Source organism: Temnothorax curvispinosus, unplaced genomic scaffold (genome assembly GCF_003070985.1).
Source record: "Temnothorax curvispinosus isolate PA1 unplaced genomic scaffold, ASM307098v1 QBEX01015530.1, whole genome shotgun sequence".
In the NCBI taxonomy this organism is placed as follows: Eukaryota; Metazoa; Arthropoda; class Insecta; order Hymenoptera; family Formicidae; genus Temnothorax; species Temnothorax curvispinosus.
Window position 1 is genome coordinate 78,165 of NW_020225310.1, and position 70,174 is coordinate 148,338.

Here is a 70,174-nt window from a genome sequence, read left to right on the forward strand (position 1 = left end):
TTTAGCGTAGGGATAAGGACATACAGGGTCCGCTGATATTTTATTTACCGAAGACAAAAGACTGTCGCCTTGCGCTTGTTGTTGCCTACGTAGAGCAACTTGCGCTGCCATCACTCGCTGCCTTTCGACGACTAGAAGGCAACAAGGACATCGGCAATCTTTCCACGCACAGGATCTCTTGTGACCTTTTAAGCCAGATATTACACCGTGGTTTCGACATCTCGCGCACTTTGGACTTCTCAAACGTTGCTCCACGTTTGTATTCAAACGACTCGAAGTACTTCCGCCAGTTTTCATCCTGATTTCGATATTATCTTGAGGGAGAGAGAGAGAGAGCGAGAGAGAAAGAATGGCACACACACACACACACATATATATATATGTATTATATTTAATCGATGGAATACATCAAATCCCAAATTGTTTGATCATTAATTACGAAAAAAATTATTTTCTGATTACTTGATATGCGGCCGACATTAAACACATTTGTTCCACAGTGTACGCAATTGTGCATCTCGTAGCATATGATAATTGGCACGTCCAACAAGTCTCACAGATTCGCTTATTGTTAAATTTAAAAACTCTTTGTCTTCTTGGATAAGTCGTATTTCAAGTATTCTGTGCGTAGACTTCGTCGCACGCAATACTGATGGTCGCTTCAGTTTTCAAGTTACACAATAAACTTTGCACACATCATACGTTTTTTATATATGTGCGAAAAGTTACTTCCTTTTTATTTTCACATTTCTTTTCCATCGTTTTGATAAAACTTGTCTAAAAATGTGCCTTTCCTTGTCTTTGTAATATTTTTCTCTGTAATGCTGAGCTTGTTGTCCGTTCGACTCTTCTTAAATACGTTGACAGAGTTACGTTGCTGAATTACCCTCGAGTCTTGCTCGAGCAGGAGATACGTACTCGTAAGAATATTTCTTGTCTTTCGCGAAGGAGGTGTCGTCCCATCTCCTCCTACTGATTCAAAATATATTTTTAGCAAGCCGACGTATCCCCATTGGCTCGAAAGCTCAGGAAACTCCGCCGCTTTCGTCAGCTGCGAACCAATGGATCACCATGTTTCTCTTGACGTTTTTGTTACGAGCAGCTCTACGAAAGAAAAATCCTTCGTTAACGGTATAGCTTCTTTGATTATAGCTTGCACGGAAACGCAATGGAAACGTATCGATACATTGTCAGGTACGAAGGCTGACATGTGTATATATATACACACACACACACACACACACACACACACACACACACACACACAAACACAGAGACTCATCTGTACTGTACGTGTGCCCGCGCATAGGACCAAGTTTAAATTTCTCGTATCTATTATCGTATAATAGATCAATGGAGTACAAATGTTAATTAGTTATAGATTAACAGCCTATACATTAATTTTTAATTCACGTGTTATCACTCCCGGTCGCTTGGAGAACGTTTGATATCTCTCGTTCTTGAATATATCTCTTCTCTAAAAGACAAACTTTAAAATTCAATCCAATTTGCGCTTGTTCCTATACGAATATACGATATCCTATATCCATATATTATTTCATTCTTATATTCTTCCTGTTGTTATCTAATTCTAGTGGATAATGTGATAAAAATTTTTCAACGAAATTTATCTTGTACGTGTAAAGAAGAAAGGAGAGCGGTGCCATTGAAATACTAGATACGCACAGGCCGATGCGATATCCTTTCAGAAATAACGTTGTACGCAGGATGTTAACCAGGCGGTTATCGAGGAAGAGTCCGCGCGGTGTCACTCATACATTGAGAAAACATACTCGAAACTAATATTAACTGTGTGTTGGCAACATCCGAGAGGATCGTATTAACGAGCTCTTAGAGCAAGATCACAGAAAGAATGCCATATGGTTGCAGCTGCTGGCGCACAACGTTGTTAGTAGAGAGAGATTGTCCGTCTTCTATTTTTGCGGTGCATAACACGATCCGTGAACAAGGCAACGAAAGGAATCACGCTATTATATTGACTAAGTACGACACTGCTCATTGTTGCCGGCAATAGTAAATATATATCGTACAATAATTAAACATTATAGTAATTTTCACTTTTATTAAGGAGAAAATCGCAAGGAAATACTGTTTATATATATATTCGTAAAGTTTCCAAGTTGAGCACGCTCGAAAATTCTGGGGATTCAAGAGATGTGCGTTATATATTATATTATATATTATATTACACACGAACAATATTACGCGAAAGACTCCATTGCTTTCGCTATTTTTTAAATTAATTATTCTTTTCTCGATCAATTAAGACGATATATGTATAATTATGCGATATTTTAACTTATTATGTTTTGTGGGCGTGCGTGTGTGGTTTGTGTATTCATGACATTCTACACTACAAGTTGAGTGATGAAAAGTCATGTGTAGCATATTTTTTTCTACGGAGAATTTTTTGCTCTTCTAAATTCATGCGGTGTTAGACAAGTTTAAATTTACATATGTCACTCTCTCGCATGCAAACACACACATACACGTAGCAGACAGTATTAGGCACGCGTGACACGTACCGAAGAATTTATCCTAATGAGCGTGGAACGCCGAAGGAGTGTCATTTTGGACACTTTTTCTTTTCTCCTCCTCTCATGAGCACGTCTGCCTAAGGGTGTTGTCAAGACGGCAAATATGTTGACAGGTCATTCAACATCTTTCTCGCCTTAGTCGCACGATGGGGCCACGAAGAATTAAGCTGAGGAATGGCTGAGACGATAAACTGTCTTACGCTTATTCCTTGGGACCTGAGCAGAATGACTGCCTTATAATTTCAAGACAATGTTTTATGTTTTAAATCTTTGTTTTTTGTGTCTCAAGTCTTACAAATGTTGACACTTGGTACACTCGTTTAAGACTTGAGACACAAGACATTATTGTGCGTTACTAAAAACAAAGATTTAAACATTTAAAGCATAAAACATTGTCTTAAAATTATAAGTCAGCCATTCTGCTCAGGCCCTTAAGAATAAAAGGACTACATCACGCACAAAATAATTAAGGAATCTATCGATCGAAAGTTTTTTTATTCTTCTATAGTACACATTATACAATTTTAAGATTATATTACGTTTAATTATATGACTTAACCAATTCTTAATCCGTTTCTCATTGTCGGCTAAAAAGTTGAAAAGATAAAGGGATATGCGAGACACGCCGATAGCCTTTTGGCATCAAATTTACTTTGACGTGACGTGTTACACACAACTGGCACATATATGTATGTACTATACATATAGGTCTAATATACATACCATTGCCGGATTGCCCGTCGATATATCAAAAGAATACGCAAATGTATCGTTAATTTACGAATAACGAATAAACTATAATAGATAGCGCCTGTAGCCTTTAGCTTTTTTTAAGGTTTTTGACACGCCTTAAAAGACGAAATTGTCATTTGTTTTCGTATATTTGTACGCGTGTTTCCCACAACGTGGATTTTAAATTGCAAGGGAATAAAGAGCCTAAACAATCTTATCTAAATATTGAATCGTATCGAGCAAATTAAGCTGTTGACACGGAATTCCGAACCGAGATACTCACGATGCCGAATTGCACGACCAATCTCACTTGGTATCTTGGAAAGTTTATTATCGGATTTACCGGGCTATTATTTCTTTATGTCAGTTTCTTGAAAAAAAAGTAAGAGAGAGAGAGAGAGAGAGAATTTTCAACGTGTAGGCCGAATCAAAACGAGGAATAGTGATGTTGAAAGTAATCTTGCAATAATTTTTATCCAACAGTGAGAAAAAAAGTTGCGTGTGCGACATTAGAATGAGAAAATTACTAAGGGAGAAAAACGAAAAGTGAGTCACACACATTGGTTATACGCGCACGTTTTTCTAAAGTTTTTATTTCATTAAGTATATAGTATAGAAATTTTTTCCTTCTTTCACGGAATATATATATATATAGTATCTCACTATTCACTAATCTAGAAAGTAATAATAAATGAAAGAAATATAAGCGCGCTGACACGCGCGCGCACACACACACACACACACAAGCGTATCTATCGAGATTGCGAAAATCACAAAAGGATCATGCTTCGTATGACCGGCGATATCACGATACGTGTCAAAATCGATGTAACGCGAGCAGTACTAATTCTTAATACATTAAATGGCCGAGTAGATGCAAATGTGCGAAAGGGTAAGTGGATAAGATATATCTTAGCGAGAGACGTTTACTCAAATTGAAAGAGCGTTACTTCCTGTGTGTCTATAGTTTAGCGTTAAAGAGAAATATGGATAATTTAGATGGAAGAGTAAAGTCTTAAAAATATATCTGTATCAACCGAACCAAGTATATTTTAAACCGACGTATCAGCTTTTTAAAGGTTTCTTCTTCGTCACTAGTTTGCTCAGTTTATTTATTCTTGGAGACTTTGAAAATCCTTTGAAAATCCTAATACAAGAAAATAAACAAAATGATTCTACGATTATTTTAAAAAAATAATACTGTTATTTGTATCTTTTTACTCAATGCAGGATGCAAAGTAAACGTTACCTATGTGGATGCAACAAGCCAGTGCGCCAGTGTGAGTTTCCTGCAGTTAATTTGCATTAGGCAGAGAATAAATGTTTATGTTTTAACATAAGATATTCTTAATTTCATATTCTCATACATGATATATATATATATATATATATATATATATATATATGTGTGTGTGTGTGTGTGTGTGTGTGTGTGTGTGTGTGTGTGTGTGTGCGTGCGTGCGCGTGTGTGCGTGTGTGAATAGTAATTCTCTATTATATATTAGGACGCAGGACGACGATGTGGCACCGGCGGTTTCAAATAATCTTGTTAAGCATAAGAAGTCTCGTCCGAAAAGTCATTATTGCACCAGAAGAAATTCTTGCTAAGAGAAACGCGATAACGTGCGACAGCCCTTTGCTAGGGAGTATTACTTTCTGAAGAAAAGATGACCTCTTATCTAGAATGGCTTTTCTTCAAAATTATTCCCTGATGATTGATTCACTAATCGTCAATGTGTCAAATAATAAAAGCGTAAAGAGAATTTGTAGATGGAATCGAAATATATATAATATATCTATATATATACATACAAAAGCAAGATACAAAAGTTTAAAGTTTAAACTGACGAAGACGCACGTCTCACACATTTTTTGCTACAAATGACTTGTATAAAAGAAAAAAAAATGTGTCACGTACTTGCCTCAATTACACGCAAGACTTCACTAGTTGAAATTACTTAAAAGACACGTGTATTTTATATTTACGTGTATTTGTATATGCGAGTTTTGAAACGTGTGTCGTAACTTTTGAGCAAAAGGCGCGTTAAACTATGTATAGTCGAATAGAGGAATTCCGTCGTGTATGTTTCAATTAGTAATCTGTCGAATTGTACGTGTCAACGATCTGAGGCGTAGAGACACAAATTAGTAGTCGTTGAGCCATTATCCATAATCGTGCTATTATGCATAATAGATAGCAACAGTTACGTGTATCTTTATGTATATAATTGGCAAGTTAGCGAGTAAGCTGCGAGAAATTCTATGAATAAATTCGGCATACTGTAGGAGAGTGACATGCCTGGTCGCACGCTCCGAAAATCCGAAACTCGATTAATACGCGTCCCATCTGTAGGTGAAGAGTCTATAAGTAGATCCTGCGCGGGCAGAACGTCAGTCATATTCGTATATTATTTATACTGACCTCGTAGACACGAGACACCTCCTCGTTGCTAACGAGATGGCCGCTTGGCTTGACCGCACGATGTGTGTGTAATATATACATATTTAATATATTTTCATCAACCGCATATGAATTAGAATGTTTATTTAGGTATCAATATCTCGTTGATGTCAACGAAATATAAAATATTCATTCCCCTTTCTCCTCCCCCTCTTTTTCTTTCTCATATTAGTTAATCGGGGAGTTTTTTTTTTCAAAGATTATTCGTTTTACATCACAGAATTTTGTTTTACATCAACACCCGCAGAGTCCTTCCTTTTTATGTTTTATGTTTCTCTTTTACGCCAATTCAAAATTATAATTCTTAAAACGATGATTGTTGAAATCAAAATCTAGAGGCTGAAAATAGTAAAGAAATTGAAGATTACAGATGAAATATCAATGGAAATATAAAATTTCGTTGATAACTTTTCAATGTATGCACCTCGAGTCTTTCCGCGATCTCTTCTCGCGACGTTAATCTATGCGAGAACTCACTGAATGGCAGGCTTTGTAAGGGGAACGTCGCGCAGCTGCGTCCCTTTCGTATTTTGCGCGCATTCCGATGAAATAAAACGAGGATGGGCAAGGGTAGCGGCTCCTAGCCGCGAGTCGAGAAGAAATATTTCGAAACGAGAAGATGTTAAATGAGCAAACTGTCCGACTGTCACTCCGTCTAGTACCTAGTTTCTCAGTGCTTTACGAAAATGTGAGTTAAAACGATCCTATGAATATATCGCAAGTTTCCGTCGAAAATACACATGTAACATTTCTTCAAGTTGTGAAACTTTTGCTATATTTGTTTTTTTTATCACACATCTCAGATACCAATATACATCTTTAATAATCAATCAGATAATCTGTAATTTCACATATTCGGCCATTTTGGAAACATTCCTCGATCCATTTACATTTGACAATTTTTATAGATGTTTGCTCATGTGCATTCACGTTTCTCACAATAGTGCTCGTCTCGCTTGTGTCTTCTACAAACGCATGCGTAACGGAATCATCAATGTTGTCTTTAACTGTACCTGACATGAAACGGAATTTAAATTTAGCAGAACACGATCGATTCGCAAAGAATCCAATTATATCTCTAAACAGCGAATAAGGCGATGTACTCTCGAATAATTCCTTGTCCATCTCTTTTTCCTGCTCACTGGTAAACTGGTTGTCCGCAAGCTAAATAATTTGTACACGTAGATTAGTGCGATAATTTATATATATATTTAGTAATAAACGTTCATTAGAAATAAATAATTTCAAGTACCTCCAAAATCGTCATCTTGCCGAGTGAACGCTTTAAACTTTCTTCATCTGCGTCAACAAAAAAATTGTCGTAATATTCGTCATAATTTTCTGCAACTTTGTGTCTAGTACTGTCCCGACTGCATAACAATTCCCACGGTAAAAAACTGTCTAACGAAGCCCAGTCGGATTGATTGGTGACACGTTTAAACCAGTCCAAAGTTACAACATCGTATTTTTGACTGTTTATTACTTCCTTCCCTCGTATCTGAAAAAGTAGTTTGCACATAATTTGTTCTATTAGTTCGATAACTATTGGATGTATTTAAATTTGAGTTGCACGATAACATAGCAGAAAAAAATAGATATTATATATATTTCCTACCGTTCTATTATTGCCTACTATCACGCAGAAAGTTGTATTCATGGGATTCTGAACAATTTTTGCGCTATGCTGCTGCAGTATTTCTTCAATCTGCTCTTTCGGTAATTCATCGGTGCCATTAATCACACAAATTTCTTTTCTGTCTAATAGTCGCGTGAGTGGTACTACTCGCTTGTTGTACATGTCATGTTCACGTGATTTACTTCGACTCTGTCTTGTCTTTTGTAATTTAGAGACCGGTACTTGGTCGATATCATACAAAGTGGCTTCCCGCTTGGTTAACTTCTGAATCATTCCCCCATCCTATAATAATGAGATTATTGTAAATTATAAGTAAGTCACAATAGCTATTTTCGTAACGTCGCATAATTTATCATATAGCGACATTTACATACTTTGATCAACGATAAGAGTTCGACAGTAGTACATGGACTGTACCATGGCTTATCTGTCCTCACATTCACAACTCTAGGAAATCGTAAACTGTACCCTGTTGGATAGTCGTTACTGCGTACCATCTCGGTCGCTCGTATCGTTAAAATTATGGAATGTTCTGGATGAATCCATACATCTGGCTGATTTCCCTGTAAGGAATATACGTGACAGATCTACATAAGACGCGTAAATATATAATACATTATTATAGTGCGTAAATAACATAATAATATAACGAGTAATATATAAATTTAATTTCAAGTCTGTGTGTATTAAGTATGATGTATCGAATCAAATAGTAGATACGTAAGTAATAAATCGTGAGAAACATACGTTCCCCTAATATATTCGCCTAAAATAATACGTGATACGTAATGTTTACCTTGGGGCCTATGATATTTTCAGGATGTTCCTTGATCCAATATGGCGTAAGTTTTGTTTGAAGATGACGCAACGTTTCATCTTTTATTCCAGTGCTTACGGATACGATAGAGAGAAATTGCGACGGATTTTCTCCTTCGTTGTTCGCTGGAACGGCAACGCCCATCATAAAGCTTTTAATTATTCCTGTATATTTGCCCTCCCCGTAATAACCGCCGAGTATGATGAGGTCTATATCTTGTACTAAATTGTCGGAATACTGTAATACAATATATCTTGATTCACTTGCGTGTTACTTTCGAATTTTGTCCATATCATTATTACGGTTGACCGCACAGATGCATACATTTTGGTTGAAAACAATAGACAAAACAATATGGATATGTGTCGTAGATTTTAAATGTTTTATTTTCTAAACACGCATCTCTTTCCTTTCCGCGGTAAATTAATTTTTTTTTCAAAAACTCAACGTAACGGTATAAACAATGCTGTAATAAAACAAAACGTTTACCTCTGCTTTAATCTTATAACAACCGCTGCCATCTCGGATATTTGGTTTATATTTCATATTGTATTTCTTTACGACAAGTCCTTCCTCGTTATTCCGAAGGCATGTATTGAATGTCTCTATCAATTCCTCCCTTGCGATAAAAGTCATAATAATTAATCAAATTTATTTCTTAAAAAATTGTTCCATGATATCCAATTTACATACCATTTAGAATAATCTTATTGTATAACACATTATCGGTGTGCTTCCGTAATATTTTACCTGTTTGAAATTAAAGTAGATCGACATACAATTAGAGAACCTTCCTCTTCGGTGAATATATCGTTGAGAAGTTTTAATCTCTCTTTATAAGGTGTATCAACAAGCAAGACGTTATTGTGGAGAATCACGTCAAACGCGACGAAACACGGCTGGTGACGACTACTTGCCGACAAATGTTTGACGTCGAGATTCATACCTTTTGTACCAAATATTCTTTTCTCTTTATGCCAAGCCATCAATTCTCCATCCAATATAAAAGAATGACACGTCGGATTCAAACATCGCGTAAATACCGCGGTTAAGAAACCTATCGAAATATCAGAAATATTAATCCTACTAAGCCTATACTATACAGTTTTGATAATGATATACATGTATATGTATAGCCGAGGTATAGCCGATTTTTAATACCTATCGAATCGACGTCGATAGCGATCCACGAGCGGCACGTAATAATGATTTGAGCAACGTGAATCGAGCAAGTGACGTATTTCAAGCGAGTGAGTTTCCTCTACACAGTCTACATAAATCTATCATCTAGTTTGGGGAATATTCATCGTTGTCATACCCGAAGATCCAGTTTTTCCGTATCCAGAATTATTTGTAATATCGTATCCTCTACGCGTGAAATATTTAAACGTTCCATCCTTCATATGGAGTTGCGACCTCTCGCCGTCGTATTTAGTTTGTACGTAGTACAAGTCATTGTCCCGAAATAACTTGCCGATGTTCTCAATGTTGCATCTCTCCAAGAGCATCGGTTTAAAATGCGAAAATAATCGTATGCCGCATTTTAATTTGATCTTAGGGTCGTATAACTGGTTACAAATCTCGCGCAGGTCATTCGTTACAAGAAATTTATCATTCGCGTCAGGATGATAGACTTGAAAGAGAAATGGATCGCGATTAGTCTTCCAATGCGCCGCCAATGCGACATGCGACCCGCGACATGCTTATATTCTAATACCATTATCATTTCGTTGATAAATTTTATTTATTGTTAGTTATAGCGAATAATAAGTTGTACGAACTGTGCAGTATTCTTTGCGTTCCTATGCCAAGTCGTAAATCTTTAAGGACGATACGCGTAAGCCATTTCATCTCGAATCCCGTAATTTGTCGGAAAAGTACTCTAAATGTTTCAACTTTTTGCTGCATCGTTACGTTTCTCTCAGAGATAGCGTCGAGGAACGCGTTGATCCGTGCGATCGTGAATCCAGTACCACGTCGAGGTAACTTTTTATCCAATACGTAGTAAGCTCGGTCAGCGAAATCATTTCCTACAACGTCGCCCGGCGTGCATTCTCTAAAATATGATCCGTGCACCTTTGAGAGAATTTCTTCCGGTATTTACACGGTGATCACCGCGGTACGGTCTCATCGCGTATCTAATGATTACAATTACGAGATACTGACCGGTAATTTGCCAACTTTTTATAACTGTCGCTATTTCGTGCAAAACCGTATACGTGAGCGTAAAGATTTGCCAGCGAAGCTTGCTTCAAATTATGCGGTCCACGCTGTCGTTCGAGATTGGGTAGAATCAATCTCAATATGGGATAGAGCGATACATCCTAAGACAAAATTAAACCGATTAAACGTATGTCGCGACATACGTAAAATTCAATGAAATTAAAATTTTTAATACGCAAGCGTATTTATCGTTAAATATAAAATATATTATAGAATATAGATATAATTTTTAATTTTGAATATAGAATATTATGGAGTATAGATTTTATCACGTCTCTTATTCTTTGGAATTAAAGACTATAATAGTTTATCAGAAAACCTTTGACAGCTTCCTCAAAAGTTTCTCACGAGTAAAAAAAATATGAATTAGTTTTTGCATCAAACTACACGCACGTCCTTTATCCAACACAATGGCATATATGTATAACATAGAACGTACCGATTCAGGATATTCTACTTTCAGTTTGTCGCCGATATTTCGACATTCGTCGATGAACGTTTGCAAAATTTGCTCTTTCTTTTTTACTTCATGTGCCTTGGCAATACCTTCCAATGTATCACATACGTGTTTAAATTCAATCTTAGCTTCTAAATCAGTGGTCATTATTCTACTTTAAAGAAAAATCTTTAAATCGACTGGATTTTAACCTGGTGTCCCTTAAAAGATGGAATTTCGTCATCTTTTCGTCATCTGAAAAAATAATTATATACTTTGTTATTACCATGTTGCGCACATATAATCACATGTAGCGACAGCAAAGATATATGCACTTAAAAACGTAAATTGCGTAAAGTGAGACTGTCTTGTAAAGGGAGTTTGGATCCTCGGTCCTCCTTCGAAAGAAGAAGACGTGTACGATGAGCGAGTAAGATTAAACATAATACAAGTTGAAAAATAAACACATGCATGTGTTTTGTTAGAAAAAAAGTTTTATATATCTTGTAAAATTTACAGCACTCTCTATACTTGACGCACGCGCGCGCGCGCGCGCGCGCGTACATATGTATACATATATCTATTAAATAAGCAGAAATTATATATATAAAATATAGCACATTTTTGGACGACTCAAAATGTATTTCAGTTTTGTATTCATATCGTGATATCATTCTCGAGACACATTCTAGCAAGAAGATGGTTTTCGGATTGCAGATAGACGAGATGCAAATTGAAAGCTGCTTCCTTTCTCAGGTCCAAAAGATTCGCATGCTGTTTGACTAAATCTCCTGGATCTTCCTTCAGGACCAACTTGTAGAAGTGAATCGCAGACGGTAATAAACCAATTTGATGAAATGCCCGTGCCATATTGTAATAAGTTTCTTGTTGACCTTCTTTACCGCGTAATTGCATATATTTCTTGAAGAAGGCTAGCGCTAAAAAGATAAAGATCAGAAGGGAAATTTTTAGGAAAATATATCTTACATAATTAGAAAGAAGAACGTATGCTAAATATTGTCCAAATATTATTGTTGAGCGAGATATATGTATGTTATACCATGCACGCGTACCTTGAATTACAAGCTGATTCTTCTTAGCCGACATCTTTTGACATGCCATTTGTAATTGCGTCACGCCTATTAACAAGGCTAACAGTGCACTAGGTGCTACTTTAAAGAGAGACATATAGCCGTTTAGAGCATACTTGTAGGTTCCCGAAACGAGACAGTTGTTTGCATGCATAATATGCAAATATGAAAACACGTCTCTTCCAAGTAATCGCATTATAAATCTGTTATGCCTCAAATCTTCTGCTCTTTGAATGATTATATTTAACAAGTTCCACGAGTTGGACCTTTGACAGACACGCACGAATTCTCGTACGATATTGTATCCGTAGAACGAATCCTTATTATGAATGCAAGAAATCAAGCACAGAAAGATGATATGAGAGTTCCTCTTTTTAAATCTCTTTGACGTCAGAGCGGTGAAACATAATCTTTGAAGGAAACCATACTTGTTTAATTTACACGCTAGTTTGCACATTTGTAGGAAAAGTAGAAATTCATTTTTCTCGCTCGGTCTCGCATTAGCGATAAACGTCGGGGCGTTTTCATCTTCCAACCTTTCCCCGCAAGACAAACGACGAAGTTGCAGGCTATCGAGCCGTTGGCGAACACCCGTTGCGCGTGCCAATGCATTTAATTCGACCTTCGTTCTTATATTAACGCAATGTCTTGAGAAAAGTAACATTCCTGAGGAAAAGTATTCCTCGTATCTTCCAACTTTGAAGAGCAGTAGTGTTCTTTGATACAGAACATCAGGATCTAATGTATCGGATTCGGGATCTTGGTAGAGAACTTGTATCGCCTTATCGTAATGCTCCGACTTTTTATAAAGTTTGGCTAGAGCTAATCGTGCGCCTAAATGCTGCGGCGATAACCTTCGGACGGCTTCGTAAGATTCTATGGCTTTATCTAACGTGTTGCAACCAACCCAGCATTCCGCGTGCCTCAGCCAAACTGCGGCCAAGCTAAAATTCGAACTTTTAACCAACGGATCCAACAAAACCAGGGCACGCTGAAATTCCTTCTTGCCCATCAATGCTTCCGCTACGTCTAAAAAGAGATCTCCAGAAATCTCGGGATTCTCGCGCATGTAAAATTTAGGTAACAATTTCTCAGCTATCGAAATATAATCCAATTCGATGAGAGTTATGAGAAATTTGGCTTTCAAGTCGACAACCACATTATCCGGTACGTCGCAAGACTCTATTTCGTAACTATTTTCGCTTCTCGACGGAGCTAAAGTAGCTTTTCCTTTCGCGTTACTACGTTCCTCTTCTTCTTCTTCCTTCTCGGACTTGGGATCGTTGGCCGTTGTCTCTTTTTCTCCCTCCTCTTTCTTCTTATACCGTACTTGAATATTTGTATACTTGACCAATATATCTAAACATCTCTTAAATTGCTTCAGCGCTATTAGCAATTCAGTCATGATATTAACTTCTTCTAACGTAATGAGATCAGGACATTTGGTAAAAATAGTCTCGACTGCTTCTAGCGCTTGTTCATTGTTATCCTCTTGCATATAACGTTTGGCTAATATCTTTGCGTATTTCATTATATATTCGCCATCTTCGGCTTCCAATTGATGAATCAGTTTCGTATATCCTCGCAAGTACGCTTTTTTATCTCCGTTCTGTTCTTGGAGGTGCGCTCGCGTCTCGTATAAACTTATGTCCTTCGGACTGGCTTGAATCGCTTTAGAGTAACACGTAATCGCTTGCTTCATATCGCCGCTTTCCAACGACAAGTTAGCTAATCTTACCCACTGATCCGCATCTTTCGGGCTAAGATGCGCAGCGATTAAAGCAAATTGCAACGACTTCTCCGGTTGATCATGTTCATATATCATAGCTAACGTCTGAAACGGTTCTGGAGCGCTCGGTACTTGCCTAAAAGAATACGTGGTGGAGAATGTTGATCAAGGCACTCACTCGAGCAGCTCTCGAGTATGTAAAAATTTTAACCAAGCGTATATTACGTGATACGACAACGCGATAGAACCGTGAGAGAGAGAGAGAACTTACCTAATGATCTCCATGCAAATTTGAGCCGCTAACTCTTCTTCTCCCTTTGCGAATCTTAAATTTGCCTCTCCCATAAGTCCTTGCAAAACTGGCGGCAAAACGCGCTTTTTCCTCTTCTGACGCACGTTATTTGCTTTGTGTGGCTTTGGTTCCATGATCTTTTGTACAGCGACGTGATCGAATCCGATGGTCCTTCTAAAAGTAGAATTAAATGTAATATTTTTGCGAATCAACAATCAACTGTGAAAATGATTAAATGAGGAAAGGCCTTTAGCCATACCTGGACGCATCGCTTTCTATCGTCTCCAGATCTATATCCTGATCCATCCTTGAGGAATATTCGCTAAATGTTAACTCGCCATTCAAGAACTGTTTCGTTAACCGATCTTCCTCGTCGGCAGTTAGCGACGTATCCTGATCTTCCGCGTCCACGATATCCTTGTTGTGCGTACACGGCAGAGAGAATGGACACGTTGGAATAACATCCGTCACCTCTTTTATTTGCAATGCCTTTGCCTCGACAAACTCATTTATATCCATGTCCATTGAGCTGATGGCACTTTCGTCCAATTCTTCAATTATCACCGGTGCCACGCTACTATTCTCACTAATAGCGAGGCTGTCGTCGGCAGTCGACATTTCACTTGCCACTTCCACGGTGATGCTGATGTTTCGTGATGCTTCGCTCGCCGTACACTCCATAATGCGTGTAAATACGCTTCGCCGGTTTTTTTATGTCAATATTACGTAAGACAGTTCTAATATTTTATAAGTGAATTTTGAAAATACCTACATTCAACCGTAACGTTATCGCGTTGACTTTGCTATCGCTACATACCGATACCATACACTTATCATAGAGATTCGCTGTCCGCTGATACAATGAGATAAAACGAATGTGGGTACATTGCCGATATTTACCTGCCGTAAAATTTCTCCACAGGAAAAATGTGCGAAAGAAGCAGAAAAAATTATACGTGATAAATCGATCAATCGCCTAATGAGAAGACCGGCCCCGTCTTTTGCAATCGGAAAGTTCTGCGAAATCAGTAAGCCAAGTAAGCCAAGTTAGCCAAGTTAGCCAAGTTGAGGTTAGCCAGCTTAGCCACGAGCGTAGACCGTAGACCACGTATTCGTCATGGGTAGCGACTCACTGTTCACGACTGTTGCGCGTCCGGCGCGTCCCTAGCGGCGAGCGGCTTGGTCACCGACCACCGACCACCGACCACCGACCAATGAAATCGTAGATCGTAGATACTCTAGTGACGTCACTGACGTCTCTCACTTTTCGCAGCAGCACTGTGCCGCGTGCACGGTGTAGCACGGTGCCGAGTGCCGACACTGCCGACATCTAGAAACAGCTGTTCGTCAACACCCCTAACGCCCCCCATAGCTTAGCCAATAGCCATTAGCCATTCTCCCGACCGTCATGGCTGCTTCCAGGTTGACGAAGCCATCAAAGCCGTCAAAGATGACCGTCGTTAGATGAAAGGGATTAATGAGCACGTACGCAAGTACCCCTGTTTGGACCGTTTGGACCGAAATCAGCAGCAAGGACTGCATAGTTAAAGTTTATACCTTTCTTCTTATGTCCGTAATTTATGTAATGACGGTCCTGTAATTTTCTAACTCGTGCGCGAATGTTCTCCTACGCCTTTCACCTTGTGCGAGTAGTGTTCTGCGGTTTAATTAAGACCAAGACTTTATCCGAACCGATACGATTGCGTCCACAAGAAATGAAACAATGATGCCGATAAAGGACAATCAAGATGTGGCATGCTTTTTAGTTACCAAGCATTCTACATGGAAAGGAAAGTAAGTGCGATGCGTTGTTCTTTCTCTCTCATATCTATGTATCAATCCATATTTTTGCACGTCAATTCAAGACGTTGCGTTGCGTTGGAAAGAGATGTAGAAGCGAATTAATGTCCAACGTCAAACAAAAGATTGTACGATTGTTCGACGGTTGGTTCATGCAACTATATAAGGTACTAATGCTGGGACACTGTCTGTTGTGTGTGTCTCTAAGACCTATTGCCCGCGGAGAGACACCTTTATCATTTTAGTTTTTAAGTAAGTGTAATGCGAATTAAAATCAAAGATAAAAATATATGAAAAATATTTTTATCTTTGATTCTTTGATTTTAATTTGCGTTACAACTTATTTAATATTCAACATTCTCATTAGGTATTTATTTAACCAAGTTACGTTCGATAATATATGACTCTTTGAAATAACAATGCTATTTTCATTCACTTACATCTAACAATAAGTAATATATTTTAGGTACAAGCGTATCTTCTCCATTGGCTCTATGGGGATAACGACATACAATCCTGGTACATTAGAAGTGACAAACAAATGGGAATATTCTGATTTTATAAGTGTACAGCCAATAAATAGAAATCACGTAGGTTCTCATGAATTTACTATAACCGTACGTAAGGAACGGAAAAATGAGACCATGAAGTTTAGCTCTGAACATAGACCACACTTATTGACAGAAGCACTCAAGTACAGAAATTATGTTGAAAAGTCTAAAGAAATTTTGGTAAGTTTACACATGCACATGTATTTTTTCTTCTTTCTCTTCTCCTACTGAGTATTATATATGAAAGAAATGAGCCCCCACACTTGGAGGAGGAGAGAGAGAGAGAGAGAGAATTACTAACTATATAATATATGCATACATTATGTATATGTATGTTATATTTATATTTGCAGAGATATTCAGCTTATAAACATCACTGGTCTGATACAAGATTACCCATTGTATTAGAAATAACACCATACAGTCTTGATCAATTAGATCCTGCGACAAACATGGTATTAGCTAGTTATTGTTATAAAGATTTTGAAGGGCTCCTGACAATGAAAGATTATCCCAATGGATTTGTGATTGTATGTGGTGGATTTGGACGTCTGCATCTCTTCGCTTCTAAACATATGGAAGAGATAAAAAAGAAATTGCAAGAAACTGCATTAAATAACTTGGGCATTAATATAAAGATGTTGAAGGAGCCTATAAGACTCGATGACTTTATTGCTCAAAGATTAGGGAAATTTAGCAGCGACGAGCATATAACGAGTGTATCGGAATTTACTGTCCACAAAATCTCCTCGAGGCATCTGGATCCTCAAAGAAGAACGCTTTGTCTTTCAGACACTTGCCTGTTGGAAAGAGATCCTCAAACCTACAACATTTGTACTCTTAGGCCACTGTCGGACATTTTCACTTTGATTCGTGATAACGATAATCCTCAATTGTTCACTATACAATATCTCAATGGTCAAATGCGCAGTTATACCGCGACAAATAGAGATTCCTTATTGGCATCTTTACTGGATGGTGTAAGAGCATCTGGTAATAGAGATGTTCATGTAAAGATGTATCCCATAGCCAGAGGTAAAAGACTCGGACCTTTCAATCTACCTGTTGACGAGGAGGTCGAGACGACGCATGTCAAATTCCTTCAGCAGCCGCCTGGAGGACGTACGTTTGCTGAAATTTTGGAGAGATTTAACGCAAATGTACCGTACAGCGGGCTTAATTACTCCATTACGCAAGACGTAAGATGAAGCATTTCTCTATCTCTGATTGCGTATACGAGAGTTGTACTTAAGAAATATCGTTAAGTAATCATTACGCATTTGTAAGCACATGGGTAAGAGTTTGTACAGTACATTGAAGCGGTTAAAGTGTTCGTGAGACTGTGTGAGAGAGTTTCGAGTTTCCCTTTGAAACTTAATAAAATCGATATACGTGTAAAGAGATTGTTAAGTTTTAAACGAATACGTTTATATGAATTATAAATAGTACATAAAGGGACATGAGACATTTTCTGTTTATCCAGGAAGTTGTACCGCTTGAATGGACTGTAACAACATTACAACTCCAAGTACATCGTATCACGAATGATTACTTACAGGGGATTTTTACTGAAAATAAAGACAAGATTATCCTCGGGGCTTTGAATACTTTAATAAGCAAAGATCTCGAGACAAATAGCGAGATTGAAGCACAATTTCATGCACTGCGAAGACTGGTGGCTAGCAAAATCGGTTTCGCTGCATTTACAACACTTCCTGGCTTTAGAGAAACCGTTGGTACAAAGGTCGTGAAGGCTTTGAAAAGACAAAATTGTGGTGTAACGCAAGCTGCCATAGATTGTATTTGCGCTCTAATGCAACCAATGCATGACGATTGCGATTTAAGACAAGAACAACTGAACAAAAGTAGTCTGCTCAGCAGTAATAAGTTTTTGGAAAGTCTACTTGAAATGTGGGTTAATCACATTGTAAGTATTTTACAAATGTTACATTTACTCTTATTGTTCGTAACATCAAATTTGTTGCGTGTGTTTCTGAGATCTATTTTAAAGCCTTTGCTTTGTATGACTTGATTGTCTTTCAGCATTTTTGTTTGTTTGTTAATTATTTGTAAATTTTTTAATTTTTGAAATATATTTATCGACGTCTCGATAAATTTAACATGTGGTTAAATTTATGCCTTTTACTGTAGAAGCAATAAGAAGCTGTAAAAGTTTTTTGATAATGTGCAGAGATATCCTAAAATATAATAAGACATGAAATGAGAGAGGGGGGGGGGGAGAGAAATCTGATTTACTGTGCAATACATCGTAGCCTTTCTTTTTTTTAATATTACAGAATCATGGTACAGGTGCACTGGTAGTCTCCGCTATGCTCGATCTTTTAACATTTGCCCTGTGTGTACCATACAGTGAAACTACCGATGGCAAACATTTTGACAATCTTTTAGAAATGGTTGCTACAAGAGGTAGATCTTTGTTTAAATTGTTTCAACATCCTTCGTTGGCTGTGGTCAAAGGTGCTGGATTAATAATGCGAGCAATCATTGAAGAGGGTGCACCAGAGGTAGCAGCAAAAATGCAAGAACTGGCACTTGCAGAAGGAGCTCTACCAAGACATTTGTTAAATAGTTTATTTACGATCGGTAGTGACAGCAGATTATTAACGCATCGACAATTGTGCCGACATTTAGTAGGTTTGTGGATCACGGGACATCCTACAGCTATGGGATTATTGAAACGAATTATGGTGAGTCGATATTGTCTATATTGAAATAGGATTCGCACTCTGTAAGATAGAGACACACGTATATGCTTTTAAAATAGCGCCTATTACGCGGTGCATTTAAATACGAATAATGTGCAACTGCTGCAATTTGTTCGTAGCCGGTGGGTTTGTTGAATTATTTGGATTCTGATGAAAAAGTACCGGAGTCATTCTTGGAAGAAGAGAGATTGAACAATCGTGACAATTTAAAGATTGCTATAGATCATGCGTCAAGAAATAAGAAAAGTCCACAATGGATCGCTATCGAACGTCAGATGCGAGTAGTTGAAAAGCATGTAGAAAATGCTTTGCAACATTGGGGTGCTCGTATTGGAATAGAACGTAGAGAGAAGATTAAAGAGCGTCCGATAGTTTTAAGAAAACGTAGAGAACGAATTAAATCTGAAGCAAATTGGAAATTATTCTATTATAAATTTAATCAAGATCACGCACTGCCAAATTTAATTTGGAATCACAAAACGAGAGAGGAATTGAGAATAGCTTTGGAAAACGAGATACGTGCATTTAGTTCAGATAAAGACTTGGCTGGCGGAACTTTGATTGCGTGGAATCATAGAGAGTTCGAGGTGCAATATCAATGTCTTTCGGATGAAGTTAAAATTGGAGATTACTACTTGAGGCTTTTATTGGAAAAGGATAGTCCGGACAGTCCTATAAGAAAATCGTAAGTACATATATCGATAACCATTTTACATACATTCGACGAAAAACGTATCGTGTGACGGGACATTACCAATTTTGTGAATCCAAAGGTAATTGATTGACAAACGACAAACTGGTTGCGTAACAAACGTGACGAAACCAACGGTAGAAAGAAGAAAGAAAGAAAGAAAGAAAGAAACGTTTACGAGGTGTTACAAATAGCATGAAAATAAGAAAAAAAAAATGTGATAAATGTTTGTCTAGACAGTTTACGTAACGATGTCTTATTTTCAATTGCAGATACGAATTTTTTAATGATTTATACCATAGATTTTTATTGACTGCGAAAATCGAAATGAAGTGCCTTTGCTTGCAAGCAATGACGATAGTGTACGGTCGATATTACGAGGATATTGGTCCATTCTCAGATACGAAATACATATTGGGAATGTTGGAACGTTGCGCGGATAGAACGGAGCGCGATAGGCTAGTCATGTTCATAAATAAACTCATATTGCACAGGCGAAATGTCAAAGACATAATGGATCAGAATGGTGTACGAACCTTAGTCGATTTATTGACGTTGGCACATTTACATACTTCCCGAGCAGTCGTACCGGCGCAAACCAATGTGATAGAAGCGGGTCCACAGCAGGAACGAATGGAGAAAGAATGGTATTACAATAATGGAGATCAACGTGAAGGTCCGATGAGTCTAAAAGACCTGAAGGAACTGTACGGTTCAAATCATGTGACTCACAAAACAAAAGTTTGGGCACAGGGATTAGATGGATGGAAAACGATTTCACAAGTGCCACAATTAAAGTGGAGTCTTGTTGCAAAGGGAACTCCCGTGATAAATGAAAGTGAATTGGCTAATTTAATCCTCAACATTTTAATCAAGATGTGTGAATATTTCCCAAGTAGAGATGCCGATGACGCGGTAATTAGACCATTGCCACGTGTGAAGCGATTGCTATCCGATCTTCAGTATCTGCCACATATTGTACAGCTTTTGCTAACGTTTGATCCAATCCTAGTTGAGAGAGTCGCTACGTTGTTGTGTGAAGTGATGCGAGACAATGCAGATGTGTCAAAAATTTATCTTACCGGCGTATTTTACTTTATCTTAATGTACACTGGTTCTAACGTCTTGCCAATTGCGAGGTTTTTACAACTTACGCACACTAAACAAGCCTTTAGGAACGACGATGTGAGTATATATATATATATATATATATATATATATATATATATATACACATACATATATAGATATGTCTGATATTTACATCTGTTTTCATTAATAAAAATTGTAATATACGTACACGTACGATAGAGAAATACTTGTATGTATAACATTGTTTTGTCGTGTGTCCTTTAGAACACTTCTTCAGATATCATGCAACGAAGTATTCTCGGCCAACTGTTGCCCGACGCAATGGTGAGTTATTTAGAGAATCACGGAGCAGAGAAATTTGCGCAGATATTCCTTGGAGATTACGATACGCCGGAAGCAATTTGGAACGCAGAAATGCGACGAATGCTTATCGAGAAAATTGCTGCGCATATTGCAGATTTTACTCCCAAGTTGCGAAGTCATACCATGGCCAGGTATCAATATATCGCTATACCTGCTGTAAGATATCCACAATTGGAAAATGAATTGTTTTGTCAGATATTCTATCTCAGACATCTTTGCGACACTGTTAAATTTCCACAATGGCCTATCCCAGAACCTGTAAGTTAAAGCAAATCAATTGACTTGATCTTTTCTGTATCGTGCATCGTGCATCGTGCATTAATGACTTATACGAGTGTGCTATTGAATTAGGTACAATTATTAAAAGATGTATTAGACGCGTGGAAAAGAGAAGTAGAGAAAAAGCCACCTCTAATGACTATGGATGAAGCTTATAAGCAACTTTGCTTACCTAGTGGAAAGCAGCATGACGAAGCGATCGTGAGGAAGTCATTTTATAAATTAGCTCAAATGTATCATCCTGACAAAAATCCTGAAGGCAGAGTAAGCTTCTATTTATTGTGAATTATTTTAATATTTTTATGTGAATGTGTGTGTGTGTGTGTAACAATAATAATGATTCTAGGACAAGTTTGAAGCTGTTAGTCAGGCATACGAGTTTCTATGCAGTCGCAGTTGTTGGTCGACGACTGGTCCTAATCCTGACAACATCGTTTTGATTTTAAGGACGCAGAGCATCCTTTTCCATAGATATACAGATGAGCTTAGACCTTACAAATACGCTGGTTATCCTCAATTGATTAAAACGATTAAGCTGGAAACGGATGACGAACGATTATTTTCAAAGTCTGCCCCATTGCTGGCAGCTGCAAGTGAACTTGCGTATCACACAGTGCACTGTTCGGCTTTAAATGCCGAAGAATTGCGAAGGGAGGGTGGTTTAGACGTATTGTTGGAAGCGTATACGCGATGCGTATCTGTTTTAAGCAGATCGAGCAAACCCACTGACATAGCAGTGCAAGTTTGTATGCATATAACTAGATGTTTCGCTGTTGCCGGATCATTTCGAGGATGCAGAGATAAGATTATTGAATTGCCGCAACTTGTAAGAGACCTTTGCAGAATACTGCATTTTAAGGTACCTACAAAGATATAAATTATAACTAAAGAATATATAGAACTCTTTCCAACTTATTCCATCTCACGTTTTATTTTTCTTTGTCCTCTTTTGCAGCATTTAACAAAATTATGTGCAGTTGCCACAGAGTGCGTTTCATCTCTTGCTACAGACAGCATATTACAAATGCAACTATTGCAATCCGGTGCTTTATGGGATCTGTTGCTCTTCATGTTCAACTACGATTACACATTGGAAGAAGGTGGTGTGGAAAGAAATCAAGATGAAAATCGTCAGGAAGTAGCCAATAACTTGGCTAAATTGGCAATTCGTGCTTGTGCTAGATTAGGTGGTTACATGAAGGACGACAACGAGACTCCCGTTAATCCAGTTACAGTTGCCGCTCTAGAAAGTTTATTAACGCCCTATCTAGCACGTCAGCTTGTTAAAGATAAACCTGAAGAAATTTTAAAGATACTGAATTCTAATTGTTCAAATCCATATTTAATCTGGGACAATGGAACCAGAGCAGAATTAAATGAATATTTAGAACTGAAACGGCAAGAGAGATTAAATAATAGCGATAATTTTGAACATGATTTTAGTGATTTCAAATATACTGCTCATGCTGACGAATTAGTAATCGGCGAAATATTCGTCAAGGTATACAACGAGCAACCAGCATATCCAATCGAGGTAAATTTATTTCCAAGTTGGAAACAAAATTGTGCGTGTGCGTGCGTGCGTACAAGATAATTTATAACCGCTACGGTCCGTGACAAAAGTAATGAGAGCTATTTAATTTTCAGAATCCCAAAGGTTTCACGATAAACTTGCTTGAATTTCTATCACTATCTTCAGAGTACTTAACATCTTTAGGCAGTATTAGTTCGGTTAAAAAGGACCAAGATAAATTGGAGCACATCGTGATGGCGCTTAAAGCTCTGAATAATGTTATCAAAAATAACCCTGGCATTGAATTACAGTGTATGGGACACTTTAAATTGCTATTTGGACTTTTAAATTGCAGTAATTTTAAATTAATTCAAAAGAGCGCTCTAGAAGTGATCAGTAATGTTACCAAGAATCAGGAATGCGTTGATGATATTGCCGCAAATGAAGTTGTCGTGCATTTGTTGTTATGTTTGCACAGCTTGAAAGAGTATCAGCTTATCGCATTGGAAACTTTATACGCACTAATGAGCTCGACTAAAATTGTTAAAGATGCATTATCGAAAGGTTTGTATACACAGAAAGATACTGACAGCTATTTGTCGCGTGGATCATGCATTGAACATATTTGTTATGTAATGTTTTCCAGGTGCTGTCGTGTACATTCTTGATCTCTTTTGTAACTCGAGTAATATTCAGACGAGAGAAGCAGCAGCTGAATTACTTGCAAAAATGTCATCCGATAAATTAGCTGGACCAAAAGTTAAGCTCGATTTATCGAAATTTTTACCTAGATTATTCAGCGAAGCTATTCGCGATGCACCCAAGCAGTGTGTACACATGTTTGAGACACAGCACGAAAATCCTGAATTGATATGGGATGATGATGCAAAGGCTAGAGTAGCGAGAATTATTGCGGAATTGAAAGACGAGTAAGTATTATAAATTGATTTATCACGTTCATTCCCTTCTCTCCTTTCCCTCTTCTTTCGTACCTTCTTTAGCGATGTGCAAGGATGTCGAGTTAATTATATTGATATCTTATCTTTCAGATACCACGCGTTACAGAGACGAAATCCAAATGCCATATTAAAGTTACCTGATACGCAAAATAATATCGATATCGCGACGAACGAGCCTGTCGTAGGTGGAGTGTATCTTCGATTATTTATAGCCAGTCCCGCTTGGGCGCTTAGGAGACCAAAGGAATTCTTAAGTGAGCTGATGGACTCTACATTAACATTAATGTCCAAGGAAAAGACCGATGTAAGTATTATAATAAAAATACAGTGAGAGCTAACGTATGAAAATATTATCTTGACTTAATTTATTTTATGTACCTATTTTTTATTTTCTTTCTAGACGGATATGTTGGAATTAACGACACAGGCTCTTGTGTGTTTACTCCAAGCGCAACCTACTTTGGCGGACCAAGTACCATCCTTGGGTCATATACCGCGACTTTGTCGACAGATGGCTGCTCATAATGGTCAGCCATCGGTATATAAGACAGCTATATTAATTCTACATCAATTAGCGACAAGCGAGGTGAGTAAATCACCTGTCGTCAACAATCAGTTGTATATAATTTACAATTACGTTGCTAATTTATTTGATTTATTTACTCGCGTTTAGATTTGTATCTCATCTATATGCCAAACGGAATGCATAAGTCCATTAAAGCATGCGATGCAATCGAGAAGAGACATGATCGCGGTAGCATGCGAGACGCTGAACAGATTATTTTCGACGAATGAAGATAGACTTATCAAGCAGGTATGTGTAAAGAGGATTTGTCATGCTTCACATATACCGCGTTCAAAACTATTGATGGTTTATTATTATTTTTTTTTTATTGTTATCGTAGGCGTTGGACGCCGAAATGGTACCATATCTCTTAAATATATTGGAAGGACGATTAGATATTGTTGAAAACCCTGCCACGACTAAAGCACAAATAGTAAAAGCTTTAAAAGCCATGACGAAAAGTTTACTTCTTGGTGAAAAAGTTAATGCCATTTTGGAAAAGTCGAGTGTATGGGCAGAATATAAGGATCAACGGCACGATCTGTTCATTTCGAATAATACCAGTTCTGGTTATCTTACAGGTATAATATATATGAATAACTTTAATGCATAGCTAAATATATATATATATATTTTTGCCGATTATTAAATTGCTTGATCGTTATTTAGCTGGAACACCTGTATCTGCTGGCTATTTGACAGCAGGGCCAAGTACAACTTTAACCACGGGCCCACCACCAGTAGACAAAGAAGATAGTTTAATTAATAGAAACGATAGCATCTGATATAGATAACATTGTAAGTGATACAAAAGGCAGTAAGAACATTAATATTGAGAGATTCCTGTCGGTAAATAATACCGGTATAGAGACTACATTGTCTGTGATTTTTGGCTTCTTAAAGAGAGAAATTTATTAATTAAATATATTGTTTTTGCCGTATAATCTTTATTTTAGGATTACGAAGTATATAATATTTCGTTCTTTAATTACATTTATATGTGAGCAGTAACATAGTTATAATCTTAATCATTCGTCAGTTTTTAAGAAACATAAATAAATATATATATAATATATATATATATATATATATATATATATATATATATATATATAAATAAAAGCAAGAAACGTAACACACACACACATATGTATATATATACCTTGCCCAAGCAGTCTCTATGTACATACATACACACATACATCAGCAGTATCGTAATGAGATTTTGTCACGTTTCTAGAATTTACATTTGCTGTAAGTTCATTTATAAAGTGTTTAAGAAACAAAAATGAAATCCGAATAGTGTTGCCTGAATGTTCAAAGTTGACTTTTTTCTTTCTCAAAAATCTAAGTGAAGGAATAATTATCGGCTAATTAAGCTTAACTTTGAATAACGTTATTGTAAATTATTTCCTTTTCTGGTATTTTTTCCCACTTAACTACGCGGCAATATTATTTTCTTATTCGAGGTTCACGTTCTAAGCTTAATTACGCGTTAATTACATTTCCACTTGAATTTTTATTAAGGAAAGGTTGATACTATGAAAAGAGGAATACATCTTAACTAATTCTCATATCTTTAAGAATATCTATGTATAATATAGGAGATATTTTTTAACGAGATTAACCATGAGTTCACGCATGTAAAAAATTCCCGAAAATGTATAAGATTTATGTAATAATTTGCAGTAAAATCAAAAAAGAAAAAAGAAAAAACCATCCAACAGAAATTCATATGTATAACGCAACAACTTTCTCTGTGATAGCATGTGTTGATCGCGACGGGGACACAAGGAGAAAGAAATAGAAAGAGAGAGAGAAAGAGAGAGTGATGCCAGTATGTTCCAAGCCTTGTCACTGTAAAAAAAACATCAATGGCGACATTCCCATCAGACAGAAATATAATATGTATTTATATGAAATTTAAAACGTCTTTGTTCTGCGAAAAGGAAATATTAAAAATTAATGTTAAAGAATTGGAAAGTCTATCTATACTGATCAGAAGCTAGTAATACGTAATTTTTGTTAAATTTATGTTATCGGAATGAAAAGTTTCATTGATTGTGAAAAATATATTTATATTTTTACTTGCTCATTTATAATCTATTATTTTTCTCTTTAGAAGAGATCATATTTTTGAATATAACAAGAATAACAAGATATTTTTTAGTTGTGTACGTGTGGCTAACTATTACAATTCAATCGTATTTTGGATTTCAAATAGATGAAAAAATTTATTATCTTAAAACATATTTTTTTGCTGCATACTTTAATATTAAGAAGGACATTATTATATAATCATATTGTATAATTATATCAATTTTTCTACGACTTTTCTACGACTTTTCCAAATATATATACGACTCAATTACCATGTATAATTTTATTCAAGTCGGAAGAAATTGCATATTACTAACCAGATTATTGGATAGTTTATTTACCATAAGATTTTTCGTATAGATTCCTGTTTATCCTTGAATTACCTTGAAAAAAAAATTTAATGATCTGGTCAACCATGCACATTATATACAATTATTAGAAAATCTCAAATTGTACAAAGAGTGATAACATCTGGTGATACTATAACAGAAGAGATTCTTCTCAGTGACATAACATCCATGTAGACACTCAAACGATGCAAGAATTTAAAAGATGCTTAGAACACGTTTAAATCTAAAAAAAAACATCAAAAAAGAAGGACAGAAATGTTAGAATATCTTATTTTTAGATGTCTTTTAGAAGACATTTTAAGAGTATATTTAGACGTTTGTGTTTTATGAGCAACATCTCTTTTTTTCCATAATCAATTGCTATAAGTATTCAATTAATAGTATATACTTATTATTAACAATAAAATAACATTGACATGGCATCGAGAGATTTTAAATATTACAATACGAATGTATATTACATTACTCTTACTTTATCATGCATCAATCATACATTTTTGCATTTCAAGATTGGCGAGTCTTTGCTTTTCCAAGTAGCAAGTGACTGAATATGAAATATGAATGTTTTCGCAATAATATAATGATACATATTTGCATAGAACATACTTGCAAATAATTGTTAAATTTTGCTAAATTCGTAATTTGTTTATTTAGAAATAAAGGCAATTTGTTGGCAATGTTGACTTTTAAATTTTATGAAGCAAAATATATAATTATTAGTAGTACTTTATTCCTATACAGTCTCGTCTTTTCTAGAAAAAATAAAGGAAATAACTAAAACAAAATACGCGTATATATATATATATATATATATATATATATATATATATATATATCGTAAGTTCTGTATAAATTCTGAATATGCATTACAGTTACAGCATATACTGTGTACAAAGATATAATTAATGATTTAAAAATTGCAAATAAATAGGAAAGAGCTTCAGCCAAGTTGATGTATTTATCACTGAGTTCTTTTTTAATTGCAAGTAACATTTGTATATCCGCGCGCGCGCTCACACACATACGCACACACACACGTATACAAGAATAAGAAATTATATACCACAAATTATTGTATGTATAATTAGAAAATAAACGATTTTGCACATAATAAAAATTCGACGAGCTTGATGAGCTAATTAATAGTTGTGCTTTCTACATTAATTCCATTTAACGTGCATTAATCGACCTTGGCTCGTTACTTTCGTCGGCTGATTCATATAAAACATCGCACAGACTCAAGTATTTATTTTCCGAATAATCACTGAGCAATTTATCCAAGCTTTGTTTCAATTCTGTAAAAGTAGGTCTACTTTGCGGTCTCATATTCCAACATGAATACATTATGCTGTATCTGGAAAAGATAAAAGGGAAAAAAAAGGAAAAACAATAAAGTATAAAACTGAAAATTTATATACTTAAAAAATCTAGATAATTATAATGTTATAACATGCATACAATTCTCGGCTACAATTGGGTGGTCTCTCCATTCGATATCCGGATTTGAGAAATTGCAAAATTCTATTTGTGGGAGTACCAGGATAAGGCATGGCACCTAAAGTAACTATTTCCCACAATAAGATACCAAAAGCCCATCTATAATCCAAAATTTCATTGTAGACAATCAAGTAGATGGCATAATGTAGTTTATATAAGTGTAGTGAAATAGAATATACGTACACATCGCTGTAAGTAGTATATATTTGATGTGTTAAAGCCTCGAGTGCCATCCACTTTAAAGGCAATTTACCATTTCCTTTCTTTCGATAAACATTCTCTCGATAGATATCCCGACTAAGACCAAAATCTGAAATTTTTACCACTCTATCTGGTCGCACTAATACATTACGAGCAGCCAAATCACGATGTACTATCCGATTGGAAGATAAAAATTCCTAAACATAACATCCATTGTATTCTGATTTATATGAAATAACAGAATTAGGAAAGTGGATATCTGGCATATATTGTTTCACTATTGCAAACTTAATAGTAATTGATACAGCGATTGTAAATATTGGCATGACCTACCATTCCGGTAGCTACTTGTCTAGCAAAATTCAATAAATCGGCAGAAGTAACATTCTCTGTATATTTTATCACATCTGTAAAAACATTTTGACAGAAGAATTACACACTGTATGTATAATTATATCCACGTGCTGTCTGTGTGATTTACCTTGCTGAATATCGTATAAGCAATTGGCGATCGTACGCGTATTCTTATAGTTGGAGACACATTTTTCTATATAATAGAAAAATCCTTTGTTTGAAAAAACATTTGAAATTGTTATCATATATGTAACGTGCGTCATGTATTACCTTGATCTCTCTCTGTGTTCTCATTAGCAACAGATATCGTATTGGATTTCAAATGAGTCCTACACTCGAATACGGCATTCACCAAATTCTGCCAAATCTAAAAACAAAATGTAATGGAATGATTGCTTTCGTGCATGCTTTATTAAATATAACAAAGCACGTACTCGAAACAAAACTATAATGCATTTTTCAATTTAGTATTTATAACCGTACTATATATACTTTTTGATGCAGCTCACCGTCCTTAAATACGTTTGTAAATCACCCTTGCTACAATATTCCACTACTAATAAAGGTTTATCGTACAAAGTGCAATATCCAATTAAAGATACTATGTTTGGATGCTGACCAGCAGATTTCATCATTGAAATCTCTTGATGAAAATTTCTTATATCCTCTACTGTTGGATTATCTGCACATAATGGGAATAAAATTGTTCATCCATATAATTTTCATGCTTCTCTGCATGTGTAATTATTATATGTATATGGACGCATATGGACGTATTTATATACGTTTTCTCTTGTATGGTGAATATGCGCCTTACGCCGCGGCGTATTACATATTACACACAATATTATTACATAAACAGATTTTTCTCTGTTTCATGTTACATGTATTATTCAAATACCTTTCATCATCTTAACAGCTACATCTGCGATAGCGCCAAATTCATCTTGCAATGAGGCAAGTCTGACAATACCGTACGCCCCACTGCCTAATATGCCTTTAAATTTCAGCTGTTGTGGAGTAAGTTGAAATTTATCATGAGGCAAAAGAGTAGCGCTATTATCTACTGCATAATCTCGCTTTAAAGGTTTCTTAAGAGAATCCATAGAACCCTGTTGAACGCAAAATTACGAAAATCTGAGACAATCGCTTTGGATTTAAGATAATTGGAAAATTATTTCAATAATAAAACAGAATATGTATAATAAAATAAATTTTGGGATTAACATCCGGTGAAAGATTAATTATAATTATTAATAACAAAGCTGTGTAATATTTCTAACATAAAATTATTAACCAAGAGTTGATTGTACTAAACTTGATTGTACGACAAAAAGTCAACCGTCAATCATCTTACAATTAGCCATCCAGGTAAATATTGCACTAATCATCATTTATCGATGAGCTTACCTCAAAATGCATATATTCCATATTAGTTTGCTTATGCTTCTTATTGTTACGACGTTGACGTTGCATACAGATTATTCCAAACACCACCGCAACAATCACTAATGTTGATAACGCTACAATGATCTCGCGATAAGATAGCTCTGCAACTATATTATGTCGCACATGTCTCATCCAAATGTCTCAATTTTATTCGATATGTGACTGATGGAAATGCCATGATTATTATGTCTACTGCACGCCTACCTGATGCTTTATCGATACTTCCGGATATAGTCGATTTTAAACTTACACCACCTGCTGATTCTGCCACAATACTGATTTCGTATTGCAGTCTCACATCGACGTTCGAGAAGAGAGCTTTGACCGCATCCTATTAAAAAAAAAGCAAAAATTTCTGACTTTTGGTATTTTTATAATTAAAAGAATTGTTTACTTAGCACGCGAATAGATATACTGACGCCAGATACAACTAGTAAACGCGGTTTGAGTTGAAACGATGAGTCAAATTGTAACGTATAATTGTCTGGCTGTAGAATGGGTTTATTCCAATTAACTGCAACATCATACGATCCATCACTTCGCTTTCGAATGTACTCCGTCCGCAAACCTTTTACCTTTTCAGGTGCTACATATATGTAATCGAGAAAAGCATCTGTTATACATTTAAATCAGTTGAGCTTTGATAAAAAAGCTCAAAATGTTTTCAAAATCTATCCGCTAAAGTATACAATGAGTTTTTTCATTATTCTCTCTCTTCGGGATTATTATATATATTACATATGTACATACCGCAAACGCTTAAGTTGTGATGAATTTCTAGACACGATGGAGTGACGAAAGTAAACATTGTTGCATTACTAACTTTAGAAAAGTCATCGTTACTCGATCGGATCGATATAGTATTATTCTGATTGTACCGTAAGTGTCTAAGAGAAAAATGGAAATCTGAAGGCTGAAAAGACATGTATGAACAATAACTGATAATTTGATAAAATTAAGATAAATTTATGTTAATACGTAAACACACACACACACACACACTCTTTCTCTCTCTCTCTCTCTCTCTCACCTTCTTTAAATCAAAATTGATCAAATCATGTTCTCCCGACCAAGACAATATATTATAGTTACAGCTCTGGTCTAAAAAATATAATAATCACAATGCTGCTATGTATAATAATAACATAACTAGAAATTGTTTAAGCATATGTTGCGTGTTTTTAATATATATATTATATTGCGCGTGTTACCTTCAACAGGTTCAAAAATAATTTCGGCTCGTAGTTGACACACATTGTTACTTTCTTCTTCAATTTTTACAAGCGAAATATGTTGAATTTGGTTTGGTTGGTAATCAACTGCAAATATTGATCTTAATAATTGACGCTTGATAAGAGGAAATTGTAACGCAAGCTTATAATCGATCTCGAATACTGCATATTCGTACATAAATACAGCGCCTAGCTGTTATGCGATTAAATTACGCGCAATGTTACGCCAAAGTAAAAGAGATTTTGATTCGAGATAATAATACCTGCGTAAGTTGAAAACCAATCCGACGTTTCAGCTAATGAAAACCCGCGCTGTGTTATTCTGTGTAAACGATAACGATAAAGCGTGTCTGGTGTCAAGTTTGAAAATGTCGACAATCCGCCGTTGCTCTATGGAAGAAATCTGCCTTGTAAAGAGAGGCAAAAACGCATAAGCGCCGCTCGTAATCGAGAGGACTCTAAGTATGTATATATATATATATATATATATACTTAAGTTTTTCGACCGATTGATAACAATTAAGACGCATCACGCGATATATATGTAATATATAATGTACGGGGAGTACGCGAACGAATTTAAGAAATATTTCTTTTTGATTCTGGCGTGATTCTTGCGAAAAGTGCAAAGGTGCGACTATGCGAATGTGAATTAATTGAAAACAAATAGAAAATAGAAACGCCATCGCGTTAATTTTATCATCTGTTTCTAGCTTGATATTATATTGTTAACGCGCGCGCACGGGAGTAGGTCTAACATATATATTATACATATAGTATATCCTAAACTATTTAAAAATTATATTCCATTCTCTATACATGTAATGTTTCTCACGTTCGATCCTTTCGTGTCAAGTAAAAGAATTTTGAGGGTTGTGAAGGTTGTGGGGGTTGTGAGGGTGACAATTAAGGGTTCAAAGAGTAGCATATAAAATTGTAATTAAAGGTAGCATATTTACCACTGTGGCTGTATCCCAAGCGTCGACGGAAACGCTTTGTTGAATAACGTAGCTTCCAGGATTATGCTTAATTATTAGCGCGTTCATTCCTCTGCAGTGTAAAGTTACGTTTGCGCCAGCTTCCTCCTTCGTTTTCGGATAAGCTATGTCGCAAAACAACTTTAATGTATGCAGTATTGAGTATAATAATGTATGCAGTGTATAATCCAAGCGAGGTGTTGTCAGCTTTCTTTTAATTAAACAATTAATTCGCGTGCAAGTTTATATAACTTACGCTCAAACTCGCCTGTAGGTTGCGAACAATGATTTCGGCACGACTTCTAAAAAACAAGGAGGTAAGGAATAAAAAAAAATATATAATATGCTTATTGTAATTATGATTTGTATAATGTTTTGAAAATAATTATACATATATTGCACTAAAATAATTATACATATAATTATTTTAGTGCAATTATTTTAATTAAACATTTGTATAATGTTTTGAAAATAATTATACATATATTGCACTAAAAAAAAAAAAAAAAATTTTTAGATCCAAAAAAATATTTATTTGATATAGTACTAAAATGACATATTTACTTAATATTAATTACATATTTATTTAGAATTAGATATTTTTACTTGATTTAGGTATATCGATCGATTAAAGCCCCTTGCACAATGCTAGGCAACATCAGGGAATAGAAATCAGAAATCATATATAAATGCAGAATAAACCAGTGACACAGGCAATAGACACAGAGTTTCCGTCACGTTGGAAATTCTGTGCCTATATATTGTCTGTTGCTAACCAAAATCGTAGCATTCAAATTTTTTAGGTTGTAATTAACGATTTTTTTGTTATTTCTTTGTTCCTATTTTGCCTGTTGCCTGGTATTGTGCAAGGGGCTTTATCGGCTTGACTTGCAAAGCGCGTCGATCGACTCGTCCGAATTGATTTCAGTGATAATGTATAATATCAAATAATACGTATGTATGTACATTATACATACTCGCGGCTCGCGGCTCGCGGATGATTTAATTTAATGTAATGAGAGCGTGGCGATTTTACCTGAGACGCAAGGTCGTCGCACGTCGCATATAGTATATATATGTATTAGGTATATCGCACGTGGATCGCTTTATTATCGTTGTCTCGGCTAGGTGCATGGCCTAGGATATATTATGTATGTGTCCTAAACGCGCGATAAACCGATAAACTGACGCCTCATCGTCATCGTCTACGTCCGCACGTCCACGCGTCCACGCTGCCACACGCTGCTTAATTTTCGCCACTCGAATTGTTCGACGTGCTTGAATTGCATGCGCGCATTGTCGTCGCGTGTAATATATATATATATGTCTAACGCGACAATCAACGTACGCGGTACGCGGTACGCGCTGAAAACTTAACTTTTATCGTTAAATTGCTAAGGAAAGAAGAAAAAGAAAGGAAAGAAAAAAGCAACACTTGAAAACTGTTTGTTGAAAGGTTTTATAATCTATAGATAGTTCGCGAGCATGACTTTCTACAAGTGCAAAGGAAATGCGAAAAAGGAGATAAACATGTTTAAAACAACTCGATGTATTATGCAGTCTACCGTCTGCCGCCTTGTACTCTTCTCTTTCGATATAGCTTATATGTACAATATACATATAAAATAGTGGTACAGCAGTAAACATTTTGCCATTATATATATATGTGTGTATGTGTGTGTGTGTGTCTACAATTCATTTCAGCTCAATTAAAATAAAGCTAGTAAAAGCAGATTAGAGTTTAATGAGAATTTCGATACGCATTTATATTTATGTTACATATTTACGATACGTACGTTGCTATAAATAATATTTACGCGTACGGTGTCGTTCGCGAAATATTGTACATTGCCATTATTGTCGCAATGTTGCAGCTTTTGACCGCAAAGTCGTTAAAGGAGGGAAATTGTAAATCTTCCTTTATTTAAAGAAAACTGAACATTGTGTGCAAGTCGAGTCCGATTCGACCGCGACGCGACGCCCGCCGCGACGCGACGTGGCGATTAGACGTGTATGCCATGTATGCCATGTATGTACATACTTGTCGGTCTACTTTTCAATGATATATATTGACACAGGTGTCAAAACAAACGTCTAAAATGTGTTAAAAATGTGTCCCGATGAACGCGCGTATACTTATTATTTCGGTACGTTATTTATTTTGTATAGACTCGACATATAGATAAACTCTTCTAGAAAAGAGAGAGAGAGAGAGAGACTAGGTTTTCTTCTAGAAAATCAAGCTCTTTTCTCTCTTTAGTTCTTAAAGATATGTATTTGGTCAATGTATTTAAGAAATAGATTAGAAATATTTTCGCTCACATGCATGGATGTTGATATATTATACATATATGAGCCTCACGACTGTCAGTTTCCTATTGGCAAATTAGCAATTCTCTCTCGATAGTCTCGATAGGTACCGTTTAACGGTTTAACCGGTTTATATCGCGCGATATAGGTCCAATTGAGTTTTACGTTGCCACAGCAACAGAATTTTTGTTCTCTCTCTCTCTCTCTCTGCGTAGCTTCTTCCAAGCTAATTTATTAGAAATTCAGAGATATGTTACAGGCGATGTAAACCAATTCTACGTATGACGAATAATCGAACTTGCGAAATATAACTCCATAAGACGTCCTTTTACCATTTATCTCATTTATTTCCACCCAAAATTCTTTTTGTATGCAACTATATATAGAATAAAGTTTCAGTCAACTTACGTTTCTACATAGCGCTAGACATCCAGCGGTATCCAAAGCTTCTTGAAGACGAAACCCTTGGATAGTAGAACGTACACAACAAAATAACAAAAATATCAACAGCATTCCGTCGATCTTGCCCGAAGACATGCGGCGCGTATCACCCATTCAAGATTAATATTACTATATTAACTGAAGAGCACTTGGATTTTCGGATAGATAAGGATAAGGATAAAGCTATAAGGATGAAAAGAGAGAGAAAAGGAAAACGGCTATTTTCTTCCTTTTCAAATTTATACGTTTATATGTATATAAGTTATATGTGTTAAATGTATATGTATATATATATATATATATATATATATATATATATATACTTATTACTTTGTTTATTTTCAATCGAACACTGCGTGTTGCAAATCGCGCCAACTTGGAGTGGAGCTAGCTAGTCAACTCACAATCAGTCACCTAGTCGATAATCGATCTATATTATAATATTTCAATTCCGTAAGCGGCGTAAGCCGTAAGATATTCGTCAGAGATAACACAAGTGTAAATGTGATGTGAAACAAGCACTTTTGCATGATATTATTATTCCACCTGAGATTATACCTAAAATGCTTTATCTTTGAAACACGCACGTTTCAGCGGTAAAATCACATGAAATTTTATTATTTCAATACACAAACGGCACGTATTCGAGTCAAGTGACCCTATCATGATTCATGATTAATAACATAAAATTAATTGTGAGCTGTAAAGCTCAAGAACGTGACACAAATAAATCCACATTTGAAGACGCTCGAGTGTTATTTCAACGCGTATATTTTTTACGGCGGCGGCGGCGGCGACGGCTCCCTACCAGGGTACCCTACGAAGTACGACTATCTTGTATGTATGCTAATAAAAGGTGGGATTTGCACTCCCACTTTCCACTTTTTCCCTCTATACTTGGCATACTTGCCATGCCTCGTCACTTTTACAAAAATATTATATAATTCAGACGAAAAAGAGTTTCACGTCTTAATAAATTTAAAAAATTACTATTATATATTATATATTAATATATTATATATGTGTGTAATACAGCTTTTGCAATGAAATTAATAGAACAACGTATTTCAAGTATCTCATCATCCTTAGCGACTGTCTGACTGGTGCTAAAACTTACGATTGCATATTTCAATTCTTCTTCAAGTGCATTCAACTTGAAATAATCCAACGATTCGACATGAAAAATGTATCGTTCAAAGTAGAGGGTATATATTGTAAATGTAAAGCAATAATTAAAATTGATTGATGAGTTTGCAACGTTGTTTATACACATATATATATTTATATACATAAAAATTACTGTGAAAAGTCATAGCTCTGTATTTGTGTAATATTATATTTTTTTTATGAAAATGTCTTATTGCTGATACATTGCTTATATATTATTTAAAAATAAGATTTATATGTGAAAAACAAAAACAGAGTATTTTGAGTAAAAGTATATAATGTAAGGTTTATTTTCTAGAAATATTCATATGAAACTGAGAAGCACAATTTTTTTATCTATCATGCGATATTTAATCAAGTGTTTTGACACTTTCAAGTTGTTAAGTAACATATTGAATTATATTTTATGATCAATGTGAAAGAAATGTCGCCGTGGTCGCATTGATCCAACAATACATAGGTTAGGTTAGGTTACATCACAAGCAGACTTTTTCGAATAACACACGTCTTCATTTCTCATTTCGTGTACGTCGCATTTATGTAGTGGAAGAGAAATACTAAAAAAAATAGTGCAACTCCCAGGATGTTGCAAAATATAGCTAATTGTACGTCTGTAATCATCTGTAAGGCAAATAGTCCATTTTAGATGTTTCAAGTTATCTCTATACTTGATTATATCATTATGATATATCTGAATGTTTTCATTAATATAATATTCGTACAATTGAAAGCACCAAACGTATTTAATTACCTTAAAGCTGTCAAGTTGCCGCTTCTTATTGTTTTTGTAAGATTTTCAGTAAAAAGATGACGTATGCAAAGGCAGAGGCAGGCAGAGGCAGGCAGAGGTCTGTCTGTGTCTGTGGAGATATTGGAGTATAATGAGTATATATATATGGGTATGTATGTACGTATGTACATACATACATACATTCAGCGACCTCCAGTTTATCGCATCTAGTACTATCAGAGCCACTCTAACCGACCGACCGTTAACTTTTCAGACTACGCGACACGCCTATTACCAGAGAGAAACCTGAGAGCGGCCACCCCACCGGGATCATTCCGTTCCAGCGGACGTATACTGACGCGCCGCCTGAGAAAGTGGACGTCAACTACGTCGTTACGCTCGGTAACGGTACACACATGGTTCGTGTCCGTGCTATGGTTCGTGTCCGAACTACTCAGATGGAGGGGATATGCTGGTCGCGCAAACCCCTCTCCTGTCCGTGTACGCTCGGCACTCGGCGACTCGGCAAGCTTCGAGCGGGGAGAGAAGGACAGACATACGATCTGCTGTCTCCTTTTCTCTTGAGCTGTGACGTTGCCGGCGCGGCGTTGCCGTTAGCACGCGCCGGCTATACCACATACCACGATGTCACGCATTTCGGACGGGTTTCGCGTCTCGTGTCTCGTGTCTCGCCGAGTGCCGAGTCTCGAGTTGGCAAATTGACGATGCGCTATACGTTACATTTGCGTTTATATTTACAAATTTTAATTTTTATATTTATAAATAAATATATATGTATATATATAAGAAATTTATAAATATATAAAGATTGCAAATATAATTAAATAAATAAATATTTATAAACTTAAAAATTAAAATTCGCAAATGTAATGTATAAAAATCACGGTTTTATACATATGCTTTTCTATCTAAAAAAGTCTTACATTAAAAACTTTTACTTTAGCATAATAATATTTACATGTAATATTTAAATGCATACCAATAATTATATTATTAATTATGAGAAATAATTGTAGTTTATAATGTTCTTTTACTCTTATTAAATTTATTTTACCTATGCATGTTTAATTGGCCAAATTACGGCTAAATTACAAGCAACAACAAAAGAATATTGGATAAAAATAAAAACACTTTATTAAATAAACAATACACATGGGTAACATTTCGACTGTACTTATTATAATTAGTCTTCTTCAGAACGGATTACTATGAATATAAAAGAAGAAGATAAATATTAAAATAATCGAGATTAAGCGACTCAACTGGCCAATTTCTATTTATTTGTCTCACAACGTTTCGACCCCAATTGGGTCCTTCTCAAGTGAGATTATACATAATTATACGCAACAATAAATCATGCGTCGCAAGAACTGCCGGGCGCCGAGCGCGGCCGCCGCGCCGCAGCCAGCATATCCCCTCCAGCTGGGTAGTTCGGACACAAACCATTAGCACGGACGCAAACCATGTGCAGTTACCGAGCGAAACGACGTAATTGAGGCGCACTTTCTCAGGCGACGCGTCGGAAAATGCGTCCCCAGTAAAAAGACAGGGATGGCCTCTCTCAGGTTTCTAAGGTTTCTGAGGTTTCTTTCTCTCTGCACATGCCATACACACATACACAATTGAATCTGGAGCCTGGAGCTTGGTGATTTTATCGAGTGAGGTCTCCAGGATCTAGCCAGGATCAACTAATCCTTTTGACAAGATCCCTGTTTTCAGCAGCTATCAGTTGACATGTCTCAATGAACGGAATTCTTGTACTGTTTACAATAGCTTGATTACTTCACTTAAACTCATAGAATGACTTCCAAGCCCGAGATCACGTTGGAACACTTTTACATTTTTAATGGCACTTATGCGAAGAAAGAGGGAGAGGCAAGTATACAGGGATATGTATGCAGAGTGTGATATTTTTCTAATTTAAATAAGTTGCCTGTGATGTAAACATGTTTTTTTTTTTTTATTAGGAGGAAAAGAAGATATTGTATTACTATCCGGAGAAGGACCTCGATGCTCAAATCAAGAACATAGGGCTCAGCGAAGCGATAATCAAGTTTACAGAGTATGTATCGCAATTATGTATCTCCATGAAGAATGGTCTCACGAGAGAAATCATATTACAGATCTTTCAACCCTGGGCAGCCATGTGACTATTGCCATACACACAAAACACGTCAGATATACTATCAACCAGAGCCTAATTTCTGGATGGTAATGGTACGTACTTAACGTACTTTAAGATGTTATAACAGATAGGGCAACATGAATAGTAATCATTTAATTCAATTAGGGTGAGTTACAAATTAACTATATTGATATTCTACAGATTGTTGGTGTACCATACATTTATAAAGAAAGAGACGGTAATAAGTATCAGAATGACGAGATATCCAGCAGTGTTTGCCAAGCTATATTAAAGCAGACATATATGATGTTTAGATTATTCATGGGTTCCTTTGAAACTATCATTAACGATCCTGAATGTGGTTCTGTGATGCTGTTAAAGCTTAAACTGGAACATTTTTATTCACGAGTAAGCAAATGCACATTTGTTTATTAAATGTAAACTAAATAAGCTAGACACATGTATGCTAGGATACGTATCCTTACTTTATCTCACTTTCGATTTGTTTCAGTATCTACTTTCATTAAAACTGAGTAATAGTGATATACTAGACGTTTTTCAAGGTCTACAATTCTTACCTCTTGACAAGATTACGTTTCTCAAAGTGCAATGCTTTATGAATCTTGTAGAAGCTATGTTTACACAAGTAAAATACACAGCATTTCTTTATAATGACCAAGTTGTTTGGTAAGTCAAGGCAATACATTCTTTCTCTAACATAAAGCATATTTTGAATACTTTTTTATACAAAATTTATGCGACGTGTGATTTAGGAGCGGCTTAGAACCCGAGGACATGCAAGTGGTTTATAATTATTTAGTGAGTACTCTTTTGCCGGCTCATCTTGAGAAAGAGTTGCATGGAGGCTCAATACCTAGAAACTCTCCCTCACCGTTCACTACTTCACACTATGGAAAGTAAGAACAGATTTTATACTTTCGTTGCAATTTAAATGGAGGTTGCAGTAAAAATGTCATTAAAAATATTTTGTTTTAGATTTGTTACCGGACCTGCTAGCGTTAACGAGCCCAGTTTAATTGGAAAATCGCCAAAAGTTTTTATCAACTACTCTACTAAACCTGTGTCGTTGTACCTAGTAGTGTATCGAGCCCTAAGCGCTACAATATGTCTCTTCGTCGATAGTAAGTCAAAACTAAAATATATTAACTATTATTAACTACATTGTTTTATCAACGTGAAAATTAAAATATTAATATTTTTTTTTTTACTTTCCAGAGAAAACTAGTTTATTAATTGATTTCTTCAAAAGCTTAGACAGTTTTCTGGGGCCACAATTAACCACATTAGTTAGCTCTGTAGCTGAGCAATGCTCTAAACATGTAATAGTCACGCCGGAATCGTGTACGAAGTATCTGTATTTTAATAAGTTGAATTTAGCGTACAAAAGTACGATACATTTAGATAATAGACGTTGCTCTAATGTACTTACCACACCTGAGGTATTAAGGATCATTACTGATATATACAACGATAGGAACAGGTACATTTCCAAAATTCATTAAACACATGCGTTAATGAGAATTATTGTTAATCAATTGACTTTTAGAATGAAGGAAGCCGGAGAAATAATTATAAAGACCATAAGTGATTATTGGGTTATTGGAAAGTTGTCTAATTTGAGAGAATTTTTTGTTGTCATACAGCAGAAAAGTGCGAGTATTATAGAAATTGATGGTAAGTACAATATATTCTATGCGTTTGAACTCATGATTGCCTAATAACCTTTCTGTTTATTATAGATGAAGTGAAGAGGCTTTGTGAGAAACAATTAAAAAGTATTTTTTTCCACTGATGAATGTATAACAATGAAAATATGTAATGAAATTATAAATATTATTTCCTTATTTTCACGAGTAACTTTTCATAACAGTTTTATCTCGCCAATTATTAACAGGCAATATACATATTAATGATGAGTGAAGTAATTGTAAAAAGCTGTGTATTTATATACACATGTGATATAAAATGTGAATTCTCTCTATATATACATATATATTTTATATTATCCATTATTATTCATTACTATTGAAAAATTAACAAAAATTGCATATGTAAATGAGATAAAGTAATGCTATAATAATAATTGTATGTAATAATAGCATTCCTGTAATCTGATTATAAAAAAAATTGTTGAACAAATTTTTAAGAAAATTTTAATCGGACATTTCTTCCTCCACAACTTTCTGACTAAGAACATTGTTGGAGAATTTTTGCAGTTTTGCTACAAAAAAACCATCCATATTATGTACATGCGGATAAAACCGTTTAGTTAATTTCAGCGAGGGGTGAAATCGATGTTGCCTGTAGCTCGTGAAGCCATCGGTTCCAAATTCCAGGCCGGTAGGCAGTAACCTGACGTCGCGCTTTTTAAGAGCGTAATCGACAATCCACTCGTTCTCCTCCGGTAGAATCGAGCAAGTGGAATAAACGATAATACCACCTGATTCCGAACGCGCATTAACACAATCAATTGCAGCTAATAACAGGTCTCTTTGTAATGTGCAACAGCGTTGGATGTCCACTTCTGCCTTATTCACCTTCACACTGGGATCTTTCGCGACTACTCCTGTACCTGTACACGGGGCATCCAACAAAGCTCTGTCGAAGCCTTTCATGATCTGAAAATTGTCACATTCATTAATTTTGAAACCATAATCTTTACAGCGAGCTATAGAGAATAACGGAAGAAAGATTTTCTTACCGTAGGGAATTTTCGTCCGTCGTAACTGCAGATTATAGAATTGACAATACCGAGCCTGTGGAAATTGCCAACGACAGCCTTCAATCGTTCTTTATTTACGTCGTTAGCGAATAGCGTTCCGGTATTTTTCATCATAGCAGCAATGTGCGAGGCTTTACCACCTGGTGCAGCGCACATGTCGAGGATTCTTTCATTTTCTTTTGGATCCAATGCCATTACGGGCAAGAAGCTGGAAGCACCTTGTATAGTATAATGCCCAGCTAGATATTCTGGTGTTGCGCCCATAGGCACTTGTGAGGAATACACCACTAGACCAATCTTTGTCCATTTTCCTATTGGGTCAAGATTGACACCCCTGTTGATGAGGGCCTGAAAATAGATTCGACATTATAAGTAAATTACTATGGATACAAAAATAATATTGATTTAGTCTATAATATAGATATAAACCTACCTCAGCTAGATCACGTCGTCGCGTTCTCAAAGTATTCGCGCGGATAGTCATAGGTCTTTGCACTTCGCTCGCTTCTAAAAATTCTAATAGCTCGTCCAGCGGGAATATTTGCATCAATCTTTCCATTAGGAAATCATTATAACTGTAATATGTACATAAATCCCGTCGGAGTAGTTCGGTATATTCAGAACGCGATCTATTTTCATCCCGCAATCTCTTGAAATCTGACAATACCATAATGACATCTCGTATTCGTTGCTGAATATCTTTTAAGCTAGTAACATTGGCAAGTTCTTCCTCAGTCGGAAAAGAGAACACACTTTGATGTGCCATCATATCATCCATTTCTTCCTCGGCAAGCTTCCTATTTAATAAAAAATAAAAAAAATTCATCAAGAGAAAAATTAGTATAAAAATAGTATTTTGAAAAATCTTTAAAAGAAAAATTATAGTATAAAAAAAGTAACTGAAAATTCACTCACTCTTCCTTCTCTTTCTTCTTTTTCAATTTCTTATTAGCTTTTTCTATTGGAAGTAAATCATCATCGTCACTCTCATCATTTTCCTCTTCATCTTCGTCCATTTGCTCGTCTTCAACAGATTCCTCCTCGTCACTGGATGCCATTTCTTCACTGTCACTTTCTGTGTTATCCTCCATAAATGTTTGTTTCCTTTTCTTCAAGTTTTTCTTTGATTTTGCTGTAGAGAGCAATTGATTGTCATCTTCGCTCGTATTCTCTTCATCTTCCTCATCCATTTGTTCATTTTCATCTTCTTCAGTTTCATCATCATTGCCGTTAAATAACATATCATTATCACTTTCACTTTCACTTCTACTTTTTATATTGGTCTTGGATTTCATGCTTTTAGTTTTTTTGCTTTCCTTCGCTTTCTTGCCTACTTTGGCTCGATTATTGGAATATATTTCCATTTCTTCATCCTCATTATTACTATCATTTTCACTTTCTATATTGATCTTAGTTTTCGTGCTTTTCACTTTTTTATTTTGTTTCGTTTTCTTACCAGGTTTTGCTACTTGATTATTAGAATATATTTCATTTTCTTCATCCTCACTATCATTATTTTTATTACTATCATTTTCACCTTCTGTATTGATTTTAGCTTTCATGCTTTTCATTTTTTTGTTTTGCTTCGCTTTCTTGCCTGGTTTGGATACTTGATTACTAGAATATATTTCAATTCCTTCATCCTCACTATCATTACTTTTATTACTATCATTTTTCCGTTCCACATTGGTCTTAGCTTTCGTGCCTTTCACTTTTTTATTTTGTTTCGCTTTCTTGCCTGGTTTGGATACTTGATTATTTTCATCATCTTCACTGTAATGATTCTTGCCACTATCACTTCCTATATTCCTGGTTACATCTTTTTGTTTTATCTTCTTTTTCTTTTTACTTTGCTTTACCTTTGTTTCTAGTTTTGATCCTAAATCAGACTGAATTTCCATCTCGTCATCTTTGTGAGAACTGTCATTGACAAATTTTACTTTCTTTTCTTTCTTTTGTTTCTGCTGCTTTAATATATCTTCCTTCTAAAATTAATTAAATAAAAGATTAATAATAAGAGAAAACAAGACCGCTATGATATACAATTGAATAAGAATACAAGCCATTTTTGGTCTAAGCTTAGATCTAAGGCAGCTCAATATTAATTTCCGTGTATTATTTATAATGCATATACATATATATTCCAACTTATTAAACTGCGCGCCGATCACTGTCGGACTTGGATTTATTGTTCCAACAATAACTGTGTTTCAAGTCCGATGGTGATCGGTGCACAGTTTAATAAGTTAGAACATATGTATATGTATTATAAATAATACACATACACGGAAATTAATATTGAGCTGCTATAGATCTAAGCTTAAACCAAAAATGGCTTTCTTATTCGATTAACTAAAAGATTATTTATATAAAAGTTGTAGACAAAGTAATAACAGACATTTATCATATAAACGAGAAACATACATTTTTAAGCTGTATCTGTTCTTCCATATTGGTTTTCTTTTTAAGTAACTTCTTCGCATTTTCTTTCAGCTGTTGATTCTTCAATAGTCTCTTCTTTGCTCTTTGCATCTGCCGGTGACCTAATTTGTTAGATTCCTTGACTGTAACACGAACCGATAGATTAGCTAATTTCACATATAATTTCGTAGAAATATCAGCAAAAATGTATTACTATCTTTTCATACTTAGGACTCCCTTAGGGAATGTCGGATCGCTCTGCTTCTTCGCCTTCCTCCCATGACCACTGGGAACCTTGGAGTCTTTATCAAATTTTGCTTTGCGACCCATCTAGCCTACAAACTGTTTAACAGATCTTTTATTCGACAACCGTTTGCAACATATATGTTTTTAAATTATATTTTGTAAATGATAAATACTCCAGCTGGTACTTAATATTTTTAATATAAAATTATGTACTACTTACTGTGTAAACAATTTCAGGTTTCTAACCTCCACGTGGCGTCAATAGGGCGGTATAAATTATAATTTTGTATAATATAATTTAATACCGAAATGTTAATTTCGATTATATAATAAGACTGTTGAAAATAGCTTTGTAATATTAATTCAATATCTCGGCAAATTATTTTATCGATTTTATCAAAATGCCATACTACGAAACTGCCATAACCTACGGTCACAGCGTGGTCGAAGATTTCAACGTGGTGACGGTGACGGTGGAGGGCGGACTGCTGACTCCGGTGGAGTGAAGAGGGGAGTGAGAGGACCAAGTTTCGATCCGGTATTCCGATTCCGGTCACGTGGCGATCAAAAATGCACTAAAGTCCAAATTTATTCCATCTTCATTTCATCTTTTTGTATTTTATATCTTTTTGCATAATCATTTCATTATTATTTAAAAAAATTAACAGATTATTTTGTGAGATCAACACATTTACAATTCAATCAAGTATAATCAAAATTAAGTAATTAAAGAAAAAAATTAAGGATTTAACATGCGTGTTAAATTTTAAATTTTTAAAAAAAGTTTAATAACCATCATAATTTTTATCAAAAAATGTGAATTATTTTGTGATTTTATGTGTCATCTTGCATTAGGATTCGGTCATGTAATGGTAACGGGCTCGAGAATTACACTAAAAATCTATTAATTTATTTGTCTCATTATACTCACATATACATCACATTTTTTTATTTGTTATTTAAAAAATTATAGTAACAGGCTATTTTGTAAAACAAACGCATTTAAAATTGTATCAAATAGTCAAAATTAAGTAATTAAAGAAAAAAATTAAGGATTTCACACACACGCGTGTTAGATTCAAAAATAAATTTAAAAGAAAGTTCAATAATCCTCATAATTTTTGACAAAAAATGTGGAACGCTTCACGATTTTGCGTGTCATCCTTGCGCAGGGGCCATGCTAATCTTCTCTGTATCGTTCCAATTTTAGTATATGTACTGCCGAAGCAAGTACGAGAGAAAGTTCTTCTACAACTCTATATATTCTACAAGGCGTACTGGAAAACGCTCTCGAGAAAGTTACTCTTGTGGAGTTCTAAATGCATCTCGAACGCTGATCTAGCGGACAGCGAGCGAACTAGAAGGGATTCTTGAAATTTTCAGCAGCGGCGGAATGGATCCTTCTACTTAACAATGCTATATCAGCCTCGTTTACTCGTTTTACACATGTAAAACTAGTAATGTCACGATCTTCGAAAAGTATTTTATTTCATTGCACCATCATATTTATTACAATCGCGATCTACGCGGCTGCTGAACAAATTAAATACTGCTACGTCAAATGCCGCGCGCGTCGCGCGCAGGTTAAACACGCCGCGCATCGTGACGTCACGCCCTACGGGGCTCACGCGACTCGCGGCACGGTTGCTCCAGGCTGCTCGCGCAGACGAGAGACGCTCGGTGCGACGTCGCGTCTCTCGTTGTCTATTTCGCCGGTTCAAAACGCGCGAACGCGACAAGTGTCTTCGCTTCGGTATATTCGTTCCCGACAGCGATGCGGAATCGTTCGTGCGAAAAACAACGCGCGTGGCAGCCGAATCTGTTCGTGGCTATGTCGACGAACGTTCGCGATCGTCGCGTCGGCCGAACCGGCGCGAAGTTAACCGCGTTTACTTTCGCGATGGCAGCAGCGGCGGCAGAGCGTAAAATGTCGCCCGGCAGTGTTTTCGCGCCGTTTCTCGTCAGCACTGAACGTTCTCTGGATACACATATCGCGCGTACGTCGAGCGTCGTCGACGGGCATGTGTGTGAGAGACATAAATGCGACATGCATGTACGACACGATCGATGAAGGAAACGACGCGTCGGAGAATGAATCCTTGTTATCCTTGGCTTCCACTGTCCAAATCCAACGGCGCGGGCGGACCTACAGGTAAACGGTCAATTCTTTATCTGCCGTCGTAGATCACAGCGTTTTATATAATGCGATGTTTTCTATAATCAAGATTCTCTAAATGCGAAAGTGGTATAGAAACTTATTGTATCCACTTCGGAAATGGTAACGTAATTAAATAGTAAAGTGACTGAAAACTCGTAAATGTAAGAAACTCTTAGTTCGTATTTTTCTTTGATTCAAAAGTATAAATTCTTTCTCTACGTTAATAATAATATCTTAGAAATATCTTGAAACTAATACATTGATATTTTTAAATTAATTTTTAACAATATCGCATAAAGAAAATATGTGTGTTACTATCAGAAATAAATTTTCTTTTAATATATAAGATACATGCACTTGCATTAATAAATTTTATTTTAGATTAATATTAATATTTTTAATAATACCGCATAAAGAAAATATGTGTGCTACTGCCAGAAATTAATTTTTTTTTAATATAGGAGATATACTTATAGATTAATAATATCTTGATAATATCTTGAAACTATAATATTAATATTTTTTAATTAATTTTTAATAATACGGGATAAGGAAAATGTTGCCAGACTTTTCTGAGCTGACTATTTAAAAAGCAACTGGTTAAGTAGAAATTCAGTGCGCGAAAATAGAATTAGCGGCGAATTAATTCTTTTTCTCTTTTCTCTCTCTTTCTCTCTCTCTCTCTTTACATAAGAGCCAAGAAATTCTGACTACCCCTCTTTTACCGGGCGGCATTTCACGATCTTTAAGTCGGGGCAGAAGTTTCAGTGGGGCGCGCGACGCCGCGCGGTAAAGGAAAAGTTCGACATTCATGACAGAATTTTAAAGTTTACGCCCGCGAGAATATGAATGTTTAATGGCCGCGTCGCGTCGACCAGGAGGGAAACGAGCGGTGCACCGGCGAGGGCAATTTGATTTTTTTCGCGCGCGCGACACTGATATCTAACGGTCGCTCGCGGTAATCCAATTTACATAGCACGAAAAAGGAAATGTTCGTCGACGACCCCCTCCTACCTTCTTCGCTCGCGACTCCGGAAGCATTTCAATTATCTGAGATCTGTTTGTATTTCGTGACTGTACTTCTTCACCAGCAGGGACATTTCAGTTATCCTCGCCAGCTTCGCGTCCTGGGAGCGAATCATTTCGCATCAGTTACATCTGTATCTGGAGCTCTATTCTTGAACTCATTCGCGATATTACGTAAGTAGACGCATATTTCGAATGGTCGAAATGTGCTCTGATTTTTTTTTTAACAGAATTTGCATTAGCAAACGTTTACATTTTTCAATGCCTTTGAATTATATTTTAACATCGGAAAATATACGATTTCTTTACAAATATTGGACGAGTGGCTATATAAGAGTCAAACGCGATTATTTGAATTTATATTACGTAATATTTAATTAATAAATTTATCACCGGATCGCTGAAGATGACTTAAAGTAGAGTCGAAACGTACGATTTATATTAAATTATTAATTGAATATTACATAACGTAAACTCGTTCATAAATAATCTTGATTCTCGTAGCCCGCTTTTCCTTCTTACTCGTTAGTTTTAATATCGAGAACCTTTAGCTAATTAATCACATATTTAATTAAATATTGGACAATATACACGGCGCATATGCGCTCACACAGTCATGAAGGCAATTAGTCGGGCAACTCGTTTTAATTCTAATTATTCTTGCTAATGTGTTAGGAAGTTTTATTTATTAGCTCATAATTTCTTGTCTTGTTATATGAATAATTTCATGTATATTATGGAAGACTATTGATTAACTTACGTAAGTGTAAATATTTTTTTCCAATATCCATTCGATATATAATTCACTTGCAAAAAACGTACTATTATGTAAAAGAGAGCGGCCAATTTTCGAGCAATGAAACAGATGTTAGAAAATTAATTTAAAGCAAATGTTTAATAAATTATAAGCTGTTTACGCCAAGTATGGCTTGAAACGTAAACAGCTAGCTTGTAATTGAATTAATAAATTTTATAATATTTATATAATAATTTAAATATTTGTTTTAAAGTAATTTTATAACATCTTTTTACTCGAAAATTGGCCATCTTTTTACATGAATTAGCTTTAATCGTAAGTTATTCCTTTATTTGTACTATAACTTATGCACAGATAGCTTTTTATTTAATATTTATTTCATTATTATATATAGTTTTATAATAGTTGCTTTAGTTGCGGAATATACTGCAAATATTCATGTTTAAGGAACTAAATATGGTTCAATAATTTGTATTAAATTTTTTGCTGTGGTTCTATTTAAACACGAAATAATCAAATAAAATGCTTATCTGTTATATTTCAAAAGAATCGTGTTGTATATTGTGGAAAATTTTTCGCCTCTCTGCGAAATCTATCATGTTTTCATAATACGTTCATAATGGGAGCATTAAATATAATATCTTCAATATTCATATTTTTTGAATATTGAATATTTACTCACACAAGTAATTTTTTTAATTAACTTATTAGAATTTACATTTAAATTTTAATAATATAATTTTACTCTTTATTTTAAGAACTTTTGTTTTTATATTCGTTGAACGTATTTTTCTTTAAAAATATGACCCATTTATAACATTGCGAAAAGAAAATTGCGTATTTACGATTATTCAGAATACCGTTCTAGAAATTTTCAAATGCGATTATTCGCAATTAACCATTTGCATATTAACCAATGCGATTATTCGCAACTATTACAAGAATAGAGCTCTTGTTTCGCATGCACTTTGCAAAAAAGAGCAGAGACATTGTTAAATCAAAACACACTATAAATATATTTTATCTTCAGTTCTTATCGTTTAACTATAGGAATTGGAAAATTAAACATAGGTATTTTTTTTTATAAAACTATTGAAGATTCAAAATTTAAGATTTAAGAGAAACTCTTTAAGCAAGAGAGACACGGAATTAATGTAATTGTGTAAAATAGAATTATTATCGATCTTATACTAACTCGATATACTTTTGTACTTTACTCCGATATTCCGCTGCCTCCGATAGTAACGAATTATCTATACGTAATAACTCGATTGCCGTTAAAATTAACGTGCTAAAATTATTTCGCGGCAATGAACATATCTCCCAATTCTTCTTTTTGTCACGTAACGTAGAGAATTGAGGAAAGGAACATACAAAATTTTTTAATTATGGGAAAGTCTTTTGAATCAAAGTTTTCGTCGCCCCAGCTATAGAATCTCGAAACTGAGAAGCGTCTTTGTGTCGCTACATGTTATGTTCGAAACATTGCAGCTTCACAATGAATTACCATATGCGGACATAATCGTAGCAGCGTAACAGCGGTCACGACTTCAATTAAAGCCGGTTGTTCAATTGTGCAGGCTCCTCTCTCTCTCTCTCTCTCTCTCTCTCGAGCGCGCGCGCGCGCGCGCGTATAGGGTTGTAGCACAGGTCAAGTCGAATCCCGCGCGATTCGACTACGCAAAGCACGTATTTCGCGGCATCCATCGAGTCGTTAGAATTCAACCTCAGGCGCATTGTGCCCCGATCGTTGGAAATAATTAAGCTCTTTCCACGCGGGCCGAAGCCCACGGGACGAAACGGTCCCTAAAGAAAAGGAAGAGGGAAATGAAAATCGCTGGACCTCGACATATGGATGACGACGGAATGCGTTTTACGTCCGCAAAAATTATCGTAACTTTTTTAAAGCATGATCCGTCGATCGGAAAAAAAAATTCAACTTGTCATACGTGCTGCCGATTGCTCAGTTCAATAATGTAACGCCAAAAGCGTGGATCTCCCGTCGTATAAAAATGGCCCAACGAAATTACCAAAGTTATCGGCTTGTTATTCATCATATTGATCTGCTTCATTATTCTTTCTCGAAATAATTTATCATCTAGAAATTCGCGGCGTTGTCTGCTCTCGCGATTATTAAATTAAATGTATCGAGTGTTCGCAAAGTGTTACAGGAATTAAGTACCAATCAAATAACGCACAAAAAGCGAGGGAGAAAATTTATTTACTGAAAAATAATATTACGCTCTTGATGTAACGGCCTTACATCGGGGCGAAACAGAAAATGGAATGAAGATATATATATAGTACAAAGTATTTCAGATAGGTTTTAGCGAGCGGCGGTAAAACTCCTCTTCTTTCATTTAAAACGTAACACCCATCTCATAAATGTGCACTTTGCGCATGAGGAAGGAGCTTGTTTCGTAGAAGTAGAAATTGTAAGAAGTAAAATACGGGATTAGGACGGGGCCGTGTTTGCCATGGAGACGACTTCAAATGGATTTGCTTGCAGCAAAGTGAGCTCAGGGTCGGTCGTGGCCGACGTAATCGCCAGAATCCATCCTGTTATAACTTATGCAAGTCTTGGCATAATCCGGGTGCGTCCACCGTCTGGTGTTATACATTTTCAGAACGCGCCAGAAAGCGCGCTGAACACATGTAAATTTGCTGTTGCGCGGATTTTCATTTCAAACGCGAGGGCAATGACTAACGCGCGCGCATGGCGAGGGGGGGGGGGGGGTAAAAAATTTTCGTACGATGGATATTCATATAGCTATTATCAAGCCATGACGCTTAAGTCGCGAATGTGAAATTCACGTCGTCGCACGTCTGTCTCTTTATCTTACATTAATGAACTTTGCATTTGCATATGGAGATTTTGCCATGCCATACGAATAGATTCAAAATATTTTCATTAAAGATTAGAAAATTTCAAGAAAGAGATAACACGAGACCGATATTAATTTGTGAGCGAGCAGCGCGAGAAAATGTGCGAGATAATGATCTTTTCTAATTAAGATTACAAGAAGCATTCGCGTATTTCATTAGCATTTTTCATGCGTCTGTCGTCTGTTTTTTATAAAATGTACATAATCCGCACTTTTATTAAAGTCGCAATTTTTGAAGGACTGCGACAAGGATTTATGTGATTTATAGGTTTTTTTTTTTAATGTTTCCATGCAAATCGGTTGGATTCGACAGCTCGACTATAATTTACGATATATAAAATGGACCCACGCACGCGTATATACATATGTGCTCCGTTCGTTACAATAGCAATTCCGCAAATTATTCTCATTTCGCAATCGCTTCTAACTTGATTACATATTAATTTATAATTATATTGTTAAGTGGAGCGTACATTTCATTTGGAGATTGTAGCAATTATAATGAAGCGTTAACTAAAAGTACGAATTAAAATATGATTATTTCTAATTATATCTGCGTTTAATCACCAATCTGATTTGCAATTTTCAACTGAAATTCAGCTAAAAACGAGATATTTCTTCTAAAAATTATCCGATTAGATCTCGTGATCTCGATTAAAACTGGCTCGATTAATATTTACTGTAATTTATAAAGACGTTTGAATCGATTTCTCTTCCAATGAATGTACCTCTGCGCTTAAACAGATTGCAAAGTACTCTAATCAATGCTCTCTTAATGCCATTAGGATCGACAGATCCTTTTCCGTTCTCCATAGGTAAGCTATATATTTGTCTTTCGTTTTTGTTTTCTTCGTGAGAACATCGGGAAATGGCATGAGATACAAGTTGTAGCATGTGACGATAAGGAGATAAATGTTTAACCGTGAGAAATTTGTCCCGGAGAGAAGATGCAGAAGATACAGCCGGGTTGCGCCCGCCGCGCGGGACAGGATAAACCTTCCGGAAATCGCCAACAGTTTTCAACATTCGCTAGAGGAAGGTGAGAGAGAGAGAGACGGAGAGAAAAAGCATTCTCTCGAAAGTCCGGATTCATCCCCCCCCTCTGCTCCCACTTGGCGCCGTTTCCTCTCTTCTCTTCACCTGCGTGTGCTGTTCACTTAGCGCTCACCCCTCGCTTTTTACCAACCTTTCTTACGCCCGCCTCGCAAGTTTCCGCCAGTTTCTATCTCTGCTTATACACCCGCCGCTCGGCTGCTTTTATCTTGCTCTTATCTTGCTCAAAAGACCGACGTGACGCGATGCTCCCGGGGAAGAAATTCGCCGTGGTCTTGTTCGGCGCTTAAAGTAAAGTTTAAACCGCATCATTGAATCCATCGATCCTTCCCTCCACCTTTTTCCGCACCCGCCTACGTGCAGCCCCGCTGCAACTTATTTCTTCAGCCTTCTCGCGCGCTCGCTCTCCCTTCTGTTTTTACGCGCCACATTGTTTTCAACCTGTTTGTCGCGTTCACCTGTTATCGTGGTTTTTCAGGCTCCACCGCTACATTTTTTTTGTTCCCTCGCGCTCGCCCCATCATCCTTTTTGCGTCTCCATTTATAAAGTGCTTCCTTCGGTTTATCTTGTCGCGCAGTGGCCCCCGCTCTATTAAAACTTCACGTTCCCTTTGTCTTTAGCTTTACTGCGCCGCCTATGCGCCGCACCTCATTCCTTCGTCGCTCCTCTCATTTTCAACCATGTATCTCATCTTCCTTATTTGATCTCGCTGCCACCTTGCTACTTTTTGTCCATTCATTTTCTTTCAAGTAGCTGCGTATACCGCCTGCGTTAACTGTCGCCTCTTTCCCCGCTCGGCGCCGTCATTTCCTCATCCAGAAAATGTCACCCCTTTCATCCTTCCTCGCCACCCCTTGTTCGCGCGTACTTTCTTTCTCTGCATTATTTCTACACATACATTTTTTGTTGCTCGCATGTTCTTTCACCGTCAGCATTACGTAGATATTCTTCATCTTTTTATTCCTCTGCATCGTGCGTGCATCGTTTTATTCCCTTACATTTTTCTCGTCCCCTTTGGATTCACGGGACTCGCGTCCAAATGCTGCATTGTGTCTCGCGAACGGAACGCGTGTTCAAATATAAAAAAGTACCTACTCCGAGCAAAAGTCGCGCTGCGATGAGGGAGGCATCGAGCGTTTTTCACAAAAGAGAGCATCTTCTGCAGTATTTAAAGTCGCCTTCGCGTTATTCATCGTATTTCTCTCGCGCAAACATATGATCTTTGTTTTCAGCAAATAGCTGCCATATAATTAAAATTGTATATTATGCAATGTTTATTTCAATTTTACGTATACGTACTAATTGATATTAATCACTCCATTGCTTCTCTCGCAGTAGGGAGGTGCGGAATCTCTAATTGTCATATCGATACCATACGGTTGATCAACATTGTCATACATTATACGTTATATTGACCTGTATTGTGTCGAAATCGATTGGCTCTCTGTCTTGAGATATTATAATAATAAACAACAGGAAGTTTCAATTATTGTCACAATAAGCAAATCACGTAATTTGAATTCGGAGAACGCAGAGACAACTTGTATCTTTCTGTATTGTAACAGATTACAGTAATTCCGATAAAAATTGCTATAAAGTATTACGATAACGATATTTACAAAACATTATAAATATGATAATATTTATAAAGTAAACAGTTCAGAAGCATGCAATTCGAATGTTAAAGCGCAATTCAATTTAAATTAAAATTTACTCAGTCTCAACATCAGCCTCGTATTTCATCGCAGAGTAGAGTGTACATGACAGGCATTTGGATTGCAATGCCTGCCATATGTCGGAATTTCAAAGGTGATTTGTTTTAAATAAAGACTTGTTATTATAATAACGTGATAACGTAACGAAGAATTAATCTTTTAATTTTGTTTTATTTCTCTCTCTCTCTCTCTCTCTCTCTCTCTCTCTCTTTCCGCGTATTACAAATACTCAGTGCTCGTTCCAATATATTGTGATGGGAAACAGCAAAGAAACGTTTGATATCTTTCAATATGTCGATCCATTCAAAAGTATGAAAAGGACTTTTTCAATATTACTACATTTTTATAATTTTAGCCATTTATAAATTCAAATTCTCAAAAAATTCGATTTAGATACAGGACAGGATTTTTACATTTCGTTAACATATCGTAGTATCGACGCTACATGTCTCATAGATTTTAGCATTTCTATATACGTGCCGCGCGCACTTGCAACGATAATCTCGCCGCCTTGACGAGACGGATTCTCGCAAATCGGTATGGAATTTTCAGTAGTTCGCGAGAACGCAAAGAGCACGCGTAAAAATACATACGCACACACGTGCTTACGCGGGGTGTTGAGGAACGTGCAAAAGTACAGACAAAAGAGGTGACCTATATACACACACCGGTGGCGGGGGTACGCCTAATCTGCATTCGCTTTGACTTTTAAATTCCGCGACACGGACTTTACAATAGGAGGCGAAGTAGTCGGCGAGATGGCCGCGAGGGTAGGCGAGGGGGAGGCGGGAAAACGTGAAGGAGGGTGCATGATGCCCGATGCAACGAAGCCATTGCAACGTTGTAGTTCGGTGCAGACGCACCGTTGAGAACGGTGTAGATTTGCCTAAGGGGTCAGAAACTCTTCTCATTTTCCACGTCCGTCCGTCCGCCCCTCTTCGCCCCCTCCCCTGCCTTCACCCCTTTTGCCTTCCTTTTTCACTTATACGCCCGTGCTTGGCAGAAAGGTTATCGTTTATCTCGTAAATACTCGCTCTTTTGAAATGCAAATGGCGAATTGTGTAAAAATAAATTATACGCCGTATTCCTTAGGTAGTGCCTATCCGTTTCCGCTACGTGTAATAATTTACACGTTCAGATGCGAACAAAAAATGTGGCCCAGCAAAAGCGCAACGAGAATGTGCGTATTTGTTTTCCACTTTATTATACATGGGAATATCGCTAAAAACCAGTCGAGCATGCGTTTTTATTATAGTACCCTTTATGCGTGCAATTTATGTTAAACGTAATCGAATTGTCGGTTGCGAATTTTTATTAACCTGATAATAGAATAATATTCGATAAGCGAAAAGCGTACATTACAATGGTGTTTATTTGTGCAATTCTGCCAAAATTAACGGTTGCAAAATTAACTGCGATGCTTACGGACGTTGAAATATATATGCTCACCGGGCGTTGATGTGATTATTCCGGAATATTTTCGTTTGTACGCGAACAGTAACAGGTGGCGATGTATTTTGTTGAGATATTTTCCGTGCGCGTACATTTTTACCTTTGAACGTGAAGCGCAATGGAAACCTAAAATTCCATCTTTCCGTGATGGTGATGGATGGCATCTATCGATAGAAATCTAGAGGCATAAATTGAAATTGCAGCATTCCCGTATTATGCATAGCGCTACAACGCGTTCGTTCACCCATTCGCAAAGCGGCTTGATATTTTGCCGCGATGCACATCTCATCTTTATCGGTAAAACTTAAGCATCAAGCAATAATTGCGGAAATATTTGCATCATAATTGCATGAATATTTAAAAAATTGTGCATTGACGAATGCCGAGTGCTTCTCATCACTTTCTATTGTATTTCCTTCACGTTCTCCATTGTAACGCAATTTCAAGTTCACTTCCTTCGCCAAGTTTAGGGTCAATAACGACATTGTGTACTCTCCTGCCCTCGCTTAAGGCGGCGACATTGTCGTTAACGTGTCTAATATTTTCCTGTCACGTTATGCATAGTGCATAATATGCGCCCGTGAAAGTCAGACTAACGCAGCTTACGCTAATATTGTTACGCCTATTAATTAGCAAAGTTGCTTTACGGCACAAGCTGCAAACTTTGTCCCTGAAAAGGGGGGGAGGCAGAAGAGGGAGGGAGGGAGAGGGGACGGGGCAAGAAGGTAGCTTTTCTCCGTTTTCCTCCTCTTCTGCGGCCAACTCGAGTCAACTGATTTAAGTAAGTCAATTTCCCCGCTACTTTATTTTAGCGCATTAGACGAAAAGTTACACCGCTTCTCGCCGGTACAGAAAATCCTATCGAGCCGCTTTCCTCCGTTCTTATGGAAACTAAACTCGAGGGAGAGATGTTTAAGTGCGCTTAATAAGCATGACTACTACTTAGGTTCGCGAACGCGAGTAGTACTCTTCAGTCGAAAGACTGATTTCACGTTTCGCTTCATGCGAATAATTACAGTCGCGCGCGCGTGTTCGTTTTACTCGTATTTTTAAATACTACCTTACCTTGATTAATCTCGGTACCTAATAACTTCGCGCTCGGGCGCCATTGATAGAATTACTTAACTTAAAGCACGTAATCTATTTCGACGCCTGTCGAGGATTAATTTATAATTTAATTTTCTTTATAAATATGTATATATACGCATATGCAATTTACATTATTTATATTATCTGATAAATTCTTCTATTGCATAAATTCTTTTGCAACTTTAAGCCCCCCTTAAATTATATCTTTAAAGATACGGCGTTCTTACTGTATTAGCAATAATACCGAAAGGCAATCGGTCGCGTTCATAAAAGACTGCAGCCGGGTGTTGTGATAGACGAGGAGAGCAAAGAAACCGAGAAGAGAAGACGCACAAACATAACAGGGTGGCGCACAGTGCATTTTCTTTTCAGCGCACAAAGCGGAGTTTCTCGGGACGAAAGCTGGGACATCGCACCATTCTCTATCTCTTTCTCGCGGAAAGGAACGCTCTGGGAGAAACGCTATTTCATCCTATCCAATCGCTTTGTCTGCGCCGTGCCGAGGTTGACGGCCCCTTAACACAATTTTTCAAGTGGATCGCCGATGCCACTCGCGACTCTCCCTCACCCCTGGCGTCTCTCTCTTCTCTCTCTTTCTTTGGACACACAAAAAATATACATATATGTATATGCATATATGTATATATACATATATATCCCTTTTCCTTCTTGTGCCCTAACTCGAACGGACTGGCTTCGGTCCACCTTCCCGGCGCTCTCATATCCCGGTACATCGCGAAGATCAAAAGGCGCGTTCAGCACGACTAAACATTGTGCACTTTGGTCGTCGCCGGCTACGCCGGCGGACTTCTACGCCGCGCACGTGCATCCTTTCGAAAAGTTGCGGGAGCGTAAGACCCCCTTGTAAGACGCACATAGAGTTTAAATGCAACGACGAAACTTGCGTCAGCGAAACTACCTTTCGACTTCTTCCGGCTCGCGAATAGTACTTCCACGATAGCGCGAATCACTCGAATACATTGCCTTGTACTCCGTTACTCCTCCCCGCACCGAACAGCCGTATCTCGCCCGGGAACCGGGAAAATTCAAAAGCGCGTTCTTCGAATGCGCCGTGTGTTCGTATAGCGTTTCGTAGCGAATACTCGAGACGTAGCGAATGCTCGATGAAATCTGCATCTACGTATAAGCCTCTCTCGGCGAAAGGATTACGCTCGTTTCTCACGACTCACAGTCACTCGATGACATTCCCGCGAGCGCGGAGCGGTACCGCCATGCACCCAGCCAACCCGATCCCGACTCGTTATTCTCGCACTTCCGCCCGAGTCACCTCGTCACCTCCCAATCGGCGTTTTGAATGTGTCGCCGCAATAGTTTACAAGTCGCGCGTGCAACGCGCGGCTACGTGACGAGAACGCCCAACTAAATTAAACTAAACTAAAGCGCGCCGCGCTCGTTTCCTCTCGATGAGAGAGGAAGAGAAATAGAGGTAATGGTAACGTATTACGTGTTACCGAAAACGCGTCTACGGTTCCGGACTCGGCGCGTCCGACCCGGACTCGAACTAACGGGATGCAATTAATGTCTGTCAATTTTCAGAATTCAATATTCTGCTCCGCTCCGCGGCGTCCGACATGAGGGTTTTGTAACGAGCTTTTCCGCCGCTCGTAACGATGCGTTAATATGATGCCGAAAGTGAAGTTAATGAATCTCCTTCGGCAGAAAAGGGTTTTGAAAAAAGACCCGCCGTCAATTTCAAGATATCGCATAGTGTAAAGTGCAGCTATTAATCGAATAATAATTAACCAACGTCATTTCTCTCACTTGGCAGTAACGTCATACGGCTCAGATTAAACATGATAATATCCACGCTACCCTAAACGAGATACGCATTAAGTTACGTCGCATTTAGGTGCCCGAAAAGTTCGGGGCGCGTGTAACCGCGGGCGCTCTCGTTTCCGCACTGCAGGTGCATCTCATTAGCCCCCGGCCGGTTAATGATGCTTCGACTTAACTTTCTCGCGCGGCATAAAGTTGGCCCGCAGCAATTTCTTACCCGGTTTCTTCCTGTCTCGGCCGCACCCAAGGCAACGGATGTTCGACATTCCCGTCGCTGATTCTCCCCGGGGGTCCTGTTTCCCCACTCCCGATTCTCCGCCGTCCCCTCTTCCCCAACCGCGCGAGAGAGCTTCTCGCACTAATTGCTCGAGTTACATTACTGCACATTGTGCAAAGAACAAGTAGCGGCTCCTTAGTGCGGCGCGATGGCATGTATGAATAAATTAGAGAAACATTTTATGTCGAAGTTATACGCTTCGTTGTATTCATACTTTAATTCTGTATTCTCGAGAAGAAACAAGAAAATTATCCGGCCCGGTAGACTAACGAATATTACAAATAAAGAATATTAAAACACACAGATAAACCAGCTGTATTATATCTAGCGGTCATATCCGATTTATTAAAAGTTTTGTAACTCTCCAGGCTGTATTCGTTACGAGTATCTTAGTTGAGAGTTGAGATTTCAGGATGCAAAGTTTAGCGAGTAGGCGGTGTAATTTTAACTATTTAACGAGTCTCGCTACTCCGTTTCTCTGCGCATTTCAGAGCAACAAGTATCTTTTTTTTTCTTGTAGAACTGCCGTTGAAGGCCGATCGTTACCTGAAAGATAAATCAACCGTCTGTCGTGACAGAAAAGCCCCCGTTGAACGGTAATCCTAGAACGTAACGAGGCAGAATTTCGTTAGCCTTAAAGTGCGAAGGTTGGGATTCACAGGGTCTATTTCAAATTCCGTAGGGCGATGTATAACGTCGAATGTAAACGCCGTCGCCCCGATAAAATTTATATTAGAAGATGAAAATCCGACCTGAAAATTCCGCGGAAAGGTTATATCTAATCAGAGCGCAATTATCACCGTCGGAGATTTATGTCACGCGTGAATGGGCAAACAGTAATATTATCACTAATATTATCAATATTTGTACCAACGCAGGGATTTTATATTAATTAAAACGAGAGAGGGGACGCGCAAGCCCCGTCCAGGTAAACACACATTCGCATCCGATCGTTGCGCATAATTGTCAATATAATCGTTACAATAATTTATGGTCATCCTATGTGACGGGGGGTCGTGTAGGAGAGTAGTAGTGGCCATCAAGCGGCATGTGCACATATATCGCGCATGTATTATACATCTTGGTATGTATACACACAACGCGGACGTACGGCCAGTCGGTTCATGCACGCAAATTATTGCGCACTCCACTTTGAAGACGCGCCAGCCGGAGGTATCCAAGAGACGTATATCCCCCGGAGGGGATTTCATCAAGATGCCGCGTCCGGAACCCTTAATAAACCCAACTCTCCGTACAATTCTCGCTTTTATGGCACTTTGGAAAGCAGTTCGCATTACGCGAACGAGTCTGGAAGTCTGGCTTTGTGTCGAACTTCTTGACACGAGGCTCTCGCTCGGTTTTACGCGAGCTAAACTTTTTCGCCGCAACGTAAAAGGTTGCAAACGAGCCTCGCGAAATTTAGACGCGCGTGTAAGTGCACGGCGCTCGTGCATCGTTTACGTGAGACATTTATAAACGTCTGACACGTCTTCTAATATATTCGCGCGAGGACGCGCTCAGTAAGCATGCGGGGAGAAGTATCGCATTGCGGTGAAATTTGTCAAAGAATCTATCATTAAAATTAATAGGGTGGGACACCCTGTCGTGTTGCGGCGTCAAAAAATTTTTGGCGCCTCGTTTCATTGTGGGACATCATTAATCACGGTAATTAATGTCGCTTTGTGGTTAGTTAGACATGGCCATTAATTACCATCATTTATTACCTATTATCGTAATAATTATAATTATCGCATAAAGCGAAAGCTGGGACTCTCTATCACACGCAACGTCCGTCCGCTCATTTTGTCGAACACGCATATATTTTGTAAATAATCTTGTTCACACTTTGAAATTAATTTTTCGAAGTACAGATGCATTTAGTGCAATTTTTACAGGAGAGAGAGAAGAAGTTCAATGGCATTTTTAAAATAAATTTTATTATTGGGGCGAATTTCCCCGACACGCGGGAAAAAAATTCGGGGATTGCGTTAATGGGCGAAACATATTTCCATTCTGTGTTAAAAAGCTTTTCTGTAATTCAGACTTTAATACGACCGAAGCTCGTATTTTCAATAGAAAATCAGTTTAAATTATACTTAAATTTCTACCTGAATTTCGATAAGGAGAAAAAGGGTCGTGTTTCGTTATTCATAAAGCTTTCACGACACTTTAATTGACGAAAGTTCTTTATTTGCTTGCATTCCTTGGCAGTAGCGATCTCGAATTCGTGGACCGCGCGTTTTTATCCGCGGGGTACCGTAAGATATATGAAACGCGTGGACAAAACGCCACTGTAATATCTGTCCGCGCGATAATGTACCGCGCTCTCGCCCGGCGCATACGCCAACCGTACCGAAGTACGGTTAATTAATTATCCGCGCGGCGGTGCGCTCCATTTGCAAAAAGAGAGAGCAAATTGATAAGGTCCGTCCGGTAACACGGATCTAAGCCCCGGCGTGCGATGCGTGCGCGCGCAAAGAGTTACATTAACCGAGCACGCGAGCAAATCGCGCCTATATTTCGGATAGCGTATGCTACCAGCAACGATGTTACCAGCGTGTCGTGTAAATCGAGAATCACGAGAACAACGTACGCACATAGATCACGCGCGCGCTCGCACGCGTCCATACACATGTGTGTACGTGCGTGCGCGTGTGTGCGCGCATATGCGTTTGTACGTGGATTTCCTGTGTCTGAGCTATCAGACAACGGAGAACAATTCGGCACGCGAGTTAGATGTGGCCGGAGATGAGCCAGACGGGCGCACTTCCGTGCCGCATTTACATGCCGTTGCGACTTTACGACGTTACAGGCGGCGCCAAAGTGCGTGCGTAGACTTATTCGCTCTTTCTTCGAGATCTTTCAGGATTACAACGAGTGGTACGGCTGTGTTCCCATGAATTTAACGCGGGCGGCGGCGCGCGGCAGCGCACGGTACATACGTGCGGGGCGTATTTGCTAAGTTACGTTGGCATACACAAATACCAAACTGACTAACAGGGATACGTGCAACGCGCGCGGTTTCCATATCGTTACTGGGTTGTAAACTTGTAACATATGTAAGACTCGAGCAGCCTGGAATTCGCATACGCAATCGCGGCACATGCGAATCAGATCAATCGTATTGATTTACTGAAAAGTTATATATTGAGGAACTTATAATTAACATTAATATAATCTGTATTTATAGACGCGTTTCTCTGTTTAAGAACTCGGTTCAGTTTTGAGATACGATACAATAAATGGATCTTGAGAGAGTCAATTTGATATTCGTAAATGTCATATTTGTAATTCAGCTGAGGAACACCGAGATGAAGTTTGTCTTGCGACACAGCTTGAGTTCTATCTCTCACGCTTCAGTAATCGATTCTTGAAACACGTATACAGTAGTATGTATACGTGTACATACATTAATCATTTTCAATCTCGTATCAATTGAGTATTGAATCGGAAAAAGTCACGTATTGCTTTAATGATATGTGTATTACTTTTAAAGATGACTTAAAAAGAGAACGGTTACGAAAAACTTTGAGATTTAAGAAAAGCTTTCTAAAACGTTAAATTAAAGATTCCAGAAAATTATTCTCTATTACGATAGTTTTGAAAAGTAACATTGGATACAATTTTTTTAAGTCTCTCTGATATTGCATCTTAATTAATAAAGCCGAATTAACGTATATATTTGCGTAACATTTTTTTTTTCAAATGTAATATGATCGTGTCATTAAATTTAATGTTCAGGAAATAAAGTTTACCTTCGTTTCAATCGGCAAAATATTTATAGAAATTAATTTATGATTACTGTTTATATATTTTGAGAGCAGTGGAATTCTGTGATTTTAATGAATAAAAGAGAAAAATAATGAAATTAAATCGCGACGTTTTTCGCGACGATCCAATCTAATTTTCTTCATTAATTAAAATTACACAATCTTGAATTTACTAAAAATCACATCGTTTTATTTCTCTCGCAAAAATAAATAAATATTAATTTGTACAATTGCCCTGATCAAAACGAAGATAGCTTTAATCCTTCAGATTATAGATTTATTATATTACGGAGTTAAAATGAACTTGGAGTACAAAGAAGAATATTCGGCATAGTTATTATTTTATAATACGCCACGTATTTTGTAATAACGGACTTTTTAAAATACAGCTCTCGATGATCGTTTCCTTTTTTCGCGCGTGGCCTTCTACGTCATCGCGCTGCGTAAACAAGGTCGTCGCGCTATCATTCGCGCAACGACACTCGACCGGTCGCGGTGCGTGCCGCTCCATCGCGCTACTCTTTAAAACGCGATCATTTCGTATGAACAATTATCAATTCGTGTGATCAATCAATTCTTACGATCAGCTACTTTAATTTGCGATTGTATCGAGGCGACAATTGCTCGTCGAGGTGGATTTTTCATGCGAATTATAGCTAGCTGTTTGAAATAGAAACAAATTGAAGCTAAAGTAGAACGAAAATTATAAATTATTACTTGTTACTGGCGATTCTTCCTTAATGCTACTTGCATCGGAATAGGTACTCGTATCGTGTTTCAATTTAAATGCAGTTTGCTATTTTTAAATTGAGAGTGAACTCGGAGTGATACACGAATATGTATATGTATGTTACAGTTGAATATTCTGTAATAGCGAGGAATTGGCTGGTACACACGGTATTCCGCGCTCGTTTCTTGAAGCCTACCAATAGCATCTCTTTGCGACGATACTCTCCCGTGGGTGCATCTCGAGTGGGAGGATTCAATATTTGGAGGATTTACTCTGAAGGGAGAGCGAAGTACCCGAGCGCGCGCGATCGCGAGCGCCGCACAAAGTCTCGCGCGATCGTCGTCGCATTGTAACAATCGCTTCGGGAATGCCGCACAAAGTTCGCGCGATCGTCGCTTTATAAGTTCTAACAATCGCTTCGGGAGTGCCGCACAAAGTCTCGCGCGCGATCGTTGTATTGTCACCATTGTTTCGGGAGTGCCGCATAAAGTGTCGCGCGATCGTCGTATTGTCACAATCGTTTCCGGATTGCCGCACAAAGTCTTGCGCGACCGCGATAATTAACTGTATTTTCGCGAGTGTTTTGCTAACTGCAACCAACGAATCTCTGAAAGGAGGAGGAGGCGGCCTGGGAGGCATCTAGTAACGGCGGAGCAACCGTGGGGTGAGTATATAATTTATCTTTTACGTATATTATTTCTATATGTAGATTCGTTTCGAATGATATAAATTATATTTGAATAATTTAAATGAAAATTAAACTTTTATCATGAAATGTTATAGAAGATTGCAATTAAAAAAAGAGAAAAATATATTTTTTTTGTGAAAATTATATGTAATTACGTTCTTAAATATTTATTCGAGATTGAATAAAAAATTCAATGCGCGCGCAATAAATAATAAAAAACATTAATTACCTTGGGCGTTTTAATAATTTGAATATATTTGTATTTTACAGTTCAACGTAGTTTGCAACGTAGTTCATAATTCCGCTGCTGCACAACGTTCCCGTGAGTTTCAAATTATCTTTTATTTTATATTGAAGTAACGGATTTATGAAAAAAAAAAAAACATTGCATCAGATATAATGCATCATATATTAAGTTAATGAAAGAAAAATATTACAGATAAATGTGAGATTTCATAGATTCGTTGCTTTAAAATAAATAGGCTAGAATAGATAAGGATTAAAATATTTAATCATGGAACACATTTTATACAAACAAGAATTTTACAAAAGCTGAATTAAGCACACTGTGAAAGGATATGATATAACAATATTAATTATTTTTGTATTAAATGCATTATAATTACTTAAGTTTTTTAATTAATTAATTACAAAAACTGTAAGAAACTAAAAAAAGGGGATTAAAATAAAATTATAATAAATACATATATAACAAATACTAATATTTTTAAAATCTGGAGTTTTTCAATTTAATCTAGAATTTTTTTCATGTATGTAGATATATATTTCACGAACATCGTGCAGATAGGAAGAAGATATTTGTGTATTTATATATACAAAATAACAATAAATTGATATTTATAAAATATACAGTAAAGAAAAAGTTTTAGTATTGAAATACATGAGTTTATTTTTTCAATATTCTCTTCATAAAATTTAAAGCTTGCGTTTTGCCTCTTATTTTTCCAAGATTAAATATTATAAAAATTGACGCAAAGAAAATAATATTCAGAGATTTTTGTTTTCAATATGCATAGATATATTATTAGTAAATAAAATATATACGAAATTAACAAATATAAACCAATAAAAACAACAACGAAATATTTCAATCACGTATATACCAATCAATTTATTTAATAAAGAAAAATATGCTAATGATTATCAGTTATTTGTTCTAGAATGCGCCAATTTTATTCTGACTTTTTCTAGCCTACAGTTTACCGATAATTTTATTTTATTTTACATTGTCACATAAGTATGTATTATTCCAAGATGTTATATAGGCAAAACCATATAATACTTTAACAATTACGTGTAAAAAATAAATCAATTTATATCTAATTATTTCTTAACATCTTAACTTTTGAAACTTTATTTTGAATATCTTTCACTTGATAATTTAAAAAAATAAGACTAAATACGGGACTAAGAATTATTACTATATGTATAAATAAATATGTATATCGAATATGTATATGTATACTCGAATCCTTATTAGTACCTATATATTCTTTGGCGTGAAGTAATTCACGCTGGTACGATCTATCTTCATTTTACAGTAGCCATCCCGGAAATTTTTATTTTTGACATTATATAGTCTTTTCAAGTCGGATATTTTATCATGTGTCAAATATATCAGTTTTCCGCGTAATGGATTGCTCTTGCAAGCTTGAGAGAGGAAGCTATTCGCACTGACTCGTTTATCACTTTGCAAAGTGAAAAACCGTTTCTCTTAATGGTAAAGTAAACATCCGATCTTACTAGCGGCATACTTGCATCATGAGAAATTGCAAGTGTATAAGCTACGAATTCAACGTGCGTGCGCGAGTTTAGTGCCACGCCACTAAAACGAAATGTCAGGAGATAAGCGCGCATATGGCCGTTGTGTAAGTTCGCACCAACACGCGGGCTCCTTCGCGATATACTACTATGCGAATTGTCGAGAACCAAACATACGAAAGACGAACTTGGCGAACGAGCATACGTGTTCTCGCCGTAACTTGCAATTGTAGTCGTATCGTTCGAAATAATGTTCGTTAACTTTTCAAGCTAACTTCCTGCCGGCTTAGCCACCATCCCGGAATCCCCGTTAATCACCGCATAACGAGGTACTCGAGGGCTGAAAAAGAATCCGCGAAACAGATTAAACTACTTTTACGATCTACGGTAGGCAGATATCTCGATCGGAGCTCGAGCAGTGCTATACGAACATTGGACATGCGCTTTTTAGTAATGATGACCGCGCACACACACGCGTACATACACGCGGTCCACGGGTAACTTTTATTCCCGACAACGAGCGAAACGTACGAGCGCTGTAACAATCGTACGCACTTCAGTCGGCATGAGATTTTCCGAGAGATCCTGTCGGCTCGATGTCGCAAATTTGACACGCGCTCCTGACGACGAGACGCGCCCTGTCACGCACGCAGACACACTCGTATCATACGTCTTGGCTGATCATACACCGGCATGGGCATAACGGCCGTATACCGGCAAGTTTACGGACGGATGTACGTACGGATACACGGACGGACGTCGGGATCGATCCATGGCCCTGGAAAAGGTGGGGTGCGGGGTCGGCAAGCAGCGTGAGGTGGATGGTGGCGTGGAGGGTCGCCTATCTCGCGACGGAAGGGAGAGAACGTGTAGAGAGGGATGGTAGGTCCTGGTGACTGCTGCGCCGTCGCGACGTCGCTCGTCGTCGAGGCCAGCCGAGTCCACCCGACCGGGATGGTTTCCTCTCTCTCTCTTTCTCTCCCTCCTTCTCCCCCTCTTTCGTCCTTTCTCTCTCTCTCTCTCGCTCCAGCCCCTGTCAACCCTCTCGTGCTCTTCCGCTCCGCTATTACTGCCGTTTTCGTTCATCCACTCCACCGAATTGCCCGTCTCGCTTCGACCAGTCCGTTCCTCCCTCTCGTCATCCTTGTTCGTTCTCTTTCTCTCTCTCTCACTCGCTCGCGCGCGCTCTCAACCCTCTCTCAACCCTGTATCTCCCACTATGCTCCCAGTCTCACTCTCTCGCCGCGTAGCTCTGCAAAAACAAGCATACGGCTATCCCCAGTAGCACCCTGGTACACAGACCCGACCAGAGCGTCACGTCGGGTGGCCCGCGTGCCTAGGGGTAACGTGGACCCTACGTCTCTCCCTCGTCTCTCTCTCGGTCGTCACGACAACGTCATACACGAGCGTCGCGCGTCACGTGCTACCTGTGCGTGACTCCCAGCCCAGTCACGACGTAATTTCTCGACGACGGCTGCACGACGTCCTCACGACCGGTGGAAAGTCATCGCGTCCGAGTGGATAATCTCTACTCTACATTACTCTACAACTTCTTCGAGTCCTTCGTCGAACAGTCAAGAATCCAGGATTACGCGCGTAGAACGATGTCCCTCGCCTGCGTAAATCCGGCGTATTAATTGTGACCTGTCCCACAGTGTTATCGGATATCGGACACGCTTTCGTCGGTCACCGATAGATAATATCGAGGCGATGCCGAAATAGTCGCGAGTCGTCGGGAAGCTAGTGATTATACGGGCGCGAGAGAACCGCATACGCGTACGTATATAGCCGTCGACGATAATCGTGCGGAAATGAACGTGCCGGAGTCGAATGCCGGGGGGGGCAAATCGGTAGCGCGATGTTCTCTCAGACGCGAAAATCGCGGAATCACGGATCTCGCTCTCGAGGATCGCTCCTTGGGATACAGGACCACCAGCAGCAACGTACGGGGACTACTACTCATCGGAAAGTTTGATGCTTACTCGCGCGAACTGAAACTTGGCCCACCCCTCATCGTCGTCGTCGTCGTCGTCGTCGTTATCGTCGTCGACGACGACGGTCGTCTTAGGATATAGCGAGAGATTTCATCAAAACATTTCATGATCGAAACCGGGCGTACTTCATCACTCCTTCTCTCCTTCTCCACCTTTCCCCCCGCCGTCTCACAGCCATCGCGAAACTTTTCCCGGACTTTTCCGCGATCGCGAGAGTTAGCACGGAACTGGAGAAATCATTAGAGCGTTATCGTTGCCGGTCGGTGTCGGCCAAACTTCGTCCGGCTGTCGATAATTCATACGAATCGTCCGGATCGTATAGTTTCGTATCTCATGTTCAGTCGCGCCTTTAATAACCGCATCACGCGTAATGATTGATCGTTCCCAGTTTCCGAACGGGTTTCTCGCATATGTAACATACACATGAGCTGTTAGTGATCGGAAATGGACATTCCTTCGATTATCGCTCTCTTATCGGGTTAGTCAACGTATTGCTGGACAGATTGGACTTATCCTGAAGAGGGGGACTTAGGTGTGTTGTCCCGGCGTGATCGAAATTCTCGCCGGATGTAAGTGGTGTCGCGCGAATTGACCCTGAAGAGTTAAACTCGCACTTTTCAACGCGGTGCCCCCAACAGTGCATTCCCATGACTCTCGACTCCGTATACGAGCGTGTGCGGGCATACAATGTATAGGGTCGCCCTCATCTGTTGACGCGTTCGCGAGGGTGAATCGGCGCGGAGCGGTGTTTCGGACAATACAGATTATTCCGGGCACGAGGACCGGATGCTGCGAACGGGGCCGGCAGGACGTGGATTTACACGTTACGCTCAGCTGGAGAGGGAGAGAGAGAGAGAGAGAGAGAGAAAGAGAAATTCTGACCGCTTTTGCGCTGGTAAGTCGATGTTTGACGAATTCACTGTTAATCCGCCGCGCGCGGAACCTTTTGCCCCGATGCCCCGGCGCGTTATTAATCGCGAATTTATCGCGAAACGGGGATAAAAAGCAGAGACTGGACCGCATCGTAAATCTCCCATTGAACGGGAAAGCTTGGGGAGCTCGATTAATAACCATTAAGGATTAGATATCGCGAGACCGTTACTGGCATTTTTAAGCTTCTATTGATACATTGTGATACGAAAGAAGATTGGAATCGCCGAGAATATTGGTCTTATAAACAATCTTGTTATATTCGAATCTCTTTCTTTACGGCGAAGCGATATCGACTATGTAAAACGCAATCTTGAGAAACAAAGTTATTAGTCTCCTTTTGTAGAGATAGGAAAATAGGATCCACGTAAAGTGTAGTATTGTCACAAATTATTTCTGGTCTTCTCTCGTTTAATAATACGCTTTTTCGAGTTCATTGGACATTAGCCATGAAGATAATGGTCGTTCGATTGATTACAGCTGGCACTCGATGTCTCTCATTGTGTGAAATAACCATTTACTGATGAAACGATTATACTTTGACGAGTTTTCGTGAATATCTTTTTTTGCTTTTATATACCCTTTTATACCTTTTTTTTATGTCGTTCAATCAATGAAAACTGCTGCTTTTTACGAGAAATGAAAAGCAAATTTAATGATTACTTTTAAAACTTATTCTATTCATAAATGTAGATAGATTTATCTACGTTTATAAAAATGTTTATCGAGAGACAAAAATTTAAATGGAACTATTGAAGATATAAACGCTGTATCAACTCAGTATCAAATCAGTTGTTACGCTTAATTAAAATGACTGCTGCGGCCTCAACAATTTGCAAGAGTGCTAGAATTTAATGATTTTGTTGTTGTGAAAAATTTTAAATTATTTAAATCTTCATTATAAAACATACAATCAATTTTGGATCTATAAAAATAAAATTTTCATGGAAAATTTGAACATAGCTCGTAAATACCTTCCATAACAGAACCTACCGCGTTTATGTACTCGCGGTTAAACTGATTTGCAATCGAACGAAGTTCATAGCGCGCGTCCTCGTAATTCCCGTCCGCGATTGAATGCGCCTGACATTTTAACAACGATCGTAATGGCACGCCACACGCAAGCTTCCGAATCGTTATAGTTAACTACGCTTCCCGAATTAATTGATGAGCGCAATCGAATCTGACGGCG

The 70,174-nt window shown here is 37.5% G+C and overlaps 8 protein-coding genes and 1 non-coding gene across 14 annotated transcripts in view; 2 read left to right on the forward strand and 7 right to left on the reverse strand.

Annotated features, from left to right (window-relative positions):
- The window catches only part of LOC112465831 (doublesex- and mab-3-related transcription factor 1-like), a 7,450-nt gene extending 1,671 nt beyond the window's left edge, over positions 1–5,779 (reverse strand). The window contains exons 1-3 of one of the 3 annotated variants that reach the window (XM_025033587.1): positions 5,713–5,779; positions 463–1,104; positions 1–314 (exon numbers count right to left, since the gene is read on the reverse strand). The exon at positions 1–314 is cut by the window's left edge and continues 136 nt beyond it. In XM_025033587.1, coding sequence (XP_024889355.1) covers positions 1–314; positions 463–517 — 369 coding nt within the window. In that variant the 5' untranslated portion in view covers positions 518–1,104; positions 5,713–5,779. Of the gene's footprint in view, positions 1,105–2,546; positions 2,797–5,712 lie in introns of those variants that run through there. The other 2 variants (XM_025033585.1, XM_025033586.1) reach the window with 2 other exon arrangements.
- A 225-nt stretch (positions 5,780–6,004) lies between these two features.
- Positions 6,005–15,101, reverse strand: LOC112465830 (DNA ligase 4). The gene is made up of 13 exons (XM_025033584.1): positions 14,876–15,101; positions 10,867–11,118; positions 10,371–10,528; positions 9,986–10,260; positions 9,523–9,837; positions 8,955–9,261; positions 8,694–8,823; positions 8,184–8,441; positions 7,762–7,950; positions 7,367–7,669; positions 7,004–7,249; positions 6,176–6,915; positions 6,005–6,090 (listed from the first exon to the last, which is right to left on the reverse strand). The coding sequence occupies exons 2-12, from the start codon at positions 11,029–11,031 to the stop codon at positions 6,571–6,573; spliced, it is 2,691 nt and encodes an 896-aa protein (XP_024889352.1). The 5' UTR covers positions 11,032–11,118; positions 14,876–15,101; the 3' UTR covers positions 6,005–6,090; positions 6,176–6,570.
- On the reverse strand, positions 11,400–14,656 carry LOC112465829 (general transcription factor 3C polypeptide 3). The gene is made up of 4 exons (XM_025033583.1): positions 14,235–14,656; positions 13,955–14,149; positions 11,937–13,819; positions 11,400–11,801 (listed from the first exon to the last, which is right to left on the reverse strand). Exons 1-4 carry the CDS (start codon positions 14,654–14,656, stop codon positions 11,521–11,523), a joined length of 2,781 nt encoding a protein of 926 aa, XP_024889351.1. The 3' UTR covers positions 11,400–11,520.
- Positions 15,102–15,392: 291 nt separating the features above from the next.
- On the forward strand, positions 15,393–25,579 carry LOC112465818 (dnaJ homolog subfamily C member 13). 3 transcript variants are annotated; one of them, XM_025033561.1, is made up of 18 exons: positions 15,393–15,769; positions 16,242–16,506; positions 16,680–17,525; positions 17,810–18,253; positions 18,624–19,034; positions 19,172–19,737; positions 20,016–20,928; positions 21,100–21,456; positions 21,550–21,741; positions 21,824–22,336; positions 22,433–23,011; positions 23,125–23,554; positions 23,637–23,919; positions 24,040–24,253; positions 24,350–24,535; positions 24,623–24,763; positions 24,855–25,095; positions 25,184–25,579. In XM_025033561.1, exons 1-18 carry the CDS (start codon positions 15,699–15,701, stop codon positions 25,297–25,299), a joined length of 6,768 nt encoding a protein of 2,255 aa, XP_024889329.1. In that variant the 5' UTR covers positions 15,393–15,698; the 3' UTR covers positions 25,300–25,579. The 3 variants fall into 3 exon arrangements, with proteins under 3 accessions (XP_024889329.1, XP_024889331.1, XP_024889330.1); XM_025033563.1 differs by having other exon boundaries at positions 20,016–20,658; XM_025033562.1 differs by having other exon boundaries at positions 17,885–18,253.
- A 2,431-nt stretch (positions 25,580–28,010) lies between these two features.
- Positions 28,011–35,692, reverse strand: LOC112465820 (tyrosine-protein kinase receptor torso-like). Of its 2 annotated transcripts, none has more exons than XM_025033567.1 (18): positions 35,393–35,692; positions 32,931–32,976; positions 32,657–32,799; positions 31,961–32,087; positions 31,677–31,784; positions 31,496–31,566; positions 31,216–31,378; positions 30,885–31,051; positions 30,670–30,796; positions 30,427–30,566; positions 29,918–30,128; positions 29,526–29,698; positions 29,287–29,383; positions 29,144–29,209; positions 28,996–29,069; positions 28,645–28,859; positions 28,423–28,560; positions 28,011–28,318 (listed from the first exon to the last, which is right to left on the reverse strand). In XM_025033567.1, the coding sequence occupies exons 1-18, from the start codon at positions 35,537–35,539 to the stop codon at positions 28,135–28,137; spliced, it is 2,397 nt and encodes a 798-aa protein (XP_024889335.1). In that variant the 5' UTR covers positions 35,540–35,692; the 3' UTR covers positions 28,011–28,134. The 2 variants fall into 2 exon arrangements, with proteins under 2 accessions (XP_024889335.1, XP_024889334.1); XM_025033566.1 differs by having other exon boundaries at positions 30,427–30,572.
- Positions 35,693–36,849: 1,157 nt separating this feature from the next.
- LOC112465821 (dolichyl-diphosphooligosaccharide--protein glycosyltransferase subunit 4) lies at positions 36,850–37,445 on the reverse strand. Its single transcript, XM_025033568.1, has 2 exons — positions 37,344–37,445; positions 36,850–37,213 (listed from the first exon to the last, which is right to left on the reverse strand). Exon 2 carries the CDS (start codon positions 37,211–37,213, stop codon positions 37,109–37,111), a length of 105 nt encoding a protein of 34 aa, XP_024889336.1. The 5' UTR covers positions 37,344–37,445; the 3' UTR covers positions 36,850–37,108.
- A 1,515-nt stretch (positions 37,446–38,960) lies between these two features.
- LOC112465824 (vacuolar fusion protein CCZ1 homolog) lies at positions 38,961–41,445 on the forward strand. The gene is made up of 10 exons (XM_025033571.1): positions 38,961–39,218; positions 39,311–39,405; positions 39,467–39,560; positions 39,670–39,876; positions 39,980–40,155; positions 40,242–40,385; positions 40,465–40,610; positions 40,705–40,969; positions 41,036–41,163; positions 41,229–41,445. Exons 1-10 carry the CDS (start codon positions 39,144–39,146, stop codon positions 41,279–41,281), a joined length of 1,383 nt encoding a protein of 460 aa, XP_024889339.1. The 5' UTR covers positions 38,961–39,143; the 3' UTR covers positions 41,282–41,445.
- Positions 41,446–41,538: 93 nt separating this feature from the next.
- On the reverse strand, positions 41,539–45,354 carry LOC112465823 (25S rRNA (cytosine-C(5))-methyltransferase nop2-like). Its single transcript, XM_025033570.1, has 7 exons — positions 45,099–45,354; positions 44,860–44,974; positions 44,636–44,775; positions 43,127–44,196; positions 42,645–43,008; positions 42,191–42,559; positions 41,539–42,107 (listed from the first exon to the last, which is right to left on the reverse strand). Exons 2-7 carry the CDS (start codon positions 44,960–44,962, stop codon positions 41,643–41,645), a joined length of 2,511 nt encoding a protein of 836 aa, XP_024889338.1. The 5' UTR covers positions 44,963–44,974; positions 45,099–45,354; the 3' UTR covers positions 41,539–41,642.
- A 651-nt stretch (positions 45,355–46,005) lies between these two features.
- LOC112465832 lies at positions 46,006–46,112 on the reverse strand. Its single transcript, XR_003042070.1, has one exon. It is a non-coding gene; the product is annotated as a U6 spliceosomal RNA (small nuclear RNA).
- Positions 46,113–70,174: the final 24,062 nt, after the last annotated feature.

Excerpts from the sequence above, each read along its gene's own strand:
- LOC112465830 (XM_025033584.1), bottom strand. The coding sequence starts at position 11,031 with ATGACCACTGATTTAGAAGCTAAGATTGAATTTAAACACGTATGTGAT. Across the intron at positions 10,261-10,370 it reads AAAAAGTTGGCAAATTACCG|AGAATGCACGCCGGGCGACG; the intron begins GTCAGTATCTCG and ends ATCATATTTTAG. Across the intron at positions 9,838-9,985 it reads AACGCAAAGAATACTGCACA|TCTATCATCCTGACGCGAAT; the intron begins GTTCGTACAACT and ends TTCTCTTTCAAG.
- LOC112465829 (XM_025033583.1), bottom strand. The coding sequence starts at position 14,656 with ATGGAGTGTACGGCGAGCGAAGCATCACGAAACATCAGCATCACCGTG. Across the intron at positions 13,820-13,954 it reads ATTTGCATGGAGATCATTAG|GCAAGTACCGAGCGCTCCAG; the intron begins GTAAGTTCTCTC and ends GTATTCTTTTAG. Across the intron at positions 11,802-11,936 it reads GAATCAGCTTGTAATTCAAG|CGCTAGCCTTCTTCAAGAAA; the intron begins GTACGCGTGCAT and ends TTATCTTTTTAG.
- LOC112465818 (XM_025033561.1), top strand. The coding sequence starts at position 15,699 with ATGATGCCGATAAAGGACAATCAAGATGTGGCATGCTTTTTAGTTACC. Across the intron at positions 20,929-21,099 it reads AAGCCTTTAGGAACGACGAT|AACACTTCTTCAGATATCAT; the intron begins GTGAGTATATAT and ends TGTGTCCTTTAG. Across the intron at positions 23,555-23,636 it reads TAAAGATGCATTATCGAAAG|GTGCTGTCGTGTACATTCTT; the intron begins GTTTGTATACAC and ends AATGTTTTCCAG.
- LOC112465820 (XM_025033566.1), bottom strand. The coding sequence starts at position 35,539 with ATGGGTGATACGCGCCGCATGTCTTCGGGCAAGATCGACGGAATGCTG. Across the intron at positions 29,699-29,917 it reads AGCTGTTAAGATGATGAAAG|ATAATCCAACAGTAGAGGAT; the intron begins GTATTTGAATAA and ends CATTATGTGCAG. Across the intron at positions 28,319-28,422 it reads CCCAATTGTAGCCGAGAATT|ATACAGCATAATGTATTCAT; the intron begins GTATGCATGTTA and ends TATCTTTTCCAG.
- LOC112465821 (XM_025033568.1), bottom strand. The coding sequence starts at position 37,213 with ATGATTACAGACGTACAATTAGCTATATTTTGCAACATCCTGGGAGTT.
- LOC112465824 (XM_025033571.1), top strand. The coding sequence starts at position 39,144 with ATGACTTCCAAGCCCGAGATCACGTTGGAACACTTTTACATTTTTAAT. Across the intron at positions 39,219-39,310 it reads ATGCGAAGAAAGAGGGAGAG|GAGGAAAAGAAGATATTGTA; the intron begins GCAAGTATACAG and ends TTTTTTTATTAG. Across the intron at positions 39,406-39,466 it reads GCGATAATCAAGTTTACAGA|ATCTTTCAACCCTGGGCAGC; the intron begins GTATGTATCGCA and ends ATCATATTACAG.
- LOC112465823 (XM_025033570.1), bottom strand. The coding sequence starts at position 44,962 with ATGGGTCGCAAAGCAAAATTTGATAAAGACTCCAAGGTTCCCAGTGGT. Across the intron at positions 44,197-44,635 it reads AACAGATACAGCTTAAAAAT|AAGGAAGATATATTAAAGCA; the intron begins GTATGTTTCTCG and ends AATTAATTTTAG. Across the intron at positions 43,009-43,126 it reads AAGAAGAAAGAGAAGGAAGA|GAAGCTTGCCGAGGAAGAAA; the intron begins GTGAGTGAATTT and ends TTTATTAAATAG.